The sequence below is a fragment of the Henckelia pumila genome, chromosome 4, assembly GCF_033568475.1.
Source record: "Henckelia pumila isolate YLH828 chromosome 4, ASM3356847v2, whole genome shotgun sequence".
Taxonomy (NCBI): Eukaryota; Viridiplantae; Streptophyta; class Magnoliopsida; order Lamiales; family Gesneriaceae; genus Henckelia; species Henckelia pumila.
In genome coordinates this window covers 75,590,689-75,662,777 of record NC_133123.1, presented here as the reverse complement: position 1 = coordinate 75,662,777, position 72,089 = coordinate 75,590,689, and the positions used below count along the sequence as shown (strand labels likewise).

General features: G+C 36.0%; 5 protein-coding genes across 12 annotated transcripts; 4 read left to right on the top strand and 1 right to left on the bottom strand.

Moving 5' to 3' along the window:
• The first annotated feature begins 11,198 nt into the window (after positions 1 to 11,198).
• Positions 11,199 to 13,834, top strand: LOC140864322 (F-box/FBD/LRR-repeat protein At1g13570-like). The gene is made up of 4 exons (XM_073268430.1): positions 11,199 to 11,357; positions 12,181 to 12,989; positions 13,097 to 13,255; positions 13,344 to 13,834. The coding sequence occupies exons 2-4, from the start codon at positions 12,183 to 12,185 to the stop codon at positions 13,632 to 13,634; spliced, it is 1,257 nt and encodes a 418-aa protein (XP_073124531.1). The 5' UTR covers positions 11,199 to 11,357; positions 12,181 to 12,182; the 3' UTR covers positions 13,635 to 13,834.
• Positions 13,835 to 18,963: 5,129 nt separating this feature from the next.
• LOC140863753 (probable serine/threonine-protein kinase PBL15) lies at positions 18,964 to 21,767 on the top strand. The gene is made up of 5 exons (XM_073267389.1): positions 18,964 to 19,426; positions 19,660 to 19,795; positions 20,442 to 20,578; positions 20,696 to 20,819; positions 21,145 to 21,767. The coding sequence occupies exons 1-5, from the start codon at positions 19,004 to 19,006 to the stop codon at positions 21,594 to 21,596; spliced, it is 1,272 nt and encodes a 423-aa protein (XP_073123490.1). The 5' UTR covers positions 18,964 to 19,003; the 3' UTR covers positions 21,597 to 21,767.
• A 9,214-nt stretch (positions 21,768 to 30,981) lies between these two features.
• LOC140863545 (uncharacterized) lies at positions 30,982 to 35,818 on the top strand. The gene is made up of 4 exons (XM_073267049.1): positions 30,982 to 33,682; positions 33,982 to 34,128; positions 35,066 to 35,337; positions 35,425 to 35,818. The coding sequence occupies exon 1, from the start codon at positions 31,071 to 31,073 to the stop codon at positions 33,636 to 33,638; it is 2,568 nt and encodes an 855-aa protein (XP_073123150.1). The 5' UTR covers positions 30,982 to 31,070; the 3' UTR covers positions 33,639 to 33,682; positions 33,982 to 34,128; positions 35,066 to 35,337; positions 35,425 to 35,818.
• Positions 35,819 to 38,663: 2,845 nt separating this feature from the next.
• On the top strand, positions 38,664 to 40,316 carry LOC140867510 (pectinesterase-like). The gene is made up of 2 exons (XM_073272587.1): positions 38,664 to 39,460; positions 39,549 to 40,316. Exons 1-2 carry the CDS (start codon positions 38,824 to 38,826, stop codon positions 40,226 to 40,228), a joined length of 1,317 nt encoding a protein of 438 aa, XP_073128688.1. The 5' UTR covers positions 38,664 to 38,823; the 3' UTR covers positions 40,229 to 40,316.
• A 208-nt stretch (positions 40,317 to 40,524) lies between these two features.
• LOC140863624 (rop guanine nucleotide exchange factor 14) lies at positions 40,525 to 46,501 on the bottom strand. Of its 8 annotated transcripts, none has more exons than XM_073267171.1 (8): positions 46,243 to 46,501; positions 44,970 to 45,105; positions 42,506 to 42,892; positions 42,263 to 42,417; positions 42,105 to 42,179; positions 41,755 to 42,024; positions 41,232 to 41,579; positions 40,525 to 41,138 (listed from the first exon to the last, which is right to left on the bottom strand). In XM_073267171.1, exons 2-8 carry the CDS (start codon positions 45,043 to 45,045, stop codon positions 40,773 to 40,775), a joined length of 1,677 nt encoding a protein of 558 aa, XP_073123272.1. In that variant the 5' UTR covers positions 45,046 to 45,105; positions 46,243 to 46,501; the 3' UTR covers positions 40,525 to 40,772. The 8 variants fall into 8 exon arrangements, with proteins under 8 accessions (XP_073123272.1, XP_073123273.1, XP_073123274.1 ...); XM_073267172.1 differs by lacking the exon at positions 46,243 to 46,501 and adding an exon at positions 45,590 to 45,804; XM_073267173.1 differs by lacking the exons at positions 44,970 to 45,105; positions 46,243 to 46,501 and adding an exon at positions 43,236 to 43,656 and having other exon boundaries at positions 40,526 to 41,138.
• Between the last annotated feature and the right edge of the window lie 25,588 nt (positions 46,502 to 72,089).

The window sequence follows — 72,089 nt, the reverse complement described above, 5'->3', positions numbered from 1 at the left end:
CAAATTCCATTTTAAGATAATAATATGATAATCATGATTAAGGGTCCAGTCTAAACTGCTGAACTGTTGAGCAGCTAGGAAAACATGAGCAGCTAGGGAATCTGCTGCTAGGGATTATGCAGCTAGGGAATATGAGCAGCTAGGGAAACATGAGCAGCTAGGGAATCTGCTGCTAGGGATTATATAGCTAGGGATTCTTTAGCTAGGGAATTCTCTTGCTAGAGATTCTACTGCTAGGGAATTCTGCTGTTAGCCTGTTAGGGAATTTCGTTACTAAGGAAGTTTGAAAAGCTGCTAGGGAATCCCGAACTGCTATTAAGGAATCCCGACCTGCTGCTAGGGAATCCCGACCTGCTGCTAGGGAATCCCGAACTGCTATTAGGGAAGCCCGAACCCTCAGACAGGCAGGCAGGTGTGTGGACGCTTGCATGAATGACAGTTGGCGTCTAAGCATGAGTTGTCAATAATGGTAGTGACTCAGCTCAAGCATCTGATACGTGGCGTGCTTATAGGAACTCGGACGTCTCGACGTCAGCTCAAGAATCCCGATCACCCCAAATATTTGTCTATAAATAGGAGCTGGGGATTCAGTTATTTTTCACATAACTTCCATCTCACTTCATATCTTTACCCGGAAAAGAGTAGCTCGAGAGCTCGGAAAAGAGTAGCTCGGGAATTCAGGAAGGAATAGCTCGGGAAGGAAGAGCTCGGGGTCGGACCAAGAGGCCAGGTCGGGTCGGTCGGACTTGAGACCAGGTTGGGTCGGGAGTTGACCTAGGACAGCTAGGGGTTGTCTTTTTCCACCTTAGTTCAGACTTCGGTGTTAGGTACATACACATTGACTGAGATTGCCAGCGAGTATACATGTTTATATGTTGCATTTATTTGGCATTATTATGTGGCATGATGTATGTTTTACCGTTTTCTATATTCATATATCATGTGCACATACACGTTGAGCATATACCTTGTTATACCTGATTATAGAGCCGCTCAGCTCTATACTCGATAGTCTGTCACTGAGAGTACCGCGACGGCGGGGACATGTATGTCTGACTACTCTGGTGTATTAGACGAGTGTGGTTGCACACAGAGGTTGATCCGTACGGTGGCAGCACTCATGTGGCACCGGTACTGAGCATGACTTTTCAGATGACCATTTACCAGTCATCATGTTGCATGCATCATATACATATGTTTACTCATGTTTATGTACTGGGCGTTAGCGCTCACGTCCTAGTTGTTATCTTGGACACCCATTCCACGGGGCAGGTCGCGGGATGGACGGAGCCGGTAGCTCGAGGCAAGATTAGGGAGCCAGAGCTTTTCAGGGGATTTTATACAGCATGATTTGTTTAGCTGTATAAATATTTTAGACAGTTTATTTTAAGCATTTCAATATGGTTGTATCACTACAGATTTAAGCCTGTATATGTTTTTCTAAGCTGTTATGTAAATTATGGATTATGTTTCCGCACATTTTTACTCTGTTAAGAATTTTGCTGTATTAAGTTTAATGCATGTTATTAGTTGTCAGTTAGTATGTGATTCCATGCAGGGTCACTACAGAAGTAAATCATCTACGTACTCTCCTCCGGGCTCCGAACATCTCTGATCACTGGAATCTTATCTTCTAGTTCTTTTATCTCAATTTTTTTTTTCAGAAAAAGGGGGTTGGTTAATGTTGTTATCACAAAACATTGAAATTCAATTCATTTGGGAAAACAAACAAGAGTGAGTGAAAACGCCAAATTTGATTAGGACCCCAAAAGTGACGTTATTTGACAATATTATTCTCTCTTAAAAAGGGTTGATCCGAAGGGGATCCCATTCCACATGAGTCAGAGACTCATTGGCTCATGCGGAGGGTAAATCGAGGGATGTGCACGAGCGGCAGGGACCTGAAGGAGGGAGCACATGACCCAATCCCCAGAGCATACCTTACAATATTTTAGCAGGAAATATGCTCCACATGAGGATCGAAAATATTCATTTCACAAATAAAATTCGCCTATGATAAGTTCGACTCTCTTTTTACACGTACATATCCCTTCACTTTGTATATATAAAATAATAATAAATAAATAATCTCTCAATCATTAATTTGATTCATGGTTTTGTGATTTTTTGTTTGAAAAATATTCTAAAATCAGTTCGTAAGATAATATATTTCGATTTTTGGTCATTTAATCGATCACACGTTTAATCCTCTTTTACAGAATATTATATCAAACATGTCAATAATAACTAGTATTATGCCAATAATATCCCGATCAAGTGGGAAATATTTGATTACATGTCAATACTCTAATAAAAAAAATATTAACGTCAAAAAATTAAAAAAAAAAACCAATTTATTAGATCAAGGTCAAATTTTTGAATAAGTTTCCCCTATTTATTCACATTGAGCTACAACTCGGAAGTTTTACAATTTTATTATAATTACAAGAGCCTTCTAAAATGACAAAATACATATACCTATATATGATACATATACCTATATATGATATATATATATATATATTATTTTGGAACAACTCAACAACTCAATAGTAAAGTTCTCTCCAAACAGGCACCCCACTTTCTTATTTTGATGGGGTCAAGCTCTATTATAATAAGGTTTTATGTAATATTAAAAATTTTATGTATATTTTCCAAAAAACAATTTTATGTATATTTTCCAAAAAAACAATTTTATGTATGTGGTTTGTGTGATAAAATATAATAATATTTTGTATTAGACGCATCCGATAAATGTTTTTGGTTTACAAGTGAAATAAATAGCACAGTTATGTTATGGAACAAATGAATTGATTTTTTTTTTTTCCTTTTGGAAGGAAATTTCATTAATCATGCAAAAAATTACAAATATCATCAAAATGTTCAAGGAAACAGTGCCGAATCTCAAATAAAACAGAAATACTAGCATATAAACGAGTAACCAGATGCGGTCCTGAAAAAAACGAGACCCTGGGCGAAGCTTAAAATATGGTCCCTTTCACATTATTTTGAAAAGTCGAATATGTATGAAAAAATTGAAACAAAATATGTAAATCAAGAAACTAGACATCAGAAAGAATGTTTTACATAATTCATCAAAATAATTTATTCAACAATCAATATTATTTAAAACGCACTCTTCTTGCGTTTTTTGAAGCAAAATTATCAATTATGTCGTCGTATGATATATCCTCCAATATGTTATTTTCGATGCATATGGCGTATGAATTGAGTTGAAGTGTCAATTGTCAATTTCAACACACACACATACACTTTTCAAAAAAAAAAAAAAACACACACACACACACACACATACATGTAATAACATAAAACAAAATACTCGATACGTAACCACACAACGTCCAAACGGGTTTCATTTGCAATTTTTGGAATATGCATACCGAAGAAAGCAACATAGTTTAACAAATATGTTCTCTTTATTATTATAATAATAAAATAAAATAGTAATAAATATATTATATATTTTTATATATAAATTATAGGGGCGTAAGTTAAGGGCTGAGGGGGGGGGGCAATTGACCCTAGAGCTCCGCCAAAGTTCACTTAAATATTATTTCTGTCTTCAAGAACAACTAAAAAGTATCTATTATATTTACTCCTAACGTTGACTAATACATTTTTGAGTTTTTATTATTCTTGATAAATAAAAAAATAAGTAAAAGTTCATGAACAATTTCAAATTTATATCATTGGTATAAATAAAAGTTGACCCAACTCTTAAATTAGACAGATGCACAGTGCACTGCACTGTTCTGTTATATATTTTATTTTAATAGTTAATATTGTATTATATACAGTTTATCGTCAATTAGGAATATTGACATGTAAGAATCAATTTCTTGTTTTTCCAATCATTCACGTTCCACGGTTCCCGGTTGCGTCCACTGTATGCGAAAAACAGGCTGAGCCACCGGAGAGATAAAACCAGGGTCGGTGGAATTTTGTTTTTTTATACAACAGGTACAATCTTAATCTAGATTCAAAGATATGAATTAACTCTCCGTGCTATAGACGAGAATTGAGCATGAACTCGAAACATGTTTATCTCGAGCAGAAGAAATACAAAAAAAATTTCTAAATCTACATAAATAAATTAAAAAAAATTACTCGCAACCAACGAAAATCGAATCTGGTATCAACTGATCTCAGAGCCTCAACTTTAACTTTCAGGCCAAGGCCTCATCGACTACTATTGGTTACAATTCTATACTTTTATAATATAATTACAAATAATAATAGTAATAATTGTTGAAAATATATTATATTATATTAGAATTGTTGAAAATTGAGTTGTATTATTTTAAAAATTAGTGTGTGATGATGTAGATGATGATGATTTAATTTTTGGACTAATCTTCCATTAAGATCTATAAATAGGTCTCTCCATTTGTGTAGAAAAACACAATTTGAGAGAATAAATTTAAAGTGTGGAGTTTGAGAATATTTTGAGTTTTTGAGCTTTATAAATTTTACTTTTCACAACACGTTATCAGCACGATCGCTCGAAGGTTCTCTATAATTTCCGACGCTCCAAAATACAAGAAGAAGTCAAAAATATTCAACAAGTAAGAATTTCTATTTTACTGTTTATATATTTTTATTGTGTATATATTAATATATAATATCATGTTATGAAAAAAAATAAGTTTTTTTTCAAAACTTGTTATAAATCCTGGGAGGATGTTAAGACGACATCCCACACTCCCGGTAAGGGATACGACAAGTATAAAAGCCTCTAAGGTTCTTAAACAATATAATCATATTTGTATAATTTCATGTTATTATATAAAAGGTTGTTTATGACACCGATCTTATAATAATGTGATATGATATACTATACCTGTCTTTATACTAACTATATTGGTATAATTTCACAATATTATATAAAAGGCTGTCTACGACACTGACCTTATAATAATGTGATATGATATACATAATTATTTAATTATGATTATCATTATATGCATTGCATCATTATCACGAATTTTTATTCAACATATACTCGATTTTTTCTTTACCCTCAACGGTCACAAACGGCTAGTTTTTGGCCTATAAATATGTTCACTCAAACTTATTTTCAATCACACCAAAATTCACTCTTTCTCTCAAAATATTTTTACTCGATTTTTCGAAGATGGAGATGATGGCATTTATAAGGCTATTTTTCATAACTATTATGATCACCATGCTCACGAGTCTCACATACTTTTTCTCTATTTGTATACGCACTTGTAATCTTCGTTCTTTCATTATTTTGTATTGTCATATTAATGGAAATTAACTAATAAAATGCATTGTTATTTTTCTAGTACCACCATGTATAATTTGACAAAGATTGAATTCGTTGCTCTCGATATCACTAGAAAAGAACAAAGAATTGTTAATGAGAAATCATAAATCCTGACCCAATGTATCTACGGCATTTCCAGAAGCAAATGTCGTAAGTAAAAATGAAAACCAAAATCAAAGGCATAAACTAGATTTTGGTTGAGGTCGAGGATGTGGTCATGAACGTGGACATAGAAATGATCGCGGTCGTGGTCACGGCCGTGAATATGAAAATAATCGAGATAGTTACTTCAATAACTAATCTCAAAAAAACGTCACGAACCACCCAAAAAGGCAGCATGAAAATATGAGTGAAAATAAAAATCACTCAAAAAGATATGAAAGTGCTTGTTATAAATGTGGCATTCCAAGACATTGGTCACGTACCACTGAGCACTTATGTAAGCTCTTTAAAGTATCGATAAAGGGAAAAAAAAAAGAGACCAATTTTGTTGAAAACAGTAACCATTTAAGTGGTTCAACTTATTTCAATGCTGCCGATTTTTTCAAATGATTTCGAGAACATTGATTAATATATTGGTGGGACTGAAATGTAACATGCTATATTTTTCATGCATTCTTATGAAACATGCTATATTTTGCATATATATATTATCCTTGATTTTCTTTATTGAATTTTTTTGAAGTATGGAAAATGCTATGAGCAAAGATAAACTCATGAAAGTTTGCATACCCGGTAGTGGTACAACGCACACCATTCTCCGAGATAAAAGATATTTCTTGGAATTAAAATCAACAAAAATAATGGTGAATACAATATCAAGTCCTGTAGAATTGATTGAAGGTTGTGAAAAAGCACATTTTTTGTTACCTAATGGTACAAAATTTTTGATAAATGATGCTTTATATTCACCAGGATCAAAAAAAAATTTGTTGAGTTTTAATGACATATATTCTCATGGGTATGATACTGAGACGATAACTGATGGAAATCAGAAATATATGTGTCTTACCACATATAAATCAGGAAAAAAATATGTGGTTGAAAAATTATCAATGCTCCCTACTGGATTGCATTATACACATATAAGCCCAATTGAATCAAATATGGTGGTTAATAGTTCTTCAATATTAATCAATTGGCATGATCGATTGGGACATCCTGGTTCAATAATGATGCGAAGAATTATTGAAAATACGCATGGTCATCCATTGAAAGACCAGAAGATCTTTCAGAATAATAAATTTCAATGTAAAGCATGTTCACTTGGAAAACTTATTATAAGACCATCACCAGCTAAAATCCAAACTGAATCACCCATATTTCTTGAACGTATTCAGGGTGATATTTGTGGGCCAATTCATCCACCATGTGGACCATTTCGATACTTTATGGTATTGATCGATGCCTCTAGCAGATGGTCACATGTATGCTTATTGTCAACTCGGAATGTGGCATTTGCAAGATTGATGGCTCAAATAATAAAATTGCGAAATCAATTTCCCGATTATACAATCAAGAAAATAAAACTTGATAATGCTGGAGAATTTACATCCCAGACTTTCAATGATTATTGTATGTCAATGAGAATCACTGTTGAAAATCCTGTAGCTCATGTTCATACGCAAAATGGATTAGCTGAATCATTGATTAAACGTCTACAACTGATTGCTAGACCAATTATTATGAAAACAAAACTCCCTATTTCTATATGGGGACATGCAATTTTACATGCTGCGGCATTAATTCGCATCAGACCAAGTGCATATCATAAATTCTCCCCATTGCAACTTGCATTTGGTAAAGAACCAAATATATCTCATCTAAGAATTTTTGGATGTATGGTGTATGTGCCTATTTCACCACCTCAACGATCAAAAATGGGTCCTCAAAGAAAAATCGGTATTTATATCGGTTATGATAGTCCATCAATCATTCGATATCTTGAGCCTCAGACAGGCGATGTGTTTACAGCACGCTTTGCTGATTGTCATTTTAATGAAGAAATATTCCCAGTGTTAGGGGGAGAAAAGAAACACATCGAAAAATAAATCACATGGTATGTATCATCATTGTTACATTTGGATCCAAGGACCAAACAATGTGAAAAATATGTACAAAAAATTGTACATTTGCAAAGAATAGCAAATCAAATGCCAGATGCATTTGCAGACACAAAAGGGGTGACAAAATCATATATACATGCTGTAAATGCCCCAGCTCGAATTGAAATTCTAAAGAAACAGATTGAAGACACTCATGATGTCATTAAACGCCTGAAGCGTGGAAGGCCAGTCGGTTCCAAGGATAAAAATTCTCGGAAAAGAAAAGGCATAGAGAAGCACGATGATCATAAAATAGAAAATGATGTTCCAGAAGAAACACCTGATGATGAAAATGTTCTGTCAGAACCACAAACTGACGAGAATCGTGAAATCTCTATCAATTATATTAATACTGGAAAAATATGGAACCGAAAAGACATAGAAGATATTGATGAGATATTTTCTTATAATGTGGCTTGTGACATCATAAATGAAAATGAGGATCATGAACCAAAATCTTTTGGTGAATGTAAAACTCGTCATGATTGGGCCAAATGGAAAGATGTCATCCAGGTTGAATTGGATTCCCTGAATAAACGTAATGTTTTTGGACCTATAGTCCTCACACCTGAAGGTGTAAAACCTGTTGGATACAAATGGGTTTTTATTCGAAAGCGAAATGAGAAAAATGAAATAGTCAGATATAAAGCTAGACTTGTTGCACAAGGTTTTTCTCAAAGGCCTGGAATTGATTATGAATAAACGTATTCTCCTGTTATGGATGCAATTACGTTTCGATATTTGATTAGTTTGGCAGTGTCTGAAAATTTGGAAATGTGTCTTATGGATGTTGTTACAGCTTACTTATACGGATCACTTGATAGTGATATATACATGAAAATTCCTGAAGGATTTAAGATGCCTGAAGCACAAAGTTCAAAACCCAGAGAATTTTATTCTGTAAAATTGCAAAGATCATTATATGGATTGAAGCAATCAGGCCGAATGTGGTATAATCGGCTAAGTGATCACTTGATGAAAAAGAGATATGTAAATAATCCAATATGCCCTTGTGTTTTCATCAAGAAAACAACATCCGGATGTGTAATTATTGCTGTATATGTTTATGATTTAAACATCATTGGAACGAATAAAGAAATTCAAGAAGTTATGATGTACTTGAAAGAAGAATTTGAAATGAAGGATCTTGGAAAAACCAAGTACTGTCTGGGTTTGCAAATCGAACAAAAAGAATGTGGAATTTTTGTTCACCAGGAAAATTATACAGAAAAGATCCTTAAACGTTTTAATATGGATAAATAAAATCCATTAAGTACTCCAATGGTTGTAAGATCATTAAACATAGAAAAGGATCCATTCCGTCCATGTGAGGATGATGAAGTTATTCTTGGTCCAGAAGTACCATATCTAAGTGCCATTGATGCCCTTATGTATCTTGCAAATTACACTAGACCTGATATATCTTTTGCTGTAAATTTATTGGCAAGATTCAGTTCATATCCAACAAAGAGGCACTGGAACGGAATTAAACATATATTCCGTTATCTACGAGGAACGACAGATTTGGGACTTTTGTACTCAAAAGATACCAATCAAAGTATCATTGGTTATGCTGATGCTGGATATTTATCTGATCCACATAAGGCACGTTCCCAAATCGGATATGTATTTACTCGTGGAGGCACCGAAATTTCTTGGCATTCACAGAAACAAACACTCGTAACAACTTCATCAAATCACGCCGAGATTATTGCATTACATGAAGCAAGTCGTGAATGTGTGTGGTTAAAATCAATGACACAACATATCCAAACTTCTTGTGGATTATCAGTAGACAAGAAGCCTGTGACGTTTTATGAAGACAATGCTGCATGTATTTCTCAAATGAAAGAAGGATACATCAAAAGTGACAGAACCAAACATATCCCCCCAAAGTTCTTTGCCTACACTCAAGAGCTTGAGAAGAATAAAGATATTGATATCTGTTACATTCAATCAAGTGAGAACTCATCAGATCTCTTCACAAAGGTACTTCCCACGACGATATTCAGAAAGCATATATACAACATTGGGATGCGCAATCTACGGAATATGTGAAGAATCACTCATATTAACATGAGGGGGAGTTTACGTGGCTGCACTCTTTTTTTCTTGCTATGGTTTTTATCCCACTGGATTTTTTCTAGTAAGGTTTTTAACGAGGCAGCATAAAATACGTAATAAAGACAATCATCATATGACGATCATCATCACAAGGGGGAGTGTTGAAAATATATTATATTATATTAGAATTGTTGAAAATTGAGTTGTATTATTTTGAAAATTAGTGTGTGATGATGTAGATGATGATGATTTAATTTTTGGACTAATCTCCCATTGAGATCTATAAATAGGTCTCTCCATTTGTGTAGAAAAACACAATTTGAGAGAATAAATTTAAAGTGTGGAGTTTGAGAATATTTTGAGTTTTTGAGCTTTATAAATTTTACTTTTCACAACAATAATAATATGTTTTGTTTTTTGTAAATACATATTCGTGAACTTAGTGAAATTAAATGCCTAAATATAAAATTTATATCATAGGATTCTAAAACTGAAAATACGTGAAGTGTGATTAACAAAATTAAAGACATATTTAGGTTATAATATGCTCGAAATGTAGGGGGTAGGGACAATGAGATGCTACCTATGTGACAATATTCTATACATGTATTGACCGTTTTGTATGATAGTTGAAAATAAAATGAATCATAATTTTTTACTCATAGTTAGTTTGTCTCATTTTATGGTTAACTTAATTTCATCTCATGGCCTTTGATGTCATTGAATATAGGTTAGATGAGACGTTTCCTTTCCCTTGCGACGAAGGGTTGGATGAGACATTTCCTTTCCCTTGTGACGAAGGCATGCTTGACTTGATATGATTGAAATTTTACAGATATAGTTATTTTCTCCACAATTGCTTGCAATTGACATGTGCATTTAAGACATTACATAACAATAAACATAATAATACTGCAAAATTAAAAATATACAAAACAACCTATTACTCATCTCCATATATCACTAATCTATATTTGATTATATTTTTATCATACGTCTACACATCCCTCATTCCTCTCATTCAAAATACCAAACGGGATGTAAGACTTCATTTAATATTGAGTATATTAAACAATACATGCAGGGTCATTGAATTTTTGGTTATGCACATAGTTATTATTAAATAATTATCAGATGTATCCAAAGATATGTAATTATTTAGCCGTAGTTAGAATATTATTAAAGATATATGTAGTGTTTGGGAGTGATTAAGAAACACTTTAAAGTTTTTTCTTCACAAATTTTTTTACAAAATTTCAAAATTTTGTGAAGAAAATCCGAGAAATGCTTCCTAAAAGCTATCTCAAACATTATTAAACACTATTTCGGGACATTCGTGCTAGATATTGTCTTTTTGTTTAAGATTTTTTTTTTTACCCTGCAATTGACAGAGATAACTAATTTTGAGAGGGACTTGTCCTACATATTTTTATTCCGATTTGTGAGGGATGCAACAAATGCCAAGATCAAATTATCAATCGCTGTTTTAAACTCCTTTTTCTTTCTTTCTATTTTTTATATATAAATACATTTAATACTAAAATAATATTTTTTTAATTTTTATATTAAAAAAATAAAATAGCATTAAACAAAGTGCTGAGTCAAGCAAGCGGATGAGGTCCGTTTTTGATCTTATCGTGATATCCGAGTATGAGCTCTAAAAAAGTGGGTCCCACACACCCATTAGACATTTCACCAATATATCCGAATCAAATTCAATCCCTCCATTCCCCACCTAAAAACCCCATTTGCTTCCCAATTCCGCCGCTCCAATAACCAACACTTTCACTCAATTCTCCGCCAATTGCCCACAATTATCGACCTCCGGACCCCGCCGAGATACCCAGGGAAAGAAAGAAGAATCAAGGGCGTTTTAGGTGAGCTGAAGCACTTTTTCCCCTCTTTTTTTTTTTTTTTGGAATTTTTACTTTCTTTGGTCGTCGATCAATAGCTCTTGCTTTTTTTAGGCGATTTGATATGATTCAAATGGTATTTTGTGCGTTTTTTTTGAATTTTTTGTGTTTTTTCATTCGGATTCCGTGATTAACGGTTCAAAGAAATGAATTCTGTGTATCGCGAGGACAACTTCGAAGAAGGTGCTCTCAATGACTTTGATCAGCATAATTAATAAATGAATAAACTCTGAGTTTTCTAGATTGTAATTGACTTTTTTTTTTTAAGCTTTCATTTTGTTTTGTGAGCTGTCCAGAAAGTTACGTTTCTTTGGAGTTATTTTATATTGGTTAAAAGGATGAGATTCCTATGATCTATAGCTAGTTTGTTGCGTTAGGTATGAAATCTAGCCAAAAATCAGAAGTCTGAATTATTTTTTTCATCGGTATTTGATTAAACGGTGACTTGATACCATCGTTCGATGCTTTGAAACATTTCTTGCCAGTTATGTCAAAGTGTCTGTTCAGACAACTGAGCTAAGCCTAGGGGTAAAATCTTTGGTTGATTCTTCTGTGTTTTTAATTTTCCTATTTATTTCAGTCTTAAAGAAATGTTTACAACTTTCTTGTGAACAAACCAAAAAAGACTTCAGTCTTAGATTTCACTTTAGATCGATTGTTTAGTCGGTTGAATATAGCGTTTCTGTTGGGTTGAGACTACTTGGCGACAGTTGAATGTTTTCTTTTCAACTTTTGTGGAGTGATGATGTCGAAATATTGAGATTTTTTTCTTTGTTTTGTGTTTCAGATATGAGAACGAAGGGTTCCGTTATGTCTGAGGTTGATTTGATTAGCAATCTACCTTGTAGCATAATAGAGAACATTCTTGGATGCTTGCCTCTACGAGACATAGTCAGAACGAGCATTTTGTCGAGAGAATGGAGATATAAATGGATAACATGTCCTGAAATCGTTTTTGATTTCTGGTTTGACCAAATGTTTCTCGGAGGTCACAAACTCGAGACCCTTGTTCATCAAATTCTTAAGCTTCACAAGGGACCTTTGCTCAGATTTGCACTCCAAGTCCCTGATCTGAAAAGTAGCCCCAATATTGATCAGTGGATCCATATGCTTCCAAAAAATACCCTCCAAGATTTAACCCTCCATGTATCTAGGGGAGACAACCATAAGCTGCCTTCTGATATCTATACTTTCCAAAATTTAAGAAATTTAAAGCTCTATAACTGTGCATTTAATCCTCCCTCGGGTTTCAAAGGATTTAGTAAACTCGAGAACCTTGATCTTCAAAATGTTGTACTAGTACCCGAAACTTTCGGAAAATTCTTTGCTGCTTGCCCCGCAGTTGAAAGACTGAGGTTGGTTCACTGCACTAGCTTCGATTGTCTCGAAATCGTTGGGCAGAAGTTAAAATATCTCGAGTTTCATGGCTTATTCAGATCCATTTCTTTTGAGAAGTGCCCCCTTCTTAAAGATGTTAAAATATCTTTCTCCTCCATGGATTTCAAAAGGGAAAACCGATTCTCCATAGATTTGGTTAAATCCCTAGGCTCTCTACCCGCACTCGAGGAGCTTCAACTTCAGGCTTATGCCTTAGAGGTGAGGAAATATAAAATTTATCAGTTGACACAAAGTTTGAAAAATAATATTTAGGTTAAGTATTATGTGTGATCTCAACTAATGAACTTTTCTTGGCACATTTATAGGATCTTGTTGAGTATGGCGCCCCCAACAAACTGCCGGTGGCGTTGAGAACCTTGAAAACTCTCCACCTTACAGATATGTATTTCGAAAAGATTCAGGAAATCGCTTGTGCCATTTGCTTCATCAGAAGCTCCCCCGATTTACAAAAGCTTAAAATCACTGTAAGTTTCTATTTACTTCTTGAATTATCATTTTGTTTCCAAAATATTCAATCAAGAACAATTTTGATTAAATTTCTGTGATCTCCAGGCCTTCACATCAAATGTCGTGGACTCTGTCTCGGAATTTCTCCGATCCCAGAAAAGCTCGGATACATTGACACACCTTAAAACCGTTTCTCTGCAACTTTTCTCTGGCAACGAGTCCGAAATGGAGTTCATAAAATATCTATTATCATCTGCCACTGAACTCGAAGAAATGTCAATTGCCCCCCATTCAGGTAGTGTTTTTGACGAAGGAGAGTCGATATTGAACGAACTCAAACAGTTTCCTAGAGCATCTCCGAGGGCGGAAATCATTAATTCGGACAAGAAGCAATAGAAATATAAATCGTAACATGTTCTTTGAAGCCCTATGAGAATGCTGTACTCTTGTATTTAAATTAGCTTTGTTTTGATAGTTCTTTTCCATTTCTGGCCGTGGTTTTTACTGGCCTTTTGTACTTGAATAGTTTGTGTTTAGTTTGTGAATTAATATGGAACTACGAATTGTCTTATAATATTAATGGCGGCATTGTGATTTGTGCTTGAAGGATAAAATTATCTATCTATATACATTTCATATCATATATATTTGTAGCCAATGGTCGGACAAATATTCACAAGAGGGCTTTGAGCTATTTTATAAGTTTTGTGGTCGTTTGAGTTCACTGTTTTAGTATGAGTGGTGCGGATGGTTTGATAAGAGGAATGGAAGTGGTTGATGCAGGAGCTCCACTAGATGTTGGGGTAGATGGGGCAAACTATAATACAACATTCCCTATTCATCTATCTAAGGCAAGACATTGTTTGGAAGAGTTTGTAGAAAACATTTTTCAGTTTTTTCTTAATAAAATTTCAAAATTTTATTAACGAAAAGTGATAAATGTTTTTTAAAAGTTTTCTCAAACACTATCTAAATCTATCATTTTTACCACAACTTTGACCAACTTTTTTTCTATGGGACCATCGAGTTTAAAATTTTTTTCCAAGTTAATTCAAATATTATTTGATTCAACTTCATTGGATTTACTCGAGTTACTATATAATCTTGAAAATACTGCTACGACATGTAAAAGTCGTGTCCATCTAGTTTTTCTGATAAAATGTGGTTACACGAGGATTTGCTTAGGAATGGCAATGGGTTGGATATGGGTAGGATATCGTGCCTCCATCCCCATACCCATTTATTAAATTCATCCTCATACTCATACACATATCCATCGGATATTTAATTTCATCTACATTCCCATACCCGTCGGATGATCGGATATCCATACCCTACCCATATACCCATTTATTGTATATACTCCATAAAAATAATTTTTTTAAAATTTTAATTATTTGATAAAACTATATTTATTTACTAAATTTTTATATCAAAATTTTTAAGATAATAAAAAAATAAAACACCGAAGAAAATTTACAACCAAAAAGTTATATAAAAAATAAAACTTCTAAAAAATAGCATTAGTTTTATATTAATAATTTTCATTATTTCATCCAACTAACATAATTCTACAAAAAAAAAATTAAATTATCATTTATTTAATATAAATTAATATGTGTATATATATATATATATATATATATATATATAATCGGATATCGGGTCGGGTATGGGTAGGATACCACTACATCCTTCTCCATCCCCATTTACGAGATCCTCATATCCATTTACCAATTTATTTAATCGGTCCAAAAAATGCCTCCATACCCTCCTCCGTTCGGGTCGGATATCGGGTTCTCATCGAGTTCGGAGGAAATTGCCATCCCTCAATTGCTAGAATTATTTAACTAATAGCGAACAAGGCACAAACGATTGATCAAAGTGAAGCCTCTTAGACTATCTAGTATTTTTCTTTCCATTTAGTATATCATACTTTTCCCTTTCGAATTCAAAAGGTAATAACTTTTATTTTACAATTTAAAAAGGTTTTTCTTTTCTTAATTTTCTACGGATCACACATATCATGTCATGTGGGTCATGAATATGTGGCAATGAAAAAGGATGAAGTCATTTTTTTTGACATGGTCAAATATTTATATTTTTACTAGAGGATAAACTTATCTCCAATCTTTTCCTTTCATTTTCATTTATCCTATTTTGGTATAAAGATCTAATTCTTTTGCAGGTGAGGGAAGATATGATAGGCCATATAATTCAAATCAGTTTCAAGTCTCATTCAAACACACAATTTTTTGTTTTAAAAAAAAATATTTAAGTTCTTTTTGGATTTGGACTCATTGAATATTTATTACATACAAGAAGTTGTATATAATTATTCTTTCTCTAGAAATCCAATTTTGATTTTTAAAGATCCTAGTATTATTGCATGACTGTGTTCGAGAAACAAAAACTATATATTTATTAATATGGGACATGAATCTTCATATTTTTTAGTAGTATCAAATTAAAATTAGTGGGAATTTGGAATAACGATGATAATTCCCTGTCGATATTAATAAATCATACTTTATATTTATGGAAAATTATTTTCATATTTGATAAGAAGGAGCGAAAGGGTCATAAAAAATATAACCAATATTTATTAAAATTAAAGTATCCAAGAATGGTTGTTATAGTGGAGCAGAAAAGTGATGCTAAAAGCGTCACTAATAACCTCATTCTTCCAACAACTCCCAGATATCAATGGTGCACAAGAACCATATTATATCCATATCTATATTACCATTTTAAATGTATATATACATTAAAAATCTTTATGTCATCAAAATACATGTTGGGATGTAATGATAGTGAATTGATATAGTGTGATCGTAGAAGGTAAAATTGAATTTTTAGTCTTATAAGTTGATTTGTTTTGATTTTTACTTATTTTAACTTGTCAATATTTGGTTTTTATTTAATAATTTTTATTTTTGTTTTTTTTGTTGGGTGTAATAATTATCCATGCTTGGTAGAGCGATTGAACCATGACGTTTGGGCTGCTGTGCGATTTAAAAGATTTGAGTTGCACCATTACCACCAGCTATAGTTTTTCTCGGTCCTATATTTTTGTTTTTCGCCAGAAGTCACTAAACTAATCGAATATTTTTTATTTGTCATTAATGTTCTTTTACGTTGCTTTTGTAGGTAGAAAACATACATTACATATATTAAAATATGTTAAACGAAAGCAAAGGAGAAAAAATGATGCTCAATATTTCAAAATGAAAGAAAAAAGCTTGGTGTTTCTCTTTATTTTTATTTAAATAGATTTTAATGTGTATAATATACGGTTTATTATCGCTATATGAACCACGTAGAAGTCATTTGTATCCAATAAGCAAGATTTAGTTATTTAATGACTTCAGTTGGAAAAAAAGACCAAAACCAAACCTAAAATCCAGATTCTTAGATGAAAATTGAACATCGATAAGTTATGGAACGAAAACTCAAAACAAGACAATTTTTATGACTAGTTGCAATTTTCTTTATCACACACCATGTTACACAACGATATCCAAATGTTTTTTTCCCCCAAATTATATATCCATATGGATTTACTCTATAATAGTTTAGATGAACTAATTTTATAATTGATATGACATACATGTCACTAAAGATAACTCAAATATCTAGTGTCAAAAACATCATTTATGTTTAAAACCTACTACCTAAATTATTTTTATTTACGATAAAATAAATTATTTATAGATCAATGTTAAATTTTTATGGTAAATTGTATTATAGACCCTTTCGCTATGTCGAGCATATCCACGTCTGCAAAAATAATGAGATAAAATTCCATTTTTCCTTTTTCTTTACACATACTTCAAATTCGAGGAAAAGTTAATTTCGATATAATTTCATACATGGACACACAATAGTCCCGAATACTATTACAGCATGATATATTCAACCATCATTACAAAATTTAGAAAGTTTTAGCTCATTAACAATATAATCAAATACTTGTTATTTATATATATATATATATATATATATATAATTATAACTAGTGATTACGATAAAATTCAAAACATTTTAAATCGTAGAACAAATCAAACATAATGTTTTGTTTACCTCATAATAAAAACAATTATTCCTCTCCAACATTAACTTTACGTACATTATTATCTAACCTTTTACACTAACTATTTAAGATAAAATTACATAAAACTTGACCCCAAGTAGAGGGCCACCAAATGTACTTAGCCACACTATTACCAAAAGTTTTTAGTTCTCGTTAAATCTTTAGTGCATCTCTCACCCAATCTGCAAAATGTTTTGTCGAGTCTCCTAAGCCGACACTTGCCCAAATAACTACAATGACAATTTTCCGCATAAAGACAAAGCATTCCAAACAAATCAAGAAACAAAAGAAAATCTGCAAATAAATCCAAATATTAAAACAAAATTAAATAAAAATTATGCGCCTATTAAGTAGAGTGGTTGGGGTAGTTAAAGAAAGCATGTCCTCTCCTTTGATTCCTCACGCATTCTTCCTCAATACGGCCATTACACTTCTCAAATTATGGATAATTACAAAGATGTTAATTATTAAAAAAACCTATTTTATAAATATTAGTTTCTAGCTAATCCAATTAATATTTAACGATGATCCCGTGAAACCATGAGTCACTCGTATATATGTAATAAAATATGAAATCCTTAATTTATGCACACTACTTTTAAATAAAAAATTTTACGAGCTTTAACTTTCGTGAAAAATGATTTTAAACACATTCTCTCATAGCATAAATTTATAAATTCGAATTTTACCCTCAATATTTCATAATTAATTCGGATTTAGTTCAAAACCCAATATTCATGAATCAACATACAAGTGCACTCATAATGACATAAGTATTCTCTCGGCTCCAATCGGAACGATAGCTTTGTGAGCTAAATATTTGAAATATATAATATGAATCCGTTGAGTTTGTTTAAATCTGAATCAATCCATTTTATAACCGACTTTGATAGTGTTTGATAGAGCATTTAGAAAGTATTTCTCAGTTTTTTAGACAAAATTTTCTTAAAAGCTCTCCCTAACACTGGCAAATCACTTTGAATTATTTCTCGAGCCACCGTAATCCAGCTCATGTTCATATGATACGAAATCATTAATTCTTTCAAATACATATCGCAAATACAAATTCTTTAACCCCAAATGCAATATTCTCTATATTAAACAGTCACAAAAACTCACCTAAAACGGTCCCATGGTTAAATTTTGTGAGACAGATACCCAATTTCGCTCACCCATGTAAAAATATTTTTTAATGCCAAAAATATTACTTTGTATTGAAAATATGAGTAGAATTGATATGTCTCACGAATAAAGATTCATGAACAGTTTCACAAGAAACATACTCTTAAACAATATATCAAAGCTCTTTTAGTAAAAGAGCGAGTCTGATCTTAATGAGATAGATAAATCAACTATGTTCATATTTATAATAAAAGTAATATTTTTTTACGCGTGACCTAAATATAATATGTGTTATAAAATTAACCAATGAATCACTTATCATAAGAAATTTTTGTATCATGAAAATAATATATCAAAGCAAAAGTATGGTTGGAATGGAATATCTCCCGTGAGCTCAAATATATATTTAGTTTTGTAGCCACAATAGACCCCATTAATTAAATTATATATATGTATATAAATATAAATAAACCCGACTAAACAAAATTAATTCCAAGGCTTGATATAACATATATATCCCTCCTTTCCCAAACATCAAAAGAGAGCCATAATGAGAACCACAAAGTCTCAGCCATGGCGACCCTTAACTTCCAAGTGTTGCTCCGCCGACGATCACATTATATTCCGAAGCCTGAGCCGCTGCCGGCCTTCTTCGAAATCCGAATTCTCGAAGAACATAGCCCCATTGCCTTCTTTCAGAAAGTTTTCCTTCTCCGACGTAAGCCGTTCGTCTTCGGCCAGGATCAACGAGGATCTTGCTCAGTCTTTCGGCCAGGATTTGTACGATTTCCAGCTGAGCGAACTCCGCGCCATAACGCAGAACTTTTCGAGCAATTTCTTGTTGGGAGAAGGTGGCTTCGGGAGGGTTCACAAAGGGTATGTGGACGAGAGTTTGAGGGCAGGGTTGAAGCCTCAGGCTGTTGCTGTTAAGCTTCTTGATATTGAAGGCCTTCAAGGTCATAGGGAATGGCTTGTAAGTAATCAGGTTTTATTATATTTGACCCTACTCATAAAAAAATATTCAAAAATATTATTTTTCACCTCAAAAAATGGACTCAACTACTATATTCCGCCAAGAATTCTAGAAATTAAAATTTATTTTAGTTCGGGTTGTTTAAGAATTATGGTTCCGCCATTGTTGATATATTTATATATTTGTTATTGTTATTAATTAGTTAAATATTTATGATTGATAAATTAATGAAGGCGGAAGTGATATTTCTGGGGCAGCTAAGGCATCCGAATTTGGTGAAGTTGATTGGTTATTGCTGCGAAGATGAAGAAAGGCTACTTGTGTATGAATTCATGCCTCGAGGCAGCTTGGAAAATCATTTGTTCAAGAGTACGTAACTCCTTATTCACATATTTGTTTATTTTAATAATAAATTTGATATGAGGTTTCGCGTTCGATACTCAACTATATATTGAATTTGTTGATCATGTTAAGTCCATTCGGATTCATAGATGAAAATTTTGTTGATCATGTTAAGTCCATTCGGATTCATAGATGAAAATTTAGAAAGACCAGAGTTTATTTTTTATTTTTTAAAAAAAGTCGTGGACTGATTTTAATACCCGATATTTTTTTAATTATATATGTTGTCATATTATTAAAACCAGTCTATTAAAAGTGACTACTTTTGGTCATCATAATTATTGCAAGTGAAGGCACAAAAGCATTTTTTTTCCACTTAATAAAAAGTATCACAAAAATAATTTAAAGTAAATCTATAGAATATTTATAACCATCACATCTCATATTTTCACTTTTCTTTTTCATTTCAAATTTTCATAATTTCGCAGAATATTCTGATATACTTATTTATATTTTTTAATACAGAAAAAAACTGCAAAAGTTATGTGTCTTTGTAATTTTTTTTTTATTAATAACCAGAAATGATTAGTGTATCGTCCAGATTGATTTGATATCTATGACCTAATTTTTGTTTCATAAATAAATAAATAAAAATATTACTGTAATTTCTTAGGGTTGTCCATATCATTGCCATGGGGGACAAGATTGAAAATCGCAATTGGTGCAGCCAAAGGTCTCGCCTTTTTGCATGGTGCCGATAACCCCGTCATATATCGTGATTTCAAGACCTCTAATGTCTTACTTGATTCCGTACGTTTCATATTTTCAAGAAAATTCTTCAATTAGTATTTCATTTCATTTCGTTTTTTTCTTTTGTTTCCGTCACGTGTAAATAAATATAAAGATGATGTCTTTTTTTTTTTTTAGGATTTTAACGCTAAATTATCAGATTTCGGATTAGCGAAAATGGGTCCCGAAGGTTCGAATACCCACGTTACCACGAGGGTAATGGGAACATACGGATATGCTGCTCCCGAGTATGTGAGCACAGGTATATATATATGTAAAAGAAGATTTTTCTACGATATATAGGCAGTGTTTGGAAAAACTTCTAAAAAGCACTTCTCAGCTTTTTGTTAACAAAATTTCACAATATTGCAAAATTTTGTTAACGAAAAGCTGATAAATACTTCCTAAAAGCTCTCCCAAACACTATCATAGTCGATATATAAATTAATTGGTATGTTTAAATTTCACATAAAACTTATGGACTCGATAAGTAGCTAGAAAGGCGGTGGTACCCATTATTTGTCACATAAATTTTAAAATATAAATTTATATTATGAAATATAATAAAATTATCAACATGATGGCAGGCCACTTGACTACTAAAAGTGACATATACAGCTTTGGAGTGGTTCTACTGGAACTCCTAACAGGGAGAAGAGCAATGGACAAAAAGAGGCCCAAAAGTGAACAGAACTTGGTGGATTGGGCCAGGCCTTACTTAATCAATAGCAGGAGAATACGGTGCATAATGGACCCTCGTCTTGCGGGCCAGTACTCCGTCAAGGGAGCCAAAGAAATGGGTCTACTGGCTCAACAGTGTGTGAGCTTGAACCCTAAAGACAGGCCCAAAATGCCGGCCATTATTGAAACTCTTGAATGCCTGCAGAATTTGAAGGATATGGCCGTCACTTGCGGGCAATGGCCCGGATCCCCGAAAACGGGTCGAAATGTGGGTTACCCGAATAGGATGAGGAGGGAACACGGGTTCGGGTGCAAGAGTGCTGCTGCTGTTGCTTCTGCCAGTCCTAGGAGCAAATGAGCTTTGTTTTATATAAATTTGAGATTTGGATATTAATAATTATGTAAAAAAATTATTACTCATATTATCTTATATATATATAAAAAATAAAATAAAGAAATAAATATTAGCTTGTTAAAACAAGGCACGTATATTATATAGTTGCCAATGTATGTAAATATGTGAATATGAATGTGAAATCGATATTATATAATATGAAAACTTTTTTTTTTTTTTTGCTAGCCATTAATTATGTTAAACATGTTGCCGTTTGTTTGACAAATATTTAATTTAATAAATCTAGGTTGGAATTCATCTCAAGCCAATCGATATCTCCATAGACATGTCATCTATGTTTCGAAAATCCTCACTTGATCAATTGATCTGAATTAAGATGGCGCATTCGAAAAAGATTGGCTATGGGCTTTGGAGCTTAGGATTTTCATCTTTTTTCTATTAAGTGTTTTTTATTTTCACATTGTCAAGAGTGGATGTTTGAGTTCTGATATCCAAATCGGTTCAAATGGGTCGGTTATTTTTTCAAATGTAGGGCACTAATTTTCACATCGTTAAGTTCTCAGTTTTTGTATTTCATAAAAAAAAATGTTAATTTTATTGAAGATATTTTTGTATTATAGATTTGGATAATTGTGTGCATATGATGATGAATTTTAAGATATCATATCGTTAGATCATATATAGATCATATGAACATCATGTGACTACAAATATATTTAATGTAATGTAACAATGGAGTGGTTGCTTTGAATATTGAAAGAATTAAAATGATTTAAAAAATAAGACAAACATGAATACATGAAATGAATGCAAAAAAAAATTATTCCATCCGTATGTAAAATAAAATTAATATTTTTGAAATAAAAAATAATATTTTTTTAATGAAAAACCTAAATAAGAGATCATTTTCCTGAAATTGACGAGACAGTCGTGTACCAAAGTCCAAACCACACTTTTTATTGTTTTTTCTCATTTCGTTCGTGAATAACGGGAAAATTAGCATTTTGGTCCTGTATGTTGGCTTTTTTTTTGTTTTGGTCCGGTATGTTGGCTTGTTTTGAAAAAGATCCTGTAACTTGATTTTTTTTTTTGGATTTAGTCCTATATGTTGTGTAGTGACCCTTACCCGGATCACCTACTAAACAGAACTTATGCATGCAACTAACTTAATTAAACAAATATCAGAATAAAACTGCGGAATTCAATAACATTATACAATCCCAAGTAAAGGAATCTGTAATTATCCAATAATATACAACCAAATCGAATAACTGTATAAACCCAAACAACGGTAATAAAACCTAGACGAAGCTCCAGCTGGCCAACCACTGACTAGTCCCTCCTGGATCCACCCTCCTCGTCCAATCGCAAACCTGCCCCATGGAATGGGGTGTCCAGAAAATACAGAGTACGAGACGTGAGCATAAAACGCTCAGTGCGAGAGTATGAGTATACATGCATGCAAAGTGAACTCCCTATAGACTCGAGGTCAAGGATCAGATAATAGAGATAGACCAGGCCCTGGTATGTAGCACGCTGTGCCGTCGCTTCAGGAGGTGGCTCCCATACCGAGATAACCGTGGATACGCCGGACCCAAATCGATGGAAGTTCATCCACTAACAGGATAGGGTACAACCCTACTACAGACATCTCGAAGGAGATACAACAAGATGCAAATGAATGCAGCATAATATCATGGCATATAAATCATGCAGTCATATAATACATGCATACTCAGTCAGGATATCTCGAACAGTACTTTCGCCCCTCAAAACAGTGAAAGCTCTACCAACTCTAGGTCCACGCCTATAGTCTGCTCTACACTGCCAAATGATACTACTATCATTAAAGTGTTCTAAAAGCCTTAACTAAGCTATTGCATACTCCTAAATATTTATAGGGAGCAAAGCTATACCTTCGTCCGTCGTTAGCCCTTTGATGTCGATGCCTCCAGAACTTGGGCACGACTCCGCTACGACTACCGAACGTCTTTCCGACCTCCGGACCAAGCCTAAGAAGACTAGAACAGCTCCAAAAGGACTAGAAAGGAAAGGAGAACTCGGAATTGGCAAACGAAAGTGAAGTCTCGGCCTTCTATTTATAGACAACGATCGGAACTTCCGATCCTTGATCGGAACGTCCGAACCTCGATCGGAACGTCCGATCCTGTCATCGGAGCTTCCGAAGATCCTGATCTGCCACGTGTCAAAATATCACTTGATGAATCCGGATAGGGGTGATCGGAGCTTCCGGTCCTGATCGGAGCTTCCGATCCAACCACACGTCATGCCTGACGTAATAACATCGGTGCCTCCGATCGCTCATCGGAGCTTCCGATCCTGTTCGGAGCTTCCGATCGTGCCTTCGGAGCTTCCGATCCGTCCGATACCTAATTCAATTAATTAGCATTAATTCTTTAATTACTCAATTAGGGCACGGGCTACTACATTCTCCCCCACTTAAGATATTTCGTCCTCGAAATCAGATCTTAAGTACCGAATGCAAATACAGAAATCAGAAACATTCTTTATTCAAATCAAACGTTTACAGAGTTTGCAACTGAATACAACTTAAAGAATGAAATCAAAACAACTCAGGATGGTCTTTACGCATCCTGTCCTCAAGCTCCCAAGTAGCTTCCTCAGTGCCTCGGCACTGCCACTGAACTAAAACCAAAGGAATTACTTTGTTCCGTAAAACCTTATCCTTATAATCAAGGATGCGAAGAGGTTTCTCAACATAAGTCAAATCCTTGTCTACCTGAACCTCAGATCGCTGCAGAATATGAGATTCATCCGCCACATACCGTTGCAACAGAGATACGTGGAACACGTCGTGAATGCTGGATAGATGCGGTGGCAATGCTAGTCGATAAGCCAAATCGCCAATACTCTCCAAGATCTCAAACGGACCGATAAATCTGGGAGACAACTTGCCCTTAAGGCCAAATCTGAGAATCTTGCGAAAAGGTGACACTCTCAGAAACACTTTCTCCCCGACCTCGAACTGCAAAGGCCTACGCTTGATATTAGCATAACTGGCCTGACGATCCTGTGCAGTCTTAATCCGTTTCTTGATCTGATCAACAATGTCTATCGCCTGCTGGATAAACTCCGGTCCTTCAGCCTGTCTCTCCCCCACTTCTTCCCAGAAGAGTGGAGTACGACAACGTCGCCCATACAACGCTTCAAAAGGTGCCATCCCAATACTAGTGTGATAGCTGTTGTTGTAAGCGAACTCGATCAACGGCAAATGATCCTGCCAGGCTGAACCAAAATCCATGACGCACACTCTAAGCATATCTTCTAACGTACGGATAGTGCGCTCTGACTGACCATCAGTCTCCGGATGATAGGCTGTACTCAAACTGAGAGTAGTACCCATCGCACGCTGAACACTCCCCCAGAATCTAGAAGTAAACCTGGGGTCCCGATCGCTGACAATGCTCACAGGCACTCCATGAAGTCGAACGATCTCCTGAATGTACATCCGTGCCATGCGATCCACAGAGTACTCTCGGCTATAGGCAATGAAATGCGCTGACTTGGTGAGTCGGTCCACCACCACCCAGATAGCATCACAGTTCCTCGGGGATACCGGCAAATGGGTCACAAAGTCCATAGTGATAAACTCCCATTTCCATTCAGGAATAGGCAGACTGTGAAGCAATCCTCCAGGTCGTCGGTGCTCTGCCTTGACCTGTTGACACACCAAACATCTCGAAACAAACTGATAAACACTGCGTTTCATTCCCTTCCACCAGAAACGAGTACGTAGATCCTTGTACATCTTGTTGCTCCCAGGATGAATACTCAACTTAGTGCGATGTGCCTGAGATAAAATCTCCTCTCGCAACTCTTCATCCTGTGGAATCACAAGCCTACCAGACAAACACAGAAAGCCATCTGACTGATAATGAAATTCAGACGAGCTACCCTCGTTAGCTAGACGAGCTAAACGCTGGGTCTTTGAATCAGACATCTGAGCATCTCGGATCCGCGAATACAAGGCTGGCTCAGATAATATCGCAAACATCTGGATACTCTGCATACCTTTCTTATGCTTGAAGGTAAAACCTGAAGTACAACAGTCACTGATCGCACTAGACATCGAACAAGTCTGAAGTGCGGATAGTCGCATCTTGCGACTCAAAGCATCAGCGGTGAGATTAGCAGCTCCCGGATGGTACTTAATCTCGCAATCATAGTCCTTAAGCAAGTCCATCCAACGTCTCTGTCTCATGTTCAATTCTGCCTGAGTGAACAAATACTTGAGACTCTTATGGTCGGTGAAGATCTCAAATTTCTCGCCATAAAGATAATGACGCCAGATCTTCAAAGCGAACACAATGGCTGCCAATTCCAAATCATGGACTGGGTAGTTGTCCTCGTGAAGCTTCAGCTGTCTAGAAGCGTATGCGATCACATGCCCATTCTGAGTCAGGACACAACCTAACCCCTGAAGAGAAGCATCCGTGTAAACTACATACCCTCCAGATCCTGACGGTAATGCTAACACCGGCGCAGAAGTCAACCGCCGTCGAAGCTCACGAAAATTCTCCTCACACTCGGAGGACCACTCAAAATCCACACCCTTGTGGGTAAGCTGCGTCAACGGTCGAGCTAACTGAGAGAAGTTCAGAATGAAGCGACGATAATACCCTGCTAGACCCAGAAAACTACGGATCTCAGCAACTGTCGTCGGACGCAACCAATTAAGTACCGCTTCAATCTTGCTTGGATCAACAGAAATCCCCTCCCTGGATATGATATGGCCAAGAAAAACCACTCTATCCATCCAGAACTCACACTTGCTCAGCTTGGCGTACAATTGCTCATCTCAAAGAGTCTGCAGTACCAACCGCAAGTGAGAAACATGCTCTTCCGTATTACGCGAATAAACCAGGATGTCGTCAATGAAGACCACGACAAACTTGTCCAAATACTCCCTGAAGACACGGTTCATCAGATCCATGAATATAGCCGGCGCATTAGTCAAACCAAATGGCATCACTAGGAACTCGTAATGCCCATAGCGAGTACGGAATGCAGTCTTGGCTACGTCCTGATCACGGACTCTCAACTGATGATACCCAGATCTCAAGTCAATCTTGGAGTAAATTGATGTGCCCTGCAGCTGGTCAAACAAGTCATCAACACGAGGCAACGGATACTTGTTCTTCACAGTCACTCGATTCAGCTGCCGATAGTCAATGCACAGCCGCATCGACCCATCCTTCTTCTTCACGAAGAGAACAGGAGCTCCCCAAGGAGATACACTAGGACGAATGTACCCCTTGTCCAAAAGATCCTGTAGCTGATTCTTTAACTCACGCATCTCTGACGGAGCCAGACGATACGGTGCTCTAGAAATAGGCGAAGTACCCGGCATCAACTCTATGCCAAACTCGACTTCCCTAGCAGGAGGAAAACCCGGAATCTCATCAGGAAACACATCTGGAAATTCATCCACAACAGGAATTCTCTCTATCCCAATACTCTTAGCGGACAAATCAACTGCATAGATAAGGAAGCCTTCCCCGCCAGACTCTAGAGCTCGACAGGCTCTCAAAGCGGATACCAAAGGCATCGGGGGTCGCGCTCCCTCACCATAGAAAAACCAACTCTCACTCCCTTCCGGATGAAAGCGTATTAATCTCTGATAGCAGTCCACTGAAGCTCGATAGGTAGTCAGCACATCTATTCCCAGAATGCAATCAAAGTCGTCCATCGCCAGGACCATGAGATTCGCCAACAGAACGTTCCCTTCGAACTCTAAAGGGCAACCCATCACTAGACGCTTAGCCAAAGCAGATTGGCCCGTCGGAGTAGAAACAGACATCACTACGTCTAGTGCAATGCATGGTAACTTATGCCTCTTAACAAAACGTGCAGAAATGAAGGAATGAGATGCACCAGTGTCAATAAGTACAAGAGCAGGTATACCATAAAGCATAAATGTACCTGCGATGACTTTCTCATTCTCCTCCACAGCCTGATCATGTCTCAGGGCAAACACCTGGCCAGAAGCTTGTGGCCTCAAATGAGAACTCCCAGCAGACTGTCCCTGCGACCTCTGCTGAACGGTGGCCTGAGAACCCGATCCTGAACCAGAACCAGAACCGCCTCCCCCAGACAGTGGACAATCCCTCCGGATATGACCAGTCTCTCCACAACGGAAACAAGCTCCAGAAGCTCTACGGCACTTGTCGGATGGATGGTTCTTCCCACAGTGATCACACTTGTCCTTCTTACCATAACGGACAATACCTCCAGAACCAGAGGAAGAAGAAGATCCAGACTTCTTGAAAGTTTGGGCACGGGGACCCAAAGAACTAGCAGGCCTCGACTGAGGGAAAGACCTGTTCCGCCGAATGCTGTCCTCTGCCTGATGACAACGGCTCACCAAACCCTCGTAGGACATGTCGTCGCCAACCGCCACACGGTCATGGATCTCAGGGTTAAGGCCCTGAAGAAACAGATTATACTTCATCTCTGAGCTATCAGCAATCTCGGGGCAATAGGATAGCAGATCAAAGAACCTCTGCTGATACTCATCGATAGACATGGTTCCCTGTCGCAGACTCAGTAGCTCGCCTGCCTTCGACTGTCGGAGTGCAGGAGGAAAATACCGCTTTTGGAAAGCTGTGCGAAACTCGGCCCAGGTGGCCACTCCTCTCGCCGCAACAAAAGGTGTAGAAGTAAACCTCCACCACCTGCGCGCACGCCCATCCAGAAGATAGCCAAGGGTCTCCACCTTCTGCTCATCGGTGCATTGGAAAGTCTGAAAAGTCATCTCCATGCGGTCTAACCAGTTCTCCGCATCCTCCGGAGACTCACCTCCAACTAAGGGCTTGGGACCCATAGCTAAGAATCGACGCACAGTGAAACGCTCGTCGTCATGATGACGATGACGCCGTTCTCGACGAGGCTCCCGGTCGGCATCACCCCAACGCCCACCAACACTGCCATGAGAACTCTGGTCGTCACGATTTGACATCTACAAAAAAATACCTCAAGGTGAGACTAAATCCCAAGAATTCTTTTGCAGGCTCTGATACCATAAATGTAGTGACCCTTACCCGGATCACCTACTAAACAGAACTTATGCATGCAATTAACTTAATTAAACAAATATCAGAATAAAACTGCGGAATCCAATAACATTATACAATCCCAAGTAAAGGAATCTGTAATTATCCAATAATATACAACCAAATCGAATAGCTGTATAAACCCAAACAACGGTAATAAAACCTAGACGAAGCTCCAGCTGGCCAACCACTGACTAGTCCCTCCTGGATCCACCCTCCTCGTCCAATCGCAAACCTGCCCCATGGAATGGGGTGTCCAGAAAATACAGAGTACGAAACGTGAGCATAAAACGCTCAGTGCGAGAGTATGAGTATACATGCATGCAAAGTGAACTCCCTATAGACTCGAGGTCAAGGATCAGATAACAGAGACAGACCGGGCCCTGGTATGTAGCACGCTGTGCCGTCGCTTCAGGAGGTGGCTCCCATACCGAGATAACCGTGGATACGCCGGACCCAAATCGATGGAAGTCCATCCACTAACAGGATAGGGTACAACCCTACTACAGACATCTCGAAGGAGATACAACAAGATGCAAATGAATGCAGCATAATATCATGGCATATAAATCATGCAGTCATATAATACATGCATACTCAGTCAGGATATCTCGAACAGTACTTTCGTACCTCAAAACAGTGAAAGCTCTACCAACTCTAGGTCCACGCCTATAGTCTGCTCTACACTGCCAAATGATACTACTATCATTAAAGTGTTCTAAAAGCCTTAACTAAGCTATTGCATACTCCTAAATATTTATAGGGAGCAAAGCTATACCTTCGTCCGTCGTTAGCCCTTTGATGTCGATGCCTCCAGAACTTGGGACGACTCCGCTACGACTACCGAACGCCTCTCCGACCTCCGGACCAAGCCTAAGAAGACTAGAACAGCTCCAAAAGGACTAGAAAGGAAAGGGGAACTCGGAATTGGCAAACGAAAGTGAAGTCTCGGCCTTCTATTTATAGACAACGATCGGAACTTCCGATCCTTGATCGGAACGTCCGAACCTCGATCGGAACGTCCGATCCTGTCATCGGAGCTTCCGAAGATCCTGATCTGCCACGTGTCAAAATATCACTTGATGACTCCGGATAGGGGTGATCGGAGCTTCCGGTCCTGATCGGAGCTTCCGATCCAACCACACGTCATGCCTGACGTAATAACATCGGTGCCTCCGATCGCTCATCGGAGCTTCCGATCCTGTTCGGAGCTTCCGATCGTGCCTTCGGAGCTTCCGATCCGTCCGATACCTAATTCAATTAATTAGCATTAATCCTTTAATTATTCAATTAGGGCACGGGCTACTACATGTTGGCTTATTTTGATTTTGGTCCTGTAAGTTGGTTTGTTTTTTGGTTTTCGTCCTGTATGTTATCATGTTTTGGAATTTAGAAGTTGATCTCTAATTATTTTTGTAATAAATATTTTTTATTCTTTCATGTTTTATCTGCTTATTGGTTTGAGATAATTACAACTAACTAATAAAAAAATATTTTTTTACGCTTAAACTTTTTTTAATCTAAATAATTTAATAAAATCTAAAATATGTTAATTTAATGTATTAAATGTAACATACTTTTGTTCTTTTAAAAAGTAACAAACAAACATTCATTTATATCGTTCTCAACTGTAACTTCGATTTTTTTATTTATTTGGCACTAAGTGTTCGCCCAGTTAGCACTTATTAATGATCATATAATTAAGTTCCAACCTAAATTAACAAAATTAGCTAAAAAACTAAAAATATATTTAATACATACTTTCGTTCTTTTAAAAAGTAACACTCTAATATTTTTTTTTATCGTTCTCAATTATGGTTGACTTTTTTGTTCCGTTTTTCTCGAAAGCAGAGATTTTTAGGTATGTTTCATTTTTATCACGCTTAATTTGGTCAAAACCGTATCTTTTCCATGACCAAAATAAAAAAAACAAGTCAACTAATAGGACCAAATCCAAAAAAATCCAAATTCCTGTATTTTTTTTCAAAACATAACTTTGTATAGGACAAAAATCAAAATTTAAGTCAACTTATAGGACCAAAACCAAAACAATCAACATGTAGGACTAAATCTAAAATAAAAACAAAGTTACAGGATCTTTTTCAAAAGAAGCCAATATACAGGACCAAAACTAAAATGAAGCAACATACAAAACTAAAATGCTAATTTTCCCCGTGAATAACCCTAGGGCTTTTCGGGTTTGATTGTCGGATCCTAAAACCCAGACCCGTAAACCCCAAACACATTCATTTCAGACTTGTTTCTTGAATCGTTCGTGGCCATTTTAGCTCCGCTAACCACCTCGCCATTTCTCATGGCTTCCCTTCCCACGATTCCAACTTCAATATTCAGACACTTCGCTTGATGTATTGCACTGCAATATATGTTTTTTCGTATGGACGCGAGAAGGTTGACGGTCTACAAATCCGCCGTCTCCGCCGCCGCATTAGTATTTCAACCTATCAAACGTCCCTTGACTGTCTCTTCCTCAATCGCTCCGCAGCCCTTACAAAAGCCCAAGAAGCCAAAACCCAATCCAGGAGAACCGGGGCCATCAAATCCAGCTCCACTCCCTGCGGCAGCAGCTTTTGATCAGAGTTTTCACGGCAAGAAGAAGTGGGTATCCTCCATTCTTTCAGGCCCACATTTGAATTCTCTCTATTGTAAAGATTTGTTAGCCAATTGTACGCCTCATCAGTTTGATGCTCTGTTGTGGGAAATCCATCATTTTGTTGACCCTTCTACTGTATTGAAGTTTTTTTACTTCTCCTGCAATTCTTGTGGTTTTAGATTCACTCTCAGATCCTATTGTCTTTTGTTCCACTTGTTAGTTGGTAAGAACATTGATTCTGCAGCACGGTTGCTCTTGATTAGATTGATTGATAGGAAGTTGCCCATCACTATGGACCATGGTGTTTTGAATACACACACAGAGATTGCCATTGTTTTGGTCGATACATATTCAGGTTTGGCCGCCTTTAAGAACGAGACTAGAGCTTTTGATATTTTGGTTCATGTTTACGCTAGTCAGTTTGCGAGTTTGGGACTTGGTGTTGCATTGGATGTTTTTAGTGTTTTAACATGTCGAGGGTTACTTCCCTCTTTCAAGACTTGCAATTTTTTGATGAGCTCACTTGTTAAGGCAGGTGAGTATGGCAAGAGCCACGAGGTTTTTGTTATGATTTCTCAGCATTATTTGCCTGATGTATTTTTGTTTAGTACTGCGATAAGTGCATTGTGCAAAGGAGGGAGGATTGATGATGCAGTAGCATTGTTTAAGAAAATGGAAAACTCAGGGGTCACCCCAAATGTTGTTACTTATAATAATCTCATGCATGGACTGTGCCAAAAACGAAGTCTGGAAGAGGCATTTCAACTCAAGGAGAAAATGGTAGAGAACAGCGTGAACCCAAGTCTTGTAACTTACAGCGTGCTGATAAATGGTCTCATGAAACTTGAGAAATATGAGGAAGCCAATTGTGTTTTAAAAGAGATGTTGGAAAAGGGCTTTGTCCCGAATGAAGTTGTGTATAACACATTGATTGATGGCTATTGCAAGATGGGAAATATGATGACTGCATTGAAGTTAAAGGATGAAATGATATCACAAGGTGCTATTCCGAATTCAGTTACATTTAATACACTTGTAAATGGACTCTGCAAGGACAGTCAGATCGATCTTGCTGAGAAGTTCTTGAATGAGATGGTAGAGAGAGGTTTATGTATTAATCTTGGCACTATTTCCTCTGTTATAAATGGTCTCTTAAAAAGCTCTAGATTCGACTCTGCACTAGTATTGTTTAAGTTAATGATCTCTAAGAACTTAAGACCTAATGACAGGTTGCTGACAACATTGATGTCTGGGCTTTGCCGGAACAATAAGCATTCAGAAGCTTTAAAGCTATATAATTTTCTGAGAGAGAAAGGATTTGCTGATAATTTAGTGACCTCAAATGCTCTAATTTATGGGCTGTGCGAAGCAGGAAAGATGCCAGAGGCTAAATCAGTTCTAAAGTGTTTGTTAGATAGCCCTGTCGAGTTGGATGCATTTACATATAATGCACTCATTTATGGATGCTGTAAAGAGGGTAGATTTGAGAATGGCTTTATGCTAAAGGAGAAAATGTCAAAGCAAGGAATTTCTCCTGACATTGTGACCTACAACTTGTTGATACGTGCATTATGTACTAAGGGTAAAATGGATGAAGCTGTGACACTTTGGCATGAAATCCAAAGAGATGGCCTCGTTTCTAATGTTCATTCATATGGAATCATGATAGACGGTTTCTGCAATGCCGAGAGAATTGAAGAGGCTCTTAATTTTTTTAATCTGTTGCTCAAGCAGAAAATTGAGACAAATTGTGTCATATATAACACACTCATTAGAGCATATTCCAGGATCCCTAACATGCCAGAGGCCTTTAAACTTTTTGATGACATGAGAAGCCGAGGAATTTCACCTACATGTGTCACTTATTCTTCGCTAATACATGGAATGAGCGATGCTGGGTTAGTTTCCGAGGCAAAAAATCTTCTTGATGAAATGAAAAAGGTGGGCTTGCCACCTGATGTTATTTGTTACACGGCACTGATTAGTGGGTACTGTAAGATAGGTAACATGGGCGAAGCAAGGAGGCTCTTGGTAGAAATGTCATCATTTAAAGTACAGCCTAATAAAATAACATACACTGTTATTATCGATGGTTACTGTAAGTTGGGTAACATGAAAGAGGCTTCCGAGCTTCTTCGCGAAATGTTGGGCAAGGGAATTGCTCCCGACTCTGTGACGTACAATACATTGACGGTGGGATACTGCAAGGAAGGGAAACTAGAAGAACCCTTTAACCTTTGGGATCACATGTCGGATAGAGGACAAAATTTTGATGAAGTTGGATGCACTTCTTTAGTTCACTGTATGTCCGAGCAATTCAATATTGTTGACGAAAAATGAGTAGCAGGGTAGTAAGTCTGTCGACGCAACGCAAATGTCAAAAGGTTCTTTCCTATTCTTCACCTTGTATTATTTTATTATACATCCTCTTCGTTTTCTTTTCGATGACCTGTGGTCCTCTATCCACTCCGTCAGATTCCTGAATTTGCTTCATCAATTGCTGTGGTTTTTTATTGCCCTTGTTTCAAGTTCAACAGCTTACAGTCCAAAATCCAGAGATAATATTTTACCCATAAAAGATTAGGCATATGGATTTCGTGTAATTGGTCATAATAGTCAGTGCTTGATCTTTCAGGACAGTAATTTTCCATGATTAACAAGTGTTCATCATCTTCATGTGTAGGTGGCCTGAAGATGTTTTCGCTGGAGATGTGACTGTCATGGTAATTATAAGTCATCACATGACAAAAAGGTGAATTCCTTGTGTCTGATAAGAGGTCAAGCCAAGGGCACAGATTTATGTGATACACATATTTTGCTGGAATATACGGTAAGATGATTTTTGATGGTTCCATTTTTAAGATGTTTACATGTATCAATTCATTTTTCCTTCATATTAACAAAAATTGGCTATAAAATTAAGTCCTCTCTATTTTTCTGTTTCTTATGTCTGCCCTGATGTTACTGAATCCAAGATTTGTGGGAGAAAGAATCTGCATTCATGTTGTTTAGAAGTACAAAATTAGGCTTGCATAGTTTTAGTAGAGAGAAGTTTGTGACAGATGATATAGTTTTTCTTGTTATTACAACCTTGGGGTGGGGGTGATAGATGATATAGTTTTTGATAGAGTTGAAAGTTCTTCAGTCCTTGGAATATTAGTGGGTTAACTGACCATAGAAACAAAACCTTTCTCCCTGCAGGGTGAAAAATTGCGACCTACTATGACGTTAATACAGAGGTACATCGCAGCATGCCTTTAGCGTAACAATCATTAAATGTGTTAACATACAGTTATATATAAGATAAGGGTTGTAGCTCTTTAAATTGTAGGGAGCATTTCATGAATAAGCCTAACATACCCTTCATTTTTTAATTTTTTTTATGGAACCGTGTTCTTACTTGATAACAAACTTTTGACGATGCATTTGTTTACGGTTCTCTGAAAGAATCTCTGCTGAGTGCTGTCATCATTTATTTCATAGTCACTTGAAGTGTCGGGCAGACTAAGGCTCGTAGACATTGTAGAGTCTAGATACAGGACGAAGGGTGAGCTCAATGATTTATTGAAGTGAAGTCCCATATATGATGCTATGATAAAAATTAAGTATCTAAAGAAATTTCAGCTTACATCTGGTATGCACGTTGGAAACCATTAAATGATAGTAAAACAGATACTCATTAACTATGAACAAAAGGAATGACTTATATTTCTTATAATCTTGATTTTATCAACACTTGCGTTCATAATTTGTCTTGTTATGTGCAGGGAAAGATCCAGCCCGGGAGCAATCGTGTCCCCTTCTCGTGAAAAAAATGGAAAATTTATTGGAAAAGGCATGTTTCCACTCCCGAAATTGCATCCTTCCATTTCCTGGATCTGCCTGTAGTTACGCGGACCAGACGTCTAACTTGGCATCCATTGTGAGGTGAGATAACTACGCAATACACAAGGGATGATGCATTCGTTAGAACAGGCGAGGGATGCTGCAGCTGCTACCAACGAACATCTTATTTTGCCAAAACGAGGCTGAGAAGCAGGTACTCGATACGCTACGCCCCATAACCCAACTTTGTTTTGAGTTCTTAATGATTTATTGTCTCATACGCACCTTTTTCACTTGATAGGTGTGCAGGTATTGCTATTACGGTTATTGAAAACTCGAAGTGAAATCTTTGATGTATATTTTGAAGACTCTAGGATATGGATATAGCAACGATAACTTCCTGACAAGAACTGGGAACATAATGGCACCATTTTCGGGGCACCACCGTGGCGGGGCGACTGCTCAACCCCGAACGAATCGCCACATGCTCCCTTCTTGTGATTGTGTGTGTATGATTACAAAAAGAAGTGTTTTTCATGTCAGCATTCTTTCTTTCTTTCTTCGTCTTCTTCTTCTTCTTCTTCTTTGTTGTTGTTTTTTTTTTTTTTTTTCACTTCAGTTTGGTCTGGAAGCTCATGTGGTAATTAATTATTGCATCTGTTTCTTTAATTTTTGTTTTTATATGATATTCCCATTTTTAAATTTTTTTTTAATTTTTAATTGTTTAGCCCAAAATAAATTTTTTTTTTTTAAAAAAATAGTTTCATTTCAGTAGTTGTAACTTTGCTCTCGATTTTCTTCAGTTAAATATTTGGTTCAAAGTTTATACATAGTATTAAGCTTTGTAGGTGTGAATGCTTGTCGCTGTAGCTAGTAAAAAAAATAGTTTCATTTTGGTAGTTGTAACTTTGCTCTCGATTTTCTTCAGTTAAATCTTTGGTTCAAAGTTTATACATAGTATTAAGCTTTGTAGTTGTGAATGCTTGTCGCTGTAGCTAGTGGTAGCGGTAGCGGTGCAATATTGAACTTAAATCTTTTAAATTATGTAATAGTTCAAACATCATGTTTAATCGTTTTACAGTTTTATCAGCTTAGACAATTATAGGATTGTTTTCAAAAATTGGAGGTCCTAAGCAAATTTAGAGGAATCAGAAATGTCCTTCATAATTTTTTTAAATTAAATATCGATACGATTACTTCATATAATAATCAAAATTTTAAATTTTTGCGACTAAAAATAATGACATAAAATATTATTTTAATAGAAGAAAAAAACTAAAAATAAAAAAGAAGTCAATGACTCATTAATCTTATGAATCATAGATATGCATAATACAAATACAATAAGAATAATCAAACTAAAGAAGTATGAATAATTTATTTTGTCAAAACAAATCTAAAAAAAATACAAATTATAGTTTAAATACTAACAAATGCAAAGAATAATTATAATCGAATGAAGTAAAAACAGTCAAAAAAACCACGTAAGCAAAACACAAGACTCTAGACTTTCATAGACCAAAAACTAAATTAATTATTAAACATAAAAACAACCACCACAATACGCAATTAGACAAAAAATCACATTCAATTAAAAAAAATGACAAATATTTGATCCAATTTGAACAACCTATGAGTCGAACAATTTAACGAAAAAATGATTTTTTTTCCCAAAGAATATGGAGATTTTTAAAAATATCTGTTTTTTGGTATTTTATCTTTAAAAAAGGAAATTTTTAAGGAAAAGTACAAAAAAATTGACTACCGTTTCAAATTTTAAACAAAATAATTAAGAAATTCTCCAAAGTTTTAATAGAAAAATAAAAAAAGATTTTGAAAAAATTGAGGTCCCCGCTAAGGAGATAGTAGAGATCCTAGGAGACAGTTTAGATGACCTCTCCTTAAAGCTGTCTATGGACAATTATTACACCCAACGAGCCCACTCATTACATAGAACTAGTATCAGTTGGTATGTGATATGTGGTATGTGATTTGTGAGTATACATAAAATATAAAATATTTTGGTGCAAGTGATTTGTGTTCATAAAATGTTTTGATGTTAAAAAATCTAATGACCATATTAAAATTAAAAATATCAGATATGCTTTTATTAAATATATATATATATATATATATATATATATATATATACATTTTCAAACAATTAATTAAAAAAATTATTTTGTTAGAATAAATTTTGTTATTTTTATTATATATATATATATATATATATATATATATATATAAGAAATGAGCAGATCATTTAAAATTTAGATTTACATTTTTAATGCATTCATCCTGATAGATTTTTTTTTCTTTTAATTCAAATATATTATATAAAAGTGTGAGGATGGATAATTCTATCTATTTAAAATACACATCTTAACACCAAAATTTAAGCTTTTAAGCCCCTTTGTATCAAATAAGATATTACAGATATGCCAATGACCACTTGGTCTAATGACACCATCTTCCCCAAATTTGGGAGAGGTCAAGAGTTCTAAACCCACAACTTCATCCCTTTGCAAAAAAAATAAAAATAAAAAAATAAAATAAAATAAATTACAGATATAATATAATATGTTATTTTTTATATTCACGTAAAAAAATATGAAGTTGTAAACTATATTTTTATAAAAATTATTAGTTATGATAATTTTACGCTTCATTTAAGCACACATGGGTGATGCATTGGTATAAATAATTTTCTATTTTGGTTTCTTTTAATTTACTTGACTAGATCAAGTCTAGAAAATATGATAATTTTCCTCCAAAATTTGAAATATGGCCAACTCCGGTCCAGGCAACCATATCAAATTATCATATACTATCTTCTTCAAAGTTGAGAGACTTAAAATGTGTAAATTTTTGTGTTTATCTATATCTATAATATCTTACAAAGTATTTCTTTATATTTTATCTATTTATTTGAATTTTTAAATAGTCATATCAGCAATAACACAAAAAATCACTTTAATTTTTTTTATTGTTTAAAAAAGTACTTGTTTAAATATGTTTCATTCAATGCTTGTAAAGCATACTGATTAAATTTTTTTTAATTGATAATCATACTGATTAAATTTTATTAGTAGTAGTATGCATGCAAGTCGTGCATAAAATATAAAATATTTCGCCATTAAGTATTTTTTTTTCCAAAAAATCTAAAGATATATTGAAATAAAAAAACATGGAGATGATTCTTATAAGATTTTCTAATACTTAGTTAGAACAATATTTTATTTTATTTTTTTTTACTTTATGATAGTTTATGATAATTCTTTTTCGTATTTGAACGATATGATCATTTATAGTTAGATAAGATAATTAATAACAAATCTTATATATAAATTTGGATAAAAATTAAATGAAACATTTTTGTATCTGATAAATTTATCACAATAGAGTTCTCTTAAACGATAATTAATTTTCTGGATGTATTAATTTTGAAAGAATCAGAAGTCCCGATGCATACAAACACTAGCTACTATTAGTAAATAAATAAATGAACAGATAGAGTTTCACTTTAACAAAACACTTGCACCAGAATCTTGTATTCGTTTCACTTTGCACACAAATACTTGTACTAGATCAATCAATCTTGCGTTTAGGTTCGTTAATAATCTCATAATAAACACAGTCTTCATCAAACCATATATATTGTACTCATGCAGAAATAATATTGTTGCTATATACAAAAGCTATGGCTTTTATTCGAATTGTATTTGTACTGGGGCTACTTTTCATCTCTTTCAATATACTCACCACTGCTTATAAGCCATTGAATGAAGTTGAATCGGCGGATTCCATTGAATCTTCTCATGGTTTTGTGGAGTTATTATTATTATCGAGGCTGGATCGAAAACTAGTCGAGGATGCTACAAGTTCGGAAGACACTGAACTTGAGCATTCTCTAGGCCATCAACGTGGCCACATATTCCCCGGCCCCCGCCACCACCACGGTCACGGTCACCATCACCGTGGTCACGGCCACCATCACCACCACCACCACCATCGAAAACCGGGAAAGAAACATCATCAACCAAGAAAACCACCACCACCACCACCAACACCGGCCATACGGGCGGATATGGTAGTGGCACAAGATGGTTCCGGGGACTTTAGAACCATAAACGAGGCGGTGGCGGCGGTGGGAAAGTTGAGGAATGGTGGTGGAAGGTTCACAATACATGTGAAGGCTGGAACTTACAATGATTATGTAGATATACCCTATGACATGGAGAATGTTACCATGATTGGTGATGGCATTGGGAAGACCATAATAACTGGAAACAAGTCTGCCCATGGGAATCAAAATACCGTTTACACGAGGACTTTTGGTACGTACTAATATCAATCCGTCTCACATTTATATTTCATTAACATTTTGTTACTTTTCTTGAAACTTTTTCTACATTAAACTTGTAGGTGTGCTTGGAAATGGATTCATTGCACAAGGAATCACCTTCAGGAACACCGCGGTCGACGGGCGAGCAGTCGCATTGATGTCACAAACGAATCGCTCTGTTTTCTATAGATGTGGTTTTGAAGGCTATCAAGACACACTCTACATAAACCAGGGCACACAATTTTTCAGAGAATGCGACATATACGGGACGGTCGATATGATATTCGGCGATCCGACTGCGGTTTTACAACAATGTCACATTTATCTGAGACGTCCCAAGTACAATATACTAACTGTTGTAGCTGAAAAACGAGAGAGCCCTGATTCCAACACGGGGATCGTGATCCAAAACTCGACTATAACGACCACTAGAGAGCTTTCGGAGTTGATTGAAGGGGGTTCGACGATGAAGATATATCTTGGAAGGCCTTGGGGGAACTATTCTCGAACGGTTGTGATTAGTACTTTCTTGGAAAATATTGATTCAGAGGGGTGGCTGGGGTGGGATGCCAATCCTGATCTTGTTTATTACGCCGAATTCGGAAACTCTGGATCGGGTTCCTCCACATCTGGAAGGGTTAAATGGAAGGGTTTCCATGTTATTGATGAGCATGAAGTGTTGCAATTTACCGTGAAGAATTTTCTTCAAGGGGATGATTGGCTACCGGCAACAAATATACCTTATGCTTCGGGGCTTTGACAAAATTAGATTAGATTTTTTTTAGGAAAATAATAGACTTTAATATTTATTGCTTTATAAAATTGTTTTGATATGCGTATTTTCCCTTTTTTTAGTTGGAAGCAACCAAGGTTTATTTCGATAAAATCCATTTCACACTCAAGTCAAACGAAATGTTATGCAACCAATATATGTAATGATCATTTGGGTAGAGTTAGATGAAATTTTGTGAAAAAAAAAAGTTAAAAAATGCTTCCTAAAAGCTCTTTCAAACACTACCTTATACTCAAATATTATGCTTTTGTTTCATTTCTGCGTCAACACAAATATTATCAAATGTAGTATTTGCATTTTTTAAAACCATCATGACATAGAAATGATCCATCGTTTTTGGTATGCAAGATGTCACTTTTCTTCTCTAAGTACATATATAACTGAGTGAAACTCGTAAGCATTGCCATCTGGAGAAGATATCATATGGCAACAACTCGGTTTTTCATGGCGGATAATCAAGCTTTTCTGCTCAGCACAAAGATCATAGTGTTATTTACAAAACTCAGATTTTTCATGGAGAATCCTGTGTTGATATGTTGTGGCAAGCCTCTCTACCAATGCACCAAACACGGCTTCGACTTGGTGTTGCAGTCACAGAACTTATTTTAGCTTCTTCACATTGAGTTTCAGCATCTGAATTGCAAGATTTTTTATCAGTGCTATTTAACTGATGAATCAGGGAATGTCTCACTCGGTCGAGCATGGGGCTGTCTGAGATTCCAGGGATCTTAGCTCCAACAAGGTGTGACATTGCCACTGGTGAATTAGGGTTACTGATGACATCTTCTTGTAGGATATCTCCTATTCGAGACAGAATGCTGAATGCCAAGTTGGCTAGAACTCGGGAATAGGCTTCAAGAATCGAGTGCCCCACGTCCTATACAAATAACGAACGAATAACTTCAAACTCTGATGATAAGTGAGAGTTAGAGAAATTTGAAGATTCTTGTTAAATTGAATCATAACTGACCTTTCCATATTGGACTTTTGTGACATCAAGGAATGTTTGAGGAAGATTTGGGTATCTGTTCTTGAGCTGCTGCAGAAGCATTTCTGCTTGGTTCACCAATGACTCCGTCTTATCCAGCTCAGATAATGGATCTTTAACAAAAGACCATGATGTTCGGACCGGAGATTTTTTGCTTGATTGCTCGTTTATCTTCTCTTTCCATGAAAGTATAGCTGCTTCTAGTCTGTTAATAGCTTCCAGAGCACCTTGTTCAGATTTCAGATTTAAACAATCGATCATTTCATCGACTGAGGTCGAATCTGCAGTCAATATCTTGAAGAGTTCATCACTAAGATTTGCCTTTCCTGACTGAAACAATAGATTAGAATGGGAATCAAAATCATTGAAAAGCTTCCATTGCGCGGATCAAGCATAAAAAAGGAGATGAAGACAGAAGAAGTATTTGAATCAATGAAAAAGAGAAATCAAATAACATATCATGCAACTTTTATTTAAAATCCCAAGATTTCTAGTGCTTTCTTGCCTTTGGAAGTGCATCCTTGATGATACTAGGTATTGGCATTTCTACCAAAACGTTTTCATTGATCGATCTTGCAGCCTTGAATACTTGATAGACCAATTTACCCTGATGCAACAATCTCTTTCTTTCTGTGTCCGAGAGTCCAACTTTAGGTACCTGAGGAGAAGGAAGCCACCACCTTTGGCTCTGCCCGCCACTCCGGCTTCTTCCTTCTGCTCGGCTTCCTACTTCTGAGTACCAAAACTCTGTATTTGTCATTGAATCAAGTGTGTCCTACAGGGTTAAGAAATCAAACATGTGAATTGTAAGAACAGGCAAAAGAAAATTGGTTTATGAATGAAGAGACAATATACAATGAGCATGGAATCCAGCTTCTGCAATGCCGGAAGATTCATATGGATGTCTGCTCGAGCTTGTGGGGTCATTATCTGCACCAAAACAAGTGATTTTATTAGCAGGGTGAACCAAAAGGGGAGGACATGACCTTTGACTCGGTGAAAAGATGAAACACCTCCAGTGTTCGGCCATTGATGCCGCTTTGTTTGGCTGGAACCAATTCAACCATATAGTTAGTCGGGGACAGCAACCAGTTCATTTCTTTATGCCAGTTATTTTTCCTTTCCTCAGGCAGTGGCTCCAACTTCCAAAGTTCACCAAAAACAGAAGCTGCGATAAATTCAACGCGAAATGACATTAAGAAGATTAAACTAATTAAACAAATTGATTCCAGATGAGTGATAAGTTGATTATGCACCTGCTAGATTTGTTATCCCATTGGATAAAGCTAATGCAGAGGAAACTCCCTTGGTACCTCCAGTAAGATCCTCACCAAGAAGTAGCTTGGCAAATGTCTCTTTCAATGTTTCAACATCCGAAAACCGACTGGTACAGTCCAGTTTTTCTTTTTCACGGAGGCGTTGTGATCTTGCTGAAGATTTCAATTCATCTTGACACTGATCGTCTTTCTTCATTATCTCCCAGAGAGAAGAGAATGATCCAAAAGCATTGTTGCTGGACGAGTAGCTAGAGTCATCATCGAAGGAATCTGTGACACACCCTTCTCCTCTGCTAGTGCCACTTTCATTATCATAGGGCTGACTGTTGAGAATGCAGCTCTCCAGACCATTATATGTCATTATTCCTGAATATTCATGTCTCAATTTAGTTATTCATGTTGTAGGGGCTTACAGTTAGCCAAACTATCATGTCAGAGTGCACAGGCGTTCGATCTTCAACTACTTCTAACAGAAAGTCACTGATTATTTATAAAACATAGATTATAGTTAAATGGATAACATATGATAATGCTGGCTGCACCAACTTTCTTGGAGCATCCAGCATCAAAGAAGCGAATCGAATATTAAACAAACAACATTATAATGGCCTGAATTGCAAAGAATCAACACATACAGATGAGAACACCAGAAACATTGCCAGAATTCTTACACAAGAGGTCACAAAAGCATACATATATGAAATATTACCCACCAGCTGCATGTTATGATCTAGCAGCAGTAGTGAAACAAGCAACAGAATACAAAAGATCCCGGCTCATGTCATTTTTCTACGGTGAGGCACGAAGATTCAGTCCGAAAGAAAAAAAAAACAAAAACAGAGCTGGAAAGTCAACTTCATCCACAAACTTTTGTGTTTTGTCAAGAAGTTAGGCCGATATCTCAACATCTAGATTACCAAAGGGCAAGGGCAACCATGAAAGAGTAGAAAAACCTCTTCGTGCTATTGTCCTACTTTTTGGAGTTAGTAGTCAAGTCACTAAAATAACTAGGATAAAGAAAAATAACAATTAAAGGGAGGCATTATTTTATCAAAACTTAAAAGTCAAAAACTTGACACATAAACAAAGAGACCGTGAAATATATGAAGAAGCAAGTGAATCTTTATTGCATATGTAAGCCATTATTTAAATAAAGCAACATTTTTTTCTAAATACATGTGGGAGGACAATGACTTTCTTGTCTCCACTAAGATATAACTATATATATATTTATGTATAAAAAAAATATATTAATAGTTTCAAATGAAATAGTAATGGTGATTTGAATGCAATATTATGTAAGAGTGAGGTCCACCACGTATGTCAATAAAAAAATAAGCAAGGGGCCATGCAAGTTCCAGCCATCCTCCGTCATGTACAATTATTGACAAATCTCTATCACTTTACAATGGTATCCCATCATAAAGTTTTGAAAACTTTTTCCTCTTCTTTCAATTTCAAAAAGCATTTTTTGAAAAGTTAAACTCAGAAAATTTGAAATGCTTGGGAGCCTCACTCACTAGTTCAATCCCATCAAAATAAAGGGTCCCTCCACTAATAATTATCATTTCAAAAAACAAAACGAGAAACAACCCTTTATAGTAGATGAGATAACTCAAAAGCTACAAGTGAATCAAGAACCACGTGGTAGAAAAATCACCTCTCTTCACACGAATTTTTGAACTTCTTTTTAATAGTCAAAGGGAGCATACAACTACTTCTGACTGTGAAATAAATGTGTAAATTTAAGAGTATAAATAGAGTTACCCCACTTGGATAAAAATTGCACATGGCGATGTATCCTGTAAGGTGGGAAGTTTTCACCACAAATAAAAACAGCATTATGTACCGTAGAAAAGAGGCTTCACACAAATATTCAGATCTTTCTTGGTTTGGACCATTTAGGAGGGGGACTTGCAATATGTAAAGGCTTAGAAAATAGTCTCTCTCAATATAGATTATTTGCGAAGCAATCCTTGTTCTGGTCTTGTAGACACATCACCGACGAATATCAATGGGTCTCTTTCCCTAGATCTCGTAAATTAGCTAATTGAGTGCACTTAAATCAAACTTCCAAATAGGAGATATGTCATCCTTGTGTTCTATATACTCTTCCACGGTGCACTTGCGTCAAAGGGTCGTGCAAATATGCTACGTGCATCGTTAGTGAATTCGGTGTGAGAGGCAACTCTAAAAGTGTTTTTTTTTTATAACAAAAATGCAAGATTTTCTCCCCCAAAATCCATGAATCCATACAGCATTTTCGGCCCCACCCGGATCCTAGGCTGGAATTCGAAATGTATACTTGCTCTTATAGGATCCTTTTACTTCTAGTTTGCCGTTGTTATCTTTGTTATAGCATTTACGCCAAAGACTTCCTTTGGTTCACGACTTAGCAAGATACAAAGAATCAAACATAAACATTCAAGAAATTGGAACGTACTCTCTTGTTCATCAAAATCAAGGCTAATTTCCCTGTCTCTGGAACAACAAGCTAGTCTCCTCCTCATGATGATCATTTTTGAATCCTGTTTGGCTAAAGATTTGTGGGTTCAAATGCTATTCAGTACTCACCACACCTAAGCAAAAGAGAGAGAAAAAAACATATGTCTTTAATGAACATTTAAGAAAGTGAAAAACACTGCAGAAACTGAAACCAATATTAGGTTGGCAAAAAGGACACAAGAACCAATCTTTTATGTTTTACCCGCAGCAATGTACTAAATTCGTGAATGTGAATAAGAACGGACCACTAGATTCTTGATTTTCAAATTCAGACAATTAAAGTTTGCTGATATAGTGGAAATTTTGGGACAATGGCGTTCCAACACATGAAATGCAATCACATGCAGAGCAGGTGTAATAAATCTGTAGACTTTTCATACTAGCTAGCTACACTAGGAAGACTAAGCAATAAATACATTGAATACAAGACACGACATTTGCCAGAATTCTAGCGGTATAGTCGCAAAATGTCCAAGAGAAAAATGGTACACTCCTTTTCATTAATAAAAAGAATCAACGAAATAGCAATATTTTAGAACTTATTATTTCTCTTCAAACCTGTAACGTCTCTCTATGAGAAAATTAAAATAGATTAATAAAATCCAAATCCCGAAGCCATTTCTCGAGTTGACTCGGAGCAGAACGAACTGGCCCAGCTCGAGTCAGCTGGGAAACAACAAGTGGGAATCCAAAGCATAAAACAAAGTTGTATTAATTTTCAAGAAAAAAAAAAGAAGACTCAAAAGCGGCTTCGACGGAATGGAAATAGCCTTTCTTCAGGCAAAAAGAGTCAAAAAGAGGTTTTGGTTCTATGTCAGCCTCTGCATAAAAAAACCCATATTTGACTGTGTAAAAGAGAGAAAAAGGGCCAATGTGAGAATATAACTAATTGGAAAAGAAAAGGAACGCACGCAAAGCGTTTTTCTACGTGAATATCCCATTCTCTGGTGTTTTGTCCACATTGAGAATGGCGAGAGGTTGAAACTTGAGAGAAGGGAAACACAAATTTTGGGTCGGAAAATCGGTGGATCATGAAATAAACAGGCAAGAAAAAGCTAGGATTTTCACACTCAAAACACATTCAAAAGATATTTTTTGAACAATCCCATCAATAAAGATCGAAACTTTGAAAACACAAGCACTTAAAAAAAAGAGTAAAACTTCCAAAAAAACAAGGATGGAGATCGGAGGAACGAGGGAGAGAGGCATACCTGAACACAAATGAGATTTTTTTTTTAATACAATATTGACAATACCAAGATTCCCAGAAAGCAAAATATATTGTTATACAGTGATTGGATCGAATAGTGTAATACAATAAATAGAAGACAGGCGGAGGCAATGGTGGGCGAGCGAGTGAGTGAATGCTGAATGTATTATTATTATTATGAGATGAAAGGAAAATTGTATTAATGGCGTCAGAAAATTTGCAGACGAAAGGAAAGAGAAGAAACAACACTACTTCACTACTACTACATGTGTGGTGTGTTCATTGAGGAAAGATCTTTAAACTATATTATATATTATATGATATTAGTACACTCATGATGCTGCTTGTGTTTTAAATATTTCAATTTTGAAATAGTAATAATAATAATATTTGAAAGATATGATTATTATATTATAAATTCAAAGATTAATGTTAATATTAGTAGATGGGTATCTTGATATTACTTCAATTTTAATACACTTGTAAAACTCGTGTTTTTAGGCTTAATTTTGCGAGTTAGTTCTTCGACCTAACTCGACTAATGAAAAATATTATTTTTCATTTTATATATGGACCAATTTGATAATTTTCATGTTAGATTATAATGTGTGAATTTGATTGGTTGTTGCTTAGTTATAAAATGATATATTATATTTAATATATGTGTATGATAAATTTGTGAGGGAAAATTAATCAAACTGTCTAGTTTCTGTTTCAAACATTATAATAACTTATTAGACTCTTATTCATTAAAGCATATATGTAAAAATGTTGCTTGATAGATTTTCCAAAAAAAAAAAAAAAAGAAGTTGTTTGATAAAAAAAAATTAATAAATAAAAGAAACTTTTTAAAATTCAAACAAAAATTACAACTCATCTTCCACTCACTTTTCTACAATTATTATTATATTACTGTTACACGTTTCGATGTCCAAAATCATATGCGAGTCATGTTGAAAATAATAGGTTAAATTAAATTATTATACAATAAGGTCATGTTTCACTGGATCATATCACTAGACAAAAAAATAATCGAATTTCGATGCGAAATATATCGAAATATGCCGTGAAATCCACGTAGTCGTCGGTATCCAATCCATTTTTTTTTTTTTTGGTCATTGGTTTCCAATAAATTAATAACTCAATTTAGAAAAAAAGATATATGATAATTATTTTTTAAATCATAAATATTTTATTAAAACACTATATAGTATAGCGTAAAATATATGTAGTATTGATGTGCTCGTGACAATCAAATTTTTTACTTATTAATTATAAAAATGTGAAAGCAAATATATATTTTAAAATAAAAAAGATGTATATTAGTACAAATATTATTGTTTTATAGATATTGCAATATGTTTTAATCTTGGATTAATTTTTTTCGTCCTTCAATTATTTTTCTGATATGGTAATAACGTGTCGATACTAAAGTATGCAATGCAACGTTAGAATCTGAAATTTTTTTAATAAAATTTAAAAATAATCAAAATATTAGAAATTCGTTGATTACAAATAAATTAATATTAAGTCCAAAAATATAAATTTTTAAAATTAATAATATGCATGGGGAGCGTGGTGGGAATTGGGGCATATCCGCATATGTATAAGAGGAGTAGGGCAGGAACCTGGGGTCTGTCTTAAAAAGGGTGTAATTAATTAATGGCCCTATCATCAAAAAACTAAACACAAGTTAATTATTATTAATTATTAATTATCATTATTACACAGAAGGTTATGACTTGATAAAGAGCGTAACTAGAATGATAATTAATTAATTTTAACACACATTTCCTTATCATATACCGTCTCAATTATATTGACCATATATTTTTTTTTTAATCAGATGGAGTGTGTTTGTTTATATCATATTTAGCAATACGTGTATTTTTTTATTTTTTTTTAAAAAAGTGTTTTTGTAACCAAATGCTACAATTTTAAAGAAAATTTTTTTTTTCCGAAAACATTTGTTTGGGATCTCTTGGCTTCTCCAACTAAATGACTAATAAAAATTTGATGGAAAAAAAAATTTAAATAAAACTTATTGTTTTATAAAAATCTATGTTATTGTTGTGAAAAATTAAAAATTTATGGTAAAAAGTAAATACTCCAAAACTCAAAATATATCAAACTCTACACTTTATAATATTTTTCTCTCAATTCAATTGTATTTTTCATCACAAATGAAGACATATTTATAGATCCACATTTGATATTAGTCCAAAAATAAATACATCATCATCTACATCATCACACACTAATTTTCCATATTTTACAACTCAATATTCAACATTCAATATTCAATATTCAACATAATAATAATAATAATAATAATAATAATAATATATTTTTCAACACTCCCCCTTGTGATGATGATCGTGATATGATGACTGTCTTCATTACGTGTTTTATACTGCCTCGTTAAAAACCTTACTAAGAAAAACCCAGTGGGATAAAAACCATAGTAAGGAAAAAAGAGTGCAGCCACGTAAACTCCTCCTCATGTTAACATGAGTGATTCTTCACATATTCCGTAGATTGCGCATCCCAATGTTGTATATATGATTTCTGAATATCGTCGTGAGAAGTGCCTTTGTGAAGAGATCTGATGAGTTCTCACTTGATTGAATGTAACAGATATCAATATCTTTATTTTTCTCAAGCTCTTGAGTGTAGGCAAAGAATTTTGGGGGGATATGTTTGGTTCTGTCACTTTTGATGTATCCTTCTTTCATTTGAGCAATACATGCAGCATTATCTTCATATAGTGTCACAGGCTTCTTGTCTACTGTCAATCCACACGATATTTGAATATGTTTGGTCATTGACTTTAACCATACACATTCACGACTTGCTTCATGTAATGCAATAATCTCGGCGTGATTTGATGAAGTTGTTACGAGTGTTTGTTTCTGTTAACGCCAAAAAATTGCGGTGCCTCCACGAGTAAATACATATCCGATTTGGGAACGTGCCTTATGTGGATCAGATAAATATCCAGCATCAGCATAACCAATGATACTTTGATTGGTGTCTTTTGAGTACAAAAGTTCCAAATCTGTTGTTCCTCGTAGATAACGGAATATATGTTTAATTCCATTTCAGTGCCTCTTTGTTGGATATGAACTAAATCTTGCCAATTAATTTACAGCAAAAGATATATCAGGTCTAGTGCAATTTGCAAGATACATAAGGGCACCAATGACACTTAGATATGGTACTTCTAGACCAAGAATAACTTTATCATCTTCACATGGACGGAATGGATCCTTTTCTATGTTTAATGATCTTACAACCATTGGAGTACTTAATGGATTTGATTTATCCATATTAAAACGTTTAAGGATCTTTTTTGTATAATTTGCCTGGTAAACAAAAATTCCACATTCTTTTTGTTCGATTTGCAAACCCAGACAATACTTAGTTTTTCCAAGATCCTTCATTTCGAATTCTTCCTTCAAGTACATCATAACTTCTTGAATTTCTTTATTCGTTCCAATGATGTTTAAATCATCATACAACAATAATTACACATCCGGATGTTGTTTTCTTGATGAAAACACAAGGGCATATTGGATCATTTACATATCCCTTTTTCATCAAGTGCTCACTTAGTCGGCCGGATTGCTTTAACCCATATAATGATCTTTGCAATTTTACAGAATAAAATTCTCTAGGTTTTGAACTTTGTGCTTCAGGCATCTTAAATCCTTCAGGGATTTTCATGTATATATCACTATCAAGTGATCCGTATAAGTAAGCTGTAACAACATCCATAAGACACATTTTCAAATTTTCAGACACTGCCAAACTAATTAAATATCAAAACATAATTGCATCCATAACAGGAGAATACGTTTCTGAAAGAGTGGGTGCCCGGTTAGCCAACTTGTGGCTAAAGGGCTTTTATGACTCTATGTATAAACAATCTTTGTTTAATATAATTTATATTCATTAATGGCATTTTCTTTATCTTTCTTCATATTGTTATATTGTGATATACTATTGCTGTTTTGATAAAGACCTTGAATATACTATAGTGTAAGTAAGATGAGATAGTGAATAAAGAGAGATCACTATTATGAAACACATCTTATAGTCACTGTATATTCTAAACAGTTCCTAGTCAATTGAGCCGTCCGCAAATAAGGATAAGGATCGCTCGAGATTGAGACTAGCATTTGTGATGCCGAGTACCACGTTTCATTGGTATGGAACATGGATATGTTCAAAGCATGCAAATGGATATTCATATGATGAATGATCGAACTACCCTATTCGGACTTTCCAAGTGGTTATCACTTATCGAGTGGATAAAATCCGCGGTTTTGGTTGTACACCATTAGTCCTTATTACTTGAAACATCATTGAGACTTTATATGCTAGTACTGTACTTTGACTCATTTACCGACTTTATTGGGGTCATCAAGTGTCGGGATTGGGTACAGTTACGACACATATAGGAGTCGATGCTTTGTTGTCAAGGATTCACCACATACTTGCGAGTGTGGATATCCTATGCGATCTGAGGAGATATTAGTGTGACAAATCTCTGGCCAGAGTACTCGATGTGATTTAGGTTACTTGGTTTCCTAGTAGCACATGCGATGTCACTATTTGATCTTCAAGATGCATTGCATAATTATCGAATCTCGAACAACTCTCGATGTGCCAATGGTTGTTGATTCGATCGGGATATTTGGATGAAGGGACTGTACTGTACGCTAACCAAAATCTACTGGTTCTTGCAGGCACTATCAGTGATACCTAGGGAATCATGGGGCGATGTTGCTAGACGCTCTTACCATGATTCGATGGGTAAGTCGGAAATTGTTGTTCCGAGTCACAAGGAGTTGTGAGCCCACGACTAGCTGTATCCCTGAACCATTGAGGGTTACACAAGTAATGGATTACTAAAACCCCGTAGAGATAGTTAAATTTAAAGAGTTAAATTTAATGAAAGAGAATTTGGACTTCTTAACTAAAGGGAGTGGGATTTCCTAAAATGACATAGGGATGGGCATTTTTGGAAATCACTGAATTCGGATTCAGAAAAATTATCTTGACTCTAAAATATGCAAAAATGGTTTCTGTGCACATTGGTGAAATCAGTTTATCAATCGGAGTCACGATGAATTTTATATTAATTTCTAGAACAACGGGCTTGCCTTGTTGGGCTTAAGTTATGGATTGTGGGCTTTAAGGAGTTAGAGTCCTAATACAATTATAACTTAATCTAGTCTAGAAATTATCTATAAATAGGCAGCAGTGTTCGAAAATTCCATACAGTTCATTCTTGAATTTTCGAAAATACTGCATCAAATTATTCAAGAGGATTTTCGAAAATTCCTCTGTCCCTATTGAGAAAATTCGGACTGTGATTTTTGTGAAAAATTGCAATCCGAATTAAAAGATCAAATCTGTTTATTCTCTACATAAAACTTCTGATTGATTTTTAGTGCAGTCAATCAGAGGGTTTCTGTTTTTCGTTCGTGGACCTAATTTCGGTGATTGATCGTGACGCCATCGGTTCCCGGGATTTACAAGAAGAGCAGATTAAGTTCTGTTGGTGTCCATAATCTCGCTTCGAGATTTTAAGGTAAAATATTTAATTGTGATTATTTGTTTTACTTACACATATTTAATCGTAAAAGTTTTGATACCCTTGATATGGAATCGTTCCATATAATAAAATAAAATTTTTAAACTTCCGCTGCACCGGGTATCAATTCTTGATTGATCTGAACACGTTTTCCAACAGTGGTATCAAAGCCAGGTTACTCAGATCAAACGATTAAATTGATCGATTGTACAAAATTTTTTAAGCCTCGGTTTTTGAAACAAAACAAATTTTTAAAATTAAAATTTAATGGGCAAATCGGGCAGCGAGAGTCGCTGCCCAGGGCAGCGCACGGCCCTGCCCAGGGCAGCGATCGTCGCTGCCCAAGGGGCAACAACGGGCTGCCCTGCCCGGGCCCTCTTTTGGGGCGCGGGCTGCCCGGGATTGTCCTGGGCAGCGCGGAAAAATTAATTTTTTAATTAAAATTTTAATATTTTGAAATTCTAGTTTTTGATCCGATCGAAAATTATTTTTGATTGGTTCACGAGGCATCGGATCGAATTGTTCGAGTCCGAAAATTTTAAAATTGATTTTTGGATAAATTTAAATTTTTTGGAAAATTTATAAATTTTATCCGTTAAATTAAATTTTATAAAATTAATTATTTTGGTACAATTGATGATAAAATATGATCTTATGGATGGATAAGATAAAACATGATTTTATCTTTTAAATTATGATGTCTTTGCATGTTTATCCAATTATTTAATTATTGAATTAATTATTGGATAAAGGATGATCGATTGCCATGACCAATGTTTTAGGTGTATGTTAGGTAATTTACATTTGTCTTATTGTTGTTGGATTTTATTAATGGGCTTGGTTTATAGCCCAATATGATTGTCATTTGTAATAAAAAGTGGGTCTGGTTTATGGCCCGTTTCCACCCCTAAAAATGTATCCCATATTTGTCATCGAAATTTATTGTAAATTTATGAGACTTAGTGGGAGATAAAGATTTGAAAACAAGGTGGGCCCAGCAGACAATGAAGACCGAAGAAATGTAAATTGAAAGCTCAATGTAATAGGATTGCATTGCATACTTGCATATCACCTAGGATTGGACTTAGACTCGTGATTGGCAACCACGGGTCGATTAGTTAATGGGATTGATCATCCTTAAATAATGTATGATATTATTGATGTATGCATGTTTAGACTAAATTGTATGAATCCCGCAAGCATACATAAATTGCATGATGAGACAAATTTTCAAAATTAAAATCTCTCATTTTAAATATGATTTAAAATTGATATCAAGATTAATAAAAAGGGAATTTAAATATTGTTTAAATATTCCTACCTTCCATCAACGATCAATGTATGAGATGCTACCCGCGGGCACGGTCCGGCTCATATTATTGGGGGGGCCCGTTCGTCGGAAAGCTGTACATTGGATCGACACATGTTGTAAGTTGGGTGGAACTCCCATGGGATTGGCTCATATTATTGGGGATCCACATGGCGACCGTCCATCACAACTTAATATTGATGGGTTATCTTGACATGTCACAATAAACGGCGTCATATTATTGGGCCCTTATTGGACATGAAGTAAAAACATGGGGATTGCTTTGGAAGCAATTGGGCTCTACCTTTTGAAAATTATGGTTGGCTGATATTATTCGGGACTATAGTTTGTCAATTGGACTCCATGTTCCCACTAAGGAAACAAGTTTCCCGTTTTCACTAGAGGGTAGTGAAATCGTTAAAATAGTGGGAGTGAAATTCATAAAATTAAATCTCGCCATATTTTATGTCTTAGTAAATTAATTAAACAATCATCGATTATTGTCTGTTTCATCTCAGTATATCATTATGATGAATCTTCGTAATCCACATGTTTCAATTCTCGAACAAAACAAACTTTCTGGCGCAAACTATACGGAATGGTTCCATATGTTAAGATTGTCCTGAGTTCGGAAACGATTTTCTAAGTGTTAGAAAAGGCTCCTCCGAAAATTAGCCCTAGCTGATGTAACTTCGAAAAGGTTGGCCGAACTAGAGAAATGGTAGGATCATGATCTCAAGGCCAAATGTTACATACAAATATGGAAAAGTCTAAATAAGTTTGCCATCACTGCAAGAAACCCGGTTACTGGAAGCGCAACTGCAAAGAATGTATATCGAGTAGTTACGAACTACAAAGGATATATTTTATAAAGGTTTTACTTAATACTATTTCTTGGGTATTGGATACCAGATGTAGATCTCACATTTGCAATGAGTTGCAGATGATGACAAGAAGTAATAGGCTAAGGATGGGTGAGACCCAGTTAAGGCTCGGGAATGGTTCCAGAGTTGAATCCAAAGCTATGGGAAACATTTTTTTAATTTTGCAAAAAAATTTTAAGCTATATTTTGAGAGAGATGTTTTTATTTGTGCCAAGATTTCATTAAAACATTATTTCTGTTTCTATGCTTGATAGAGATGGTTTTTTCTTGTAATTTTGCGAATGAGATTTGCAATATTTACAAGAATGAATGTTTGATTTGAAATGGACAATTTAAAATGATCTATATAACTTAAAATTAAAATACGTTCCAGTTGATTATGTTGATAAACCGGTAACAACAAACAAAAGGAAAATCGATAGTCAGAACACGGCAAACCTTTGGCATGCTAGGCTAGGTCATATTTCCTCAAGGAGGATGAACAAGCTAGTGGGAGAGGGCATGTTTGATATGTCTGATATAAACTCTCTACCTACTTGTGAGTCCTGCCTAAAAGGAAAAATGACTAAATCTCCTTTCAAAGAAAAGCCTGAGCGTAGTCAAAATCTATTGGATTTGATCCATACAGATGTTTGCGGACCATTTAGTATCGGTACTAAATTTGGTCACACCTACTTCATTACCTTTACTGATGATTATTCTAGGTATGGGTATTTATATTTAATGAAATATAAGTCTGAATCATTTGAAAAGTTCAAAGAATTCAAGGCTGAAGTAGAAAACAAACAAGGTAGAAGTATTAAAGCACTTCGATCGGATCGAGGTGAAGAATACTTAAGTACCGAGTTTTTGAGCTATCTAAAAGAGAATGAGATTCTCTCTCAGTGAACTCTTCCTATGACACCTCAGCTAAATAGTGTCTCGAAGCATCGCAATCGAACTTTGTTGGACATGGTTCGATCTATGATGAGCTTCACTGAGCTCCCTCCGTTTTGGGGCTATGCACTTGAAATGGCGGTGTTGTTGTTGAACAATGTTCACACCAAAGCAGTGAATAAAACTCCATACGAGTTATGAAATGGCAAAGCTCCCAAGTATTCGTACTTGAGAATTTGGAGATGTCCTGCTTACGTGAAGCAGACAGTGGGAGATAAGTTGGATAGTCGATCCACCTTATGTTATTTTGTAGGATATCCGAAGAATTCAATCGGATATTATTTCTATCATCCTACTGAAACAAAAGTGTTTGTTTCGAGGAATGCCACCTTCATGGAGAAGGAGTTTTTATTAGATAAGAAAGACAAGATGATGGAACTCGAAGAAATTCGAGAAGAACCTGAGATACAAAATAACGATCCCACACCTCAAGAACCTTCAGTGGACACGCCTACATCTAGGAGATCCGAGAGGACTTCTAGACCTCCTATTCGATATGGTCTTCTTCTTGAATGGGATCAAAGTGAACCCGACATTGGATGTGATCCAAGAAACTTCAAGGAAGCAATTTCTGATGCGGATTCGAATTTATGGCTTGACGCTATGCAGTCGGAAATAGACTCGATGCATACAAACCAAGTTTTGTCTTTAGCAGATCCTCTTGATGGAATTGTTCCAATAGGATGTAAATGGATCTACAAGAGAAAACTTGGGCCTGATGGCAAGGTACTAACCTACAAGACATAATTGGTAGCAAAAGGTTATACTCAAAGACAAGGAGTTGACTATGATGAAACCTTTTCACCAGTCGCAATGTTCAAGTCCATAAGAATCCTTATTGCCATAGCAGCATGGTATGACTATGAGATATGACAAATGGATGTGAAGACTGCATTTCTTAATGGAAACATTAAGGAAGAAATCTATATGATGCAGCCCGAGAGATTCACATCCATGGGAAGCGAGCATAAGGTATGCAAGCTTCAGAGATCAATTTATGGTCTCAAACAAGCATCAAGAAGTTGGAACCAGAAATTTGATGAAACAATAAAGGACTTTGGTTTCATCAAAAACCCTTAGGAACCGTGCGTGTACAAGAAAGTAGTTAAGGATGCGGTGATGTTCTTAGTGCTTTATGTTGATGACATCCTACTCATTGAGAATGACGTAGGGATGTTGCAGTCAACAAAGATATGGTTATCAGGTAGATTCTCGATGAAGGATTTGGGTGAGGCATCCTATATTCTAGGGATACAGATCTATAGAGATAGATCTAAGAGAATGATAGGACTCACTCAAGCAACCTACATCGACACCATATTGAAAAGGTTTTCTATGGATGAGTCCAAGAGAGGACATCTACCTATGTGTCATGGAGTTTCTCTATCCAAGTTTATGTGTCCCAAGACTGACGAAGAGATAGAGAAAATGACACACATACCATATGCGTCAGCCATATGTAGTATTATGTATGGGATGATATCTAACAGACCGGATGTGGCCTATGCTATGAGCGTCACGAGCAGATATCAAGCCAATCCCAGTCAAATGCATTGGAAAGCCGTGAAGGATATTCTTAAGTACTTGCGAAGGACTAAGAATTTATTCATGGTTTATGGAGGGAGAGAATTGAAGTTGGAAGGCTATACTGACTCTTGCTTTCAATGTGACGTGGATGACTCAAAGTCAACCCCTGGATTTGTATTCGTGCTCAATAGCGGTGCTGTCTCTTGGAAAAGTTCCAAGTAGGACACCACAGCGGATTTCACCACTGAGGCAGAATACATTGCAGCATCAGCTGCGGCTAAAGAGGCGGTTTGGATAAGGAAATTCATCCAAGAGTTGGGTCTAATTCCTGAAGCTGTTGGTCCAGTCCCAGTGTACTGTGACAATACGGGTGCCGTTGCTCAGGAAAAGGAACCAAGGTCTCATCAGAAGTCCAAACACGTACTAAGGAAATACCACATCATCCGGGAGATCATGGAAAGAGGAGACATCACTGTCGAAAGAGTGGCCTCTACAGACAATATCGTTGATCCACTTACTAAGCCCTTGCCAGAACCATTGTTTGACAAACATCGTGAAGCAATGGGATTACGTAGTATGACTAGTTGGCTTTAGGGCAAGTGGGAGATTGAAAGAGTGGGTGCCCGGTTAGCCAACTTGTGGCTAAAGGGCTTTTATGACTCTATGTATAAAAAATCTTTGTTTAATATAATTTATATTCATTAATGGCATTTTCTTTATCTTTCTTCATATTGTTATATTGTGATATACTATTGCTGTTTTGATAAAGACCTTGAATATACTATAGTGTAAGTAAGATGAGATAGTGAATAAAGAGAGATCACTATTATGAAACACATCTTATAGTCACTGTATATTCTAAACAGTTCCTAGTCAATTGAGCCGTCCGCAAATAAGGATAAGGATCGCTCTTGATTGAGACTAGCATTTGTGATGCCAAGTACCACGTTTCATTGGTAATGAACATGGAGATGTTCAAAGCATGCAAATGAATATTCATATGATGAATGATCGAACTACCCTATTCGGACTTTTCAAGTGGTTATCACTTATCGAGTGGATAAAGTCCGCGGTTTTGGTTGTACACCATTAGTCCTTATTACTTGAAACATCATTGAGACTTTATATGCTAGTACTGTACTTTAACTCGTTTACCGACTCTATTGGGGTCATCAGGTGTCGGGATTGGGTACAGTTACGACACATATAGGAGTCGATGCTTTGTTGTCAAGGATTCACCACATACTTGCGAGTGTGGATATCCTATGCGATCTGAGGAGATATTAGTGTGACAAATCTCTGGCCAGAGTACTCGATGTGATTTAGGTTACTTGGTTTCCTAGTAGCACATGCGATGTCACTATTTGATCTTCAAGATGCATTGCATAGTTATCGAATCTCGAACAACTCTCGATGTACCAATGGTTGTTGATTCGATCGGGATATTTGGATGAAGGGACTGTACTGTACGCTAACCAAAATCTACTGGTTCTTGCAGGCACTATCAGTGATACCTAGGGAATCATGGGGCGATGTTGCTAGACGCTCTTACCATGATTCGATGGGTAAGTCGGAAATTTTTTTTCCGAGTCACAAGAAGTTGTGAGCCCACGGCTAGCTGTATCCCTGAACCATTGAGGGTTACACAAGTAATGGATTAATAAAACCCCGTAGAGATAGTTAAATTTAAAGAGTTAAATTTAATGAAAGAGAAGTTGGACTTCTTAACTAAAGGGAGTGAGATTTCTTAAAATGACATAGGGATGGACATTTTTGGAAATCACTGAATTCGGATTCAGAAAAATTATCTTGACTCTAAAAGATGCAGAAATGGTTTCTGTGCACATTGGTGAAATCAGTTTATCAATCGGAGTCACGATGAATTTTATATTAATTTCTAGAACAACAGGCTTGCCTTGTTGGGCTTAAGTTATGGATTGTGGGCTTTAAGGAGTTAGAGTCATAATACAATTATAACTTAATCTAGTCTAGAAATTATCAATAAATAGGCAGCAGTGTTCAAAAATTCCATACAGTTCATTCTTGAATTTTCGAAAATACTGCATCAAATTATTCAAGAGGATTTTCGAAAATTCCTCTGTCCCTTTTGAGAAAATTTGGACTGTGATTTTTGTGAAAAATTGCAATCCGAATTAATAGATCAAATCTGTTTATTTCTACGTAAAACTTCTGATTGATTTCTAGTGCAGTCAATCAGAGGGTTTCTGTTTTTCGTTCGTGGACCTAATTTCGGTGATTGATCGTGACGCCATCGGTTCCCGGGATTTACAAAAAGAGCAGATTAAGTTCTGTTAGTGTCCATAATCTCGCTTCGAGATTTTAAGGTAAAATATTTAATTGTGATTATTTGTTTTACTTACACATATTTAATCGTAAAAGTTTTGATACCCTTGATATGGAATCGTTCCATATAATAAAATAAAATTTTTAAACTTCCGCTGCACCGGGTATCAATTCTTGATTGATTTGAACACGTTTTCCAACAGTTTCTTCATAATCAATTCCAAGCCTTTGAGAAAAACCTTGTGCAACAAGTCTAGCTTTATAACTAACTATTTCATTTTTTTCATTTCCCTTTCGAATAAAAACCCATTTGTATCCAACAGGTTTTACACCTTCAGGTGTGAGGACTATAGGTCCAAAAATATTACGTTTATTCAGCGAATCCAATTCAATCTAGATGGCATCTTTCCATTTTGCCCAATCATAACGAGTTTTACATTCACCAAAGGTCTTTGGTTCATGATCCTCGTTTTCATTTATGATGTCACATGCCACATTATAAGAAAATATCTCATCAATATCTTCTATATCTTTTCGGTTCCATATTTTTCCAGTATTAATATAATTGATAGAGATTTCACGATTCTCGTCAGTTTGTGGTTCTGACATAACATTTTCATCATCAGGTGTTTCATCTGGAACACCATTTTCTATTTTATGATCATCGTGTTTCTCTATGCCTTTTTTTTTCCGAGGATTTTTATCCTTGGAACCGACTGGCCTTCCACGCTTCAAGCGTTTTATGACATCATGAGTGTCTTCAATTTGTTTCTTTGGAATTTCAATTCGAGCAGGGGCATTTACAGCATGTAAATATGATTTTGTTACCCCTTTTGTGTCTGCAAATGCATCTGGCATTTGATTTGCAATTCTTTGCAAGTGCACAATTTGCTGTACATCTTTCTCACATTGTTTGGTCCTTGGATCCAAATGTAACAATGATGGTACATATCATGTGATTTATTTTTCGATGTGTTTCTTTTCTTCCCCTAACATTGGGAAGATTTCTTCATTAAAATGACAATCAGCAAAACATGCTGTAAACACATCGCCTGTCTGAGGCTCAAGATATCGAATGATTGATGGGCTATCATAACCGATAAAAATACCGATTTTTCTTTGAGGACCCATTTTTGATCGTTGAGGTGGTGCAATAGGCACATACACCATTCATCCAAAAATTCTCAGATGAGAAATATTTGGTTCTTTACCAAATGCAAGATGCAATGGGGAGAATTTATGATATGCATTTGGTCTAATGCGAATTATTGTCGCAGCATGTAAAATTGCATGTCCCCATATAGAAATAGGGAGTTTTGTTCTCATAATCATTGGTCTAGCAATCAGTTGTAGACGTTTAATCAATGATTCAGCTAATCCATTCTGTGTATGAACATGAGAAACATGATGTTCAACAGTAATTCCCATTGACATACAATAGTCATTGAAAGTTTGGGAAGTAAATTCTCCAGCATTATCAAGTCTTATTTTTTTGATTGTATAATCAGGAAATTGATTCCGCAATTTTATTATTTGAGCCATTAGTTTTGCAAATGCCACATTCCGAGTTGACAATAAGCATACATGTGACCATCTGCTGGAGGCATCGATCAATACCATAAAATATCAAAATGGTCCACATGGTGGATGAATTGACCCACAAATATCACCCTGAATACGTTCAAAAAATATGGGTGATTCTGTTTGGATTTTAGCTGGCAATGGTCTTATAATAAGTTTTCCAAGAGAACATGATTTACATTGAAACTTATTATTCTGAAAGATCTTCTGGTCTTTCAATGGATAACCATGCATATTTTCAATAATTCTTCGCATCATTATTGAACCAGGATGTCCCAATCGATCATGTCAATTGATTAATATTGAAGAACTATTAACCACCATATTTGATTCGATTGGCCTTATATGTGTATAATGCAATCCAGTAGGGAGCATTGATAATTTTTCAACCACATATTTCTTTCCTGATTTATATGTGGTAAGACACATATATTTCTGATTTCCATCAATTATTGTCTCAGTATCATATCCATGAGAATATATGTCATTAAAACTCAACAAATTTTTTTTCGATTGTGGTGAATATAAAACATCATTTATCAGAAATTTTGTACCATTTGGTAACAAAAATTGTGCTTTACCACAACCTTCAATCAAGTCTACAGGGCCTGATATTGTATTCACCATTGTTTTTGTTGGTTTTATTTTCAAGAAATATCTTTCATCTCGCAGAATAGTGTGCGTTGCACCACTATTCGATATGCAAATTTCCATGATATTATTTCCATGTTTGCTCATAGCATTTTCCATATCAAACTTCACAAAAATGCAATAAAAAAAAATTAAGTTCAATACAAATGCAAAATATAACATGCTTTATAATACAAGAATGCATGAAAAATACAAATTTGTTACAATCTAGTTCCACCAATCTTTAATCAATGTCTTCGAAATCATTCAAAAAATCTGCAGCATTGAAACTAGTTGAACCAATTAAATGGTCACTATTTTAAAAAAAATTGGTCTCTTTTCCTTTCCCCTTTGTCGATTCTTTATAGAGCTTACATAGGTGCTCAGGGGTTCGACAAATATGTGACCAATGTCCTGGAGTGCCACGTCTATAACAAACACTCTCAGTTCTTTTTGAGTGATTTTCATTTTCACTCGTATTTTCATGCTGCTTTTTTGGTGGGTGGTTCGTGACGTTATTTTGAGATGAGTTATTGAAGTAACTATCTCGATTATTTTCATATCCACGGCCGCGACCATGACCGCGATCATTTTTATGTCCACGTCCACGTCCACGCCCACGCCCACGTCCACGCCCACTTCCTCGACCTCGTCCACGACCAAAATCTGGTCTATGCCTTTGATTTTGATTTTCATTTTTCATTACGACATTTGCTTCAGAAAATGCCGTTGATCCAGTGGGTCGGGATTGATGATTTCTTATTAACAATTCGTTGTTCTTTTCCGCCACAAGAAGACATGCAATGAGTTCAGAATATCTCGTAAAACCACGCACTCTATACTGTTGCTGTAGAGTTATATTTGATGCGTGAAAAGTGGAAAATGTTTTCTCAAGCATTTCCATCTCTATGACTTCAAGTCCACAGAATTTTAATTGCGAGACTATTCGATACAACGCAGAATTATAATCACTGACTTTTTTAAAGTCTTGGAATCTCAACGTATTCCATTCATCACGGGCGGTCGGGAGTATCACTTTCCTTATATGCTCAAATCTTTCTTTCAACCATTTCCATAAAATCATTGGGTCTTTTTCTGTGAGATACTCACATTTCAATCCTTCATCAAGATGTCGCGTAAGAAAATCACTGCCTTTGCTTTATCTTGTGAGGTTGATATATTAATTTCTTTGATGGTATCACTTAGACCCAATGACTCAAGATGCATCTCAACATCAAGAGTCCATGGCATATAATTTTTTCCAGTGATATCGAGTGCAACGAATTCAAGCTTTGCCAAGTTTGACATGGTGGTACTAGAAAAATAACAATGCATTTTATTAGTTAATTTCCATTAATATGACAATACAAAATAATGAAAAAATGAAAATTACAAGTGCGTATACAAATAGATAAAAAGTATGTGGTGGAAAATTGCTGGTGAGTACAAGACTCGTGAGCATGATTATCATAATTGTTATGAAAAATAGCCTTATAAATGCCATCATCTCCATCTTCGAAAAATCGAGTAAAAATATTTTGAGAGAAATAGTGAATTTTGGTGTGATTGAAAGTAAGTTTGAGTGAACATATTTATAGGCCAAAAACTAGCCGTTTGTGACCGTTGAGGGTAAAGAAAAAATCGAGTATATGTTGAATAAAAATTCGTGATAATGATGCAATGCATATAATGATAATCATAATTAAATAATTATGTATATCATATCACATTATTATAAGGTCAGTGTCGTAGACAATCTTTTATATAATATTGTGAAATTATACCAATATAGTTAGTATAAAGACAGGTATAGTATATCATATCACATTATTATAAGATCGGTGTCATAGACAACCTTTTATATAATAACATGAAATTATACAAATATGATTATATTGTTTAAGAACCTTAGAGGCTTTTATAATTGTCGTATCCCTTACCGGGAGTATGAGATGCCGTCTTAACATCCTTCCAGGATTTATAACAAGTTTTGAAAAAAACTTATTTTTTTTTTCATAACATGATATTATATATTAATATATACACAATAAAAATATATAAACAGTAAAATAAAAATTCTTACTTGTTTAATATTTTTGAATTCTTCTTGTATTTTGGAGCTTCGGAAATTAAAGAAAACCTTCGAGCGATCGTGCTGATAACGTGTTGTGAAAAAGTAAAAATTTACGGTAAAAAGTAAATACTCCAAAACTCAAAATATATCAAACTCTACACTTTATAATATTTTTCTCTCAACTCAATTGTATTTTTCATCACAAATGAAGACCTATTTATAGATCCACATTTGAGATTAGTCCAAATATAAATACATCATCATCTACATTATCACACACTAATTTTCCACATTTTACAACTCTATATTCAATATTCAACATTCAATATTCAATATTCAACATAATAATAATAATAATAATAATAATAATAATAATAATAATAATAATAATAATAATAATAATAATAATATATTTTTCAACAGTTATTTCTATTGTTGTATACAAACTTAATCAATGCAATCTGATTTATGTCAAGCTGGCCAAAATCCATAGAACAAGTTCATAGCATATTCTCAACAATACAAGTAGCATGTTTTGACTGGTCACCATTCTCTGAATGCTAATCTATACTTGCAGTTTGAATAGTCCTTGAAACATGCTAGAAACTCCCCAAGAATCTGACATCATCTACTGCTAGTTTTCATATTGATGCATAGCCTAAATACAAATAACGTTTTTGTGGTGGTAAATTTAATTCTTTGTGTTGTGCCGAGCCACATTTTAGGGCACAAGATCAGAGAAAAATGCAGCGCAAGAGTGCCCCAAGGCGCTTTGATATGATTATAGACAGTTGGGTGATGATCACTGTGTGGGATAACGACAAGTAAGTTTATTTTATTTTTTTACTATGTTGTAGTTTTGTTATTATTCGAGTTTTTGACATCGATAAAAGTAATAGGATGTTGTTTTCAACTTTGAAAGGACATTTTCTTTCGTATCTCTAGTGATCAGTCTCGTATCAGTAGGTCTTCTTCATTATGTCAAGTCTTTTCGTTTCTTAGGGATGTCAATTTTTCCCGCGAGTTGGGTACTGCGGGAAAAACCCGAAACGGGTCTGGTTTAGAGGGGTGTTATCGGGTTCGGGAATTTTTTAAATCTCCGCAACGGATTGGGGCGGGTACGGGGATGTTACCCCCATCCCCAAACCCGCCCCGATAGACCCGATAATAATAATAAATTAATATTAATAATAATAATTTTAATTACATTTAAAATATAGACTTGCATTTCACGTGTATACTGAAAACCTAATACCCAAATCTCATTTTCTTTGGTAATATTAGTGTTTGTGCTATTATGTATGTTATTGGATTTTAATATCTGCAACAGTTGTACTTTCGCTACATGCATTGAGTTTTTAGTTTTAATGTAATATTAATGTTTTATTATAATTTATTTTTTTATTTATATTTTTAAAAATAAATTTAATATTTCAAGAACGGTGGGGACGGAGTCGGATTCGAGGATTTAATGCCCATGAGTTCGGGGATTCACCTCCATCCCCGCCCCATTTACATCTCCATAGTGGGGTTGGGGATGTGGATGGGATGGAGGTTCAATCCCCGTGGGTTCGGGGATTCCCCGAACCCATAGAACCGGGGATGAGGATGGAGATGAGGTAGGTTTTAATTTTGGGAACGAATATGGGGATGGAAAACCCATCCTCGCCCCGCCCCATTTCCATCTCTATCGTTTCTGTAAAGACAATGATGTTTGTCCGTTTTTGATGTTTTTTGTTGTATTCCTTGCACTCTTTGTCATACTCAAAGTTTGTAGATTTTGTGACAAAACGTTTGAGGAGTCAAATTTTATTTTCTATAAAATGGTCATCTTTGTCTTTACGATGTCCCTAAACATTGGATTGGGCGTGCTGAGCATATTTGCTGTTGAGAACTTAAAGGGCGCCAAGACGTTGTGGGGTCTTTTTACTCTTTTAATGAGCATTTCGAGCATGAAAGTTTACGTGATGGTTGAGAAAGACCGTTATGCTGGCTGACTCCATTTTCACTATTGTCTTGGGTCTTTTTGTCTCAAATATTAGCCGAAGTGGCATGTGATTTTCTTGGTAGCTATTAATTTTGTCCGAGGGCGGCGCTATCTGTACTGATGCTAAGATACAAAAATATCAAGAAAGCTTGATGCGACTACGTTAAACATCTACGAGAGATGTATTGGTAGCAATGAAGATCCAATATGTTGTCGCAAGTGGCAACGCGCAGAATCCAGCAGACAGGGCTGCATTTGACGAAGTTGGAGTTTTTGTGAGACCTCGGTTCTAAATATCTAATCTCGGATTAAACAACAATAGAGCATACAAGATCCAAGATTAAAAGCAAAGAAAGTTTTTTTTAAAGGTTCCCGCGCTCGGGCGGTAGAAAACTACCGCTCGGGCGCGGCCAAAATAGCAGCCCTGCTGTTTTGCTCAAAAGGGGGTGCGCTCGGTCTACTAAAAACTGCAGACCGGGCGCCCCCGGCATCAAAACAAAAAACCAGAAATTACTCACCAACTAAAACCAAAATCCATTCCAAACATAACAAGATTCATAATATATGCAACGACAACATTCAATCCACAATATTCGAATATTAGAAACTACAAACATCAACCAAGTTCCAGTTCTAAACATGCTCCAAAATATAAACTAGATTGACATGCTGATTCGACTTCTAAACCGAATCCCACTTCTATCTCTCACTCTTGATGATAGCCAAGTTTTCGCTGACTTGATCCTGCCCCACCTGTTGCCAAGTACACATACAAAACAAAGAAACAGCCGGATAACTCCGGTGAGAATGATATTCCCAATAAAAACAACATAACATGTAATAACAAGTAAAATACAACGACATTCTTTCAAGACAACAACATATTCAATGTCAAAACGAATGAAATACATGTCTTTAAAATCGGGATATCAACTCTGATAAACAAGGGATTGCTGCTATGCTTTTGGGATCCCAAGGATGAGATCACGTAACGACTCACCGACTCTCCCAATCGAGGTGGTGCCACGTATCTCATACCCCTAGACTTTGGTGAGACTATAAGGAGTATGCTGACGCTAGGTGAACTTCTACAACCCAAGCCACTCGCAGTATAGCCCCCAAAACGTCTAAACAAAAAAAGGCTGTTATGCCCGATGAAATCAAAGGTTTGGCTCAAGATGAATGCATAAGAAAACATAAAACATTTAAGCCATATAATAAAACTCAAACAACAAAATACATGCTTAACATTCTAGAACAAGTATTGATGCAAGTATGTGATTTTAAGTAAAAACTCAAGAACCAACTGTCTCGAGTATGCTATCCCACTAAACGATGACTGCTTGTACCTTTCGATACGAATAGCTCCAACTCTACAATAAAATGTTATATCAAAAACTATACAACCTAACAACAACAACAATGGCTCAAGGTAATCTCTTTACCGTTCTTCGTCCAACTCTTCGACAATCGACTGCTGCTAACTCTGGGCTCGACAACTTCAAACGAACCTGTACATAGGCAAAAAATGATCAACAACGACGAACAAACACATTTGCCAAAGTTCTATGATTCAAACGGTGCAAAATCTCAAAACTCAAACCGACGGCATAATGACTATAAAATGATCAAACCGAAAACGCAGGCAGCAGTACAACATTGCAAACAACTCAAATCAATGTTAACACAACAATAACAAATCAAATCCAACACATCTCAAAACTCACTTTTTCGAAAATGCTTCCAAAAATCATAACAATTCCGAACAACGCTCTAATTCAAAACCGACTGAGAATAAACGATAACTACTCGTTCAAGAACACCATACTCAAAACTCAATCGATTCTAACAGCATCCAAAAATATAAGTCTAACTAATCGAAGAAAAACTTACTATATAACTGTGACGCCCCGTTTTTATCTTAAATGAATTTATTTGAGTTAATCGGAGATTGCAGAGTTCTCGAGCCGGTTTGATTTTGATCAGGGTCCTTTTTGCAAAAATTGGATTTTTCAGGGACTAAAATGCAATTATCGGTTTTTATAGATATTTATAAGGCTTTTGGACCCATTCTCTTCTCCATCACCTCCATTGCATCGCCTCCCTCCATTGAAGTCGATTCATTGAGCTTTCAAGCTTTCTGATTTCAGTCCGAGCTCGATCCGGCCGTTGGAATTTATTTCTGAAGGCAGATTATCGATCACTGCAGTGAGAGCTCTGTTATATTGTAAGTTCTTCTACGATCGGATACATTCTAGTTTTTGGATGTTGTTAGAATCGTTCGAGATTCGAGTATGTTGTTCTAGACAGAGTTCTGATCGTTTATTATCTGTCGATTTTGAATTAGAGCGACGTTCGGATTTGTTATGATTTTTGGAAGCCATTTTCGAAAATGTGGATTTTTAGATTGATGGGTTTGCTTTGTTATTGTTGTTTTGGGCATTGATATGAGTTGATATTGGTATTGAACTGCTGTCTGCATTTCCGGTTTGTTCAGTTTATAGCCGTTATGCTGTCGGTTTGAGTTTTGGGTTTTCGAATCGTTTTTGTATTGATTGAAGTCTTGGTGTGTGAGTGATCGTGGTTGTTGATCAACTCTTGAATTCTTACAGATTCGTTGGAGTTTGTCGAGCCCTGTGTTAGCAGCATTGTTCGTCGAGAGTTGGACGAAGAACGGTATAAAGAGTTTTCCTTGAACCGTTGCCTTGTTGTTGTTAGATTGTGTAGTTGTTTATACAATCTCTTTTGTAGCTTATCCAGAGTTGAAGCTACTGCATTGCAAGGTAAAAGCAGTCATCGTAGCGGGATAGCATACTCGGGACTGTTGGTTCTCGAGTTTCCCTTTTTAAATCACATATTGCATTGATACTTGTTCTAGCACGTGGAACTTGTAATTGTTGATTGATTGAGTTTTTGTTATGTGGCTTATGTTTATGTTTCTGTTATGCATTCATCTTGAGCCTACTTTGATTTCAGCGGGCAGAACCGCCCTTTTTGTTAGACGTTTGGGAACTATGATTGAGTGGCCTAGGTTGTAGTATTTCGCCTAGTGCTAGCATACTCATTATGGTTGCTCAAAGTCTAGAGGAGTGGGATACGTGGCACCACCTCGATTGGGAGAGTCGGTGAGTCGTTACGTGATCTCATCCTCGGGATCCCAAAAGCAGAGCAATACTCCCGTGTTTATCAGAATCGATATCCTGGTTTTAAAGACATGCATATCATTAACTTCGACTTGAATATGTGGTTTGATAGCATGTTGTATATTCATTACTTGATATGTTGCTTTTACTGGGATTATCATTCTCACCGGTTATCCGGCTGTTGCTTTGTTTTGTATGTGTACTTGGCAACAGGTGGGGCAGGAACAAGTCAGAAGAGGCATGGTTAGCTTCGAGGGCAAGTAGTAGAAGTGAGACTCGGTTTAGAAGTCGAATTAGCATGTTTATCTAGTTTAAGATTGAAGCATGTTAGAACTCGAACTTGATATGTTTTGTTATTCGAATTAGTTTTTATTCGGATTGTAATCTGAAATCGAAGTATGTTGTTGTTGTATCGATTTAGACTTCTGGTTGTTTTTAGGCCTTCTGAAAGCATGACTTGTTATGGCATGTTTCCCTACACCCTGTTATTGCATTTTTATTTGAAGGCATGTCGGACCAAGCGCGGAATCCTTTCTTTTTTTTTTTTTTTCTGCAGCCTGAGCATTTTCTGCCCAGGCCTTCCGCGCGCGCGGGCGAGGCATTCCTCGCGCGCGCGCGAGGCCTCCGTTGGGCCTCGGAATCGTTTGCCCGCGCGCGCGCGAGCTTGGTTCCTCGCGCGGGCGCGCGGCGTTTTTTTTTAAAAAAAAAAAAAAAAAAAACTTTGACTTGTTTTACTCTTGGATTCTTGTTCGCTTAATTGTTGTTTAATCCGAGATTAGTGGTTTAGAATCGAGGTCTCACATTAAGTGGTATCAAAGCGTTAAGATTCTTGGTCGAACTAGAGTGAGCGGGGTAGATCGAGTCTATGTGTAATGACTCCTCGCATGTGTTTGAATTATTTAATTGTGTACTTAATTTCATGCGAGCATGCTTTATTGTTTGAGCATTATTTGAATTACATGGTTGTGTGATTTAAATTAATAAAGCATGATCTACTTGAGATATAACTGTTTCTGTTCTCGACTGGTATTCGGTATTCCAAGCGGTTGTAAGGGCACTGATGGTAGCGATTGAGATATCTCGTGTGCTAACCTTTGATTATCAGATGGGTCCTCGTCGAGTGATAAACAGAAACACACCACCAGTTATCCCTGCGAATGAGCAAGCTAGCACTGAGGTTGATCAGTTGGATGCTTCAGCAACTCCTATGGAAACCTTGCTGAAGAGGTTTCAGTCGTTCAATCCGCCATTGTTGATGGGTTCAGAAAATCCAGTTGACTGTGAGAGTTGGTTGGATGATATGGATCAGTTGTTTGATTCCATTGACTACACAGATGACCGCCGAATCAGGTTAGTAATTCATCAGTTGCGTGGTGGTGCTAAGAGCTGGTGGATCATGACAAAGAAAGCATTTGAGAGTAGAGGTACAGAGGTTACTTGGACTCTTTTTAAATATGAGTTTTATAAGCGGTTTTTCCCTATCTCGTATCGTAAGGATAAGAGAGCAGAGTTTGCAAATCTGAGGCAAGGGAATCTGAACATTGAAGAGTACGTGGCTAAGTTCGATAGTCTGTTGCGTTTTGCACCACTAATTGCCGGAGATGAAGAAGCTAAGGCAGATCAGTTCATCAACGGGTTGAACCCCGATGTCTTCACGTTGGTTAACACCAACAGGCCTAGCAAATTTGCGGATGCCATGAATTACGCAAAGGGAGCAGAAGCAGGCTTGTGGAGGCAAAGAGGTAATCAGGGGGCACCTCAGCAGCAGAGGCAGTATCAGAACCAACCATCTCAGTACCAGAATCAGCCACCTCAACATCAGAACCAGCAGCAGAGGTATGAAGGTGGAAACAGTGGGGGAAACAGAAAGGATCAGTACAAGGCAAGAGGTAAACAGTTCAAGAGACAGGGGAACAGTTCGTCCAGTTCCAGTGGTTCGAAGCAATTCGGTTCAGGACCGAGTTCTGGGTCATCATCCTTGTACTGTAGCAAGTGTGGAGGAAGACACTCACCGGACAGTGTGTGGGAGTCTTCGGCAATTGTAACACATGTCAGCAACCGGGACACTTCTCTAAAGTGTGCCCTCAACGTAATAGAGATAGAGCTCAGAGTGGGAGTTCGTCTAGACCTGCAGCTCAGCCGGAGAGGCAGTCGTCTGCAGTGCACTCTTTCCAACCCCAGCAACAGCAGAACAGACAGGGAGGTAACTCTAGTGCAAATCAGCCTCCGAGACAGCAAGCACGAGTCTTTGCATTGACAAAGGATCAGGCTCAGGCAGCACCTGACGATGTCATAGCAGGTAACTGTTCGATTTTCGGTCATTCTGCTCATGTCTTGATAGATACAGGTGCTTCCCATTCCTTTATCTCTGAGAAATATGTGTTATTGCATGCTTTGCCAACTGAATTGTTGCCTACAGTAGTAGCTGTTACTTCACCTTTGGGTGGAGGAATTGTTTCTGTCCGACTAGTCAGGAACTGTGAATTTTGTTTCGAGGGAAATTTGTTAGAATTCGACTGTATTGTGCTTGGGTTGTCAGATTTTGATTGTATTGTCGGTATAGATGCTTTGACCAAGTACAGGGCAACAGTTGATTGTTTTCTGAAAGTTGTCAGGTTCAGACCTGAAATGGCAGACGAGTGGAAATTCTTTGGTAAGGGTTCTCGATCTAGAATTTCTTTGATTTCAGTGTTATCTATGACTCGTTTGTTACAGAGAGGTGCAGAAGGATTTTTGGTTTATGCGGTTGATGTACTGAAATCTAGCCCAGCTTTGGTTGACTTACCAGTGGTTAGAGATTTTGCTGATGTGTTTCCGGAAGATGTTCCTGGATTGCCACCCATTCGAGAGGTTGAATTCAGCATTGACTTAGTGCCAGGTACTCAACCTATTTCAAAAGCTCCTTATCGTATGGCACTTGTTGAATTGAGAGAGTTGAAGGAGCAGCTTGAGGATTTGATTGCCAAGGGATACATCAGACCTAGTGTATCGCCTTGGGGTGCTCCTGTTCTATTCGTTCGGAAGAAGGATGGTTCTATGCGGCTCTGTATCGACTACCGTCAATTGAATCAGGCTACAGTTAAGAACAAGTATCCTTTACCCCGAATAGATGACTTGTTCGATCAACTGCAGGGTTCTTCTGTCTACTCTAAGATTGATCTGAGGTCAGGCTACCATCAGCTGAGAGTGCGAGAGGAAGATATTCCTAAGACCGCATTCAGAACGAGGTATGGTCACTTTGAGTTTATAGTCATGCCGTTCGGTTTGACTAACGCTCCAGCTATTTTTATGGGTTTGATGAACCGTATCTTTCAGCGTTATTTAGATGAGTTCGTCATTATTTTCATCGATGATATTCTTATCTACTCGAAGAACCGTACTGACCATGCAGAGCACTTGAGAATCGTCTTGCAGATTTTACGAGTTGAGCAGTTGTTTGCCAAGCTATCGAAATGCGAATTCTGGTTAGATCGAGTTGTCTTTCTCGGTCATATTATTTCTGAAGATGGGATTTCTGTCGATCCCAGCAAAATCGAAGCGGTTATGAATTGGCCTAGACCGACATCAGTACCTGAGATCCGAAGCTTCATGGGTTTAGCTGGTTATTACCGTCGTTTCATCGAGGGTTTCTCGTCTATTGCCAAGCCTATTACCCAGCTGACTCAGAAGAATGCGCCTTTTGTCTGGACTTCAGATTGTGAGGCTAGCTTTGTTGATCTGAAGAGGAGACTGACCAGTGCTCCAATTCTTTCTATTCCGAAGGGTACTGGAGGTTTCACAATGTATTGTGATGCTTCTAACCGAGGTTTGGGTTGTGTTCTTATGCAGCATAAGCATGTGATAGCGTATGCATCGAGACAGCTGAAACCGC

Bases quoted from the DNA above. Each gene is read 5' to 3' on its own strand.
- LOC140864322 (XM_073268430.1), top strand. From the start codon at position 12,183: ATGAGAACGAAGGGTTCCGTTATGTCTGAGGTTGATTTGATTAGCAAT. The intron at 12,990-13,096 runs GTGAGGAAATAT...GCACATTTATAG, and splicing joins TTCAGGCTTATGCCTTAGAG to GATCTTGTTGAGTATGGCGC. The intron at 13,256-13,343 runs GTAAGTTTCTAT...TGTGATCTCCAG, and splicing joins TACAAAAGCTTAAAATCACT to GCCTTCACATCAAATGTCGT.
- LOC140863753 (XM_073267389.1), top strand. From the start codon at position 19,004: ATGAGAACCACAAAGTCTCAGCCATGGCGACCCTTAACTTCCAAGTGT. The intron at 19,427-19,659 runs GTAAGTAATCAG...AAATTAATGAAG, and splicing joins AAGGTCATAGGGAATGGCTT to GCGGAAGTGATATTTCTGGG. The intron at 19,796-20,441 runs GTACGTAACTCC...GTAATTTCTTAG, and splicing joins GGAAAATCATTTGTTCAAGA to GGTTGTCCATATCATTGCCA.
- LOC140863545 (XM_073267049.1), top strand. From the start codon at position 31,071: ATGTTTTTTCGTATGGACGCGAGAAGGTTGACGGTCTACAAATCCGCC.
- LOC140867510 (XM_073272587.1), top strand. From the start codon at position 38,824: ATGGCTTTTATTCGAATTGTATTTGTACTGGGGCTACTTTTCATCTCT. The intron at 39,461-39,548 runs GTACGTACTAAT...TTAAACTTGTAG, and splicing joins CGTTTACACGAGGACTTTTG to GTGTGCTTGGAAATGGATTC.
- LOC140863624 (XM_073267171.1), bottom strand. From the start codon at position 45,045: ATGATCATCATGAGGAGGAGACTAGCTTGTTGTTCCAGAGACAGGGAA. The intron at 41,580-41,754 runs GCAAGAAAGCAC...CTATTGTTTCAG, and splicing joins TCAAGGATGCACTTCCAAAG to TCAGGAAAGGCAAATCTTAG. The intron at 41,139-41,231 runs GTCAGTTATGAT...TTATTTGTATAG, and splicing joins CAAAAGTCCAATATGGAAAG to GACGTGGGGCACTCGATTCT.